At 36.3% G+C, this 56,602-nt stretch overlaps 4 protein-coding genes and 1 pseudogene across 4 annotated transcripts; all 5 read left to right on the forward strand.

Moving 5' to 3' along the window:
• Nucleotides 1-4,290: 4,290 nt before the first annotated feature.
• Nucleotides 4,291-10,542, forward strand: LOC121427779 (mucin-5AC-like). Its single transcript, XM_041624338.1, has 8 exons — nt 4,291-5,807; nt 6,149-6,250; nt 6,555-6,682; nt 6,881-7,103; nt 8,269-8,409; nt 8,898-8,960; nt 9,409-9,560; nt 9,954-10,542. Exons 1-8 carry the CDS (start codon nt 4,457-4,459, stop codon nt 10,038-10,040), a joined length of 2,247 nt encoding a protein of 748 aa, XP_041480272.1. The 5' UTR covers nt 4,291-4,456; the 3' UTR covers nt 10,041-10,542.
• Nucleotides 10,543-12,629: 2,087 nt separating this feature from the next.
• Nucleotides 12,630-20,757, forward strand: LOC121427565 (sushi, von Willebrand factor type A, EGF and pentraxin domain-containing protein 1-like). The gene is made up of 5 exons (XM_041624019.1): nt 12,630-12,888; nt 14,689-14,868; nt 17,962-18,165; nt 18,661-18,852; nt 19,702-20,757. The coding sequence occupies exons 1-5, from the start codon at nt 12,825-12,827 to the stop codon at nt 19,902-19,904; spliced, it is 843 nt and encodes a 280-aa protein (XP_041479953.1). The 5' UTR covers nt 12,630-12,824; the 3' UTR covers nt 19,905-20,757.
• Nucleotides 20,758-25,016: 4,259 nt separating this feature from the next.
• LOC121427893 (mucin-5AC-like) lies at nt 25,017-31,025 on the forward strand. Its single transcript, XM_041624466.1, has 6 exons — nt 25,017-25,306; nt 26,299-26,484; nt 27,126-27,329; nt 28,193-30,127; nt 30,588-30,773; nt 30,994-31,025. Exons 1-6 carry the CDS (start codon nt 25,228-25,230, stop codon nt 31,023-31,025), a joined length of 2,622 nt encoding a protein of 873 aa, XP_041480400.1. The 5' UTR covers nt 25,017-25,227.
• Nucleotides 30,694-35,006, forward strand: LOC121428204 (annotated as a pseudogene).
• Nucleotides 35,007-42,586: 7,580 nt separating this feature from the next.
• On the forward strand, nt 42,587-52,633 carry LOC121427894 (mucin-17-like). Its single transcript, XM_041624468.1, has 10 exons — nt 42,587-42,671; nt 43,518-43,694; nt 44,271-44,459; nt 44,645-46,135; nt 46,362-46,475; nt 47,754-47,881; nt 48,918-49,131; nt 50,219-50,365; nt 51,116-51,296; nt 52,380-52,633. The coding sequence occupies exons 1-10, from the start codon at nt 42,587-42,589 to the stop codon at nt 52,594-52,596; spliced, it is 2,943 nt and encodes a 980-aa protein (XP_041480402.1). The 3' UTR covers nt 52,597-52,633.
• Nucleotides 52,634-56,602: the final 3,969 nt, after the last annotated feature.

Consider the following 56,602-nt stretch of genomic DNA (forward strand, 5'->3'; position numbering starts at 1 on the left):
TCTACTCTCGACAGTGTCAGGGCCGAGAGTGAACGCATCCTAGGTCAGAATCCGACTATCAATGGGCTATCTTTCCGGTTCACCCTTGATGATGAATCAGTTCTTGTTTCAGGTGGGTGACTAGAAATCCACTGGACTGGGATCGGCTTTTGTGTCTTCTTACGCCTTCCCAGCAAGTTGCTTTTTTTTTCAATACGCGATCAAAATAAATTATCGTGAGTTAGAACATGTTCTGCTCCGTACATCATTAAAGTTATTACACCGGCAACCAATGGTGAGAAAATTAATGAGAAGCCTGAAGACCACTTACACAAAATGACATAAAGAAAGACAACGGACTCTCTTGGTAAGTTACATCCCTTCGAGTTAATGACAATGTCGCGTAAAGTAATGCAGGAAACGGGCACATACATATCATGTACACAGCCAATATAGTTATTGAAGTATAGACTTCAATTAATACACGCTAAGGCGATGGCCATATTTTGGTTATGATTAAACATTCGTAGAATATTCTTGAGGTACATATATGCATAAATTATAGATTGATCATTGTTTTTTATAGAGCCATGCGACGTTCCTGATCTTCACGAGGCCATCGACTTAGATTCTTCAAATGAGCCTCTTGAAAATGCCTGGTACCCAGACAGTACTGTCTTCACTCTATCATGCAGAGAGGAAGGCTATGTGATTGATGGACCAACTGAGCTCATATGCAATCAAGGTGCTTTGTTACCTGAGGAGGAACCAATCTGTACAGGTAAGCATATCGCGTTCGTCGAGAGCATGAAAGTAAATTTGATGTGAACCTAATTGGATTGGCAATAAAGACAAATGGCAACTCCATGTACACATTATGTACTCGTATGCTTTAATTTGTATCAGGGTGATAGCTCATAACAGTATATAGTTCTCTCGAAGGTCTTAAAGCGCAACTGGTGACCGATATCCAGTGTACTGAAAATTCATTTGAAATAAAACCGAGGACTTATTTGATTAACTCTCCATATGATAAGTATTAGACTTTTTCTCTCTCGTTTCACCTTTGCGCATTGAGAATTTAGATATAAATGGATTTGGCACCTTAAGAATCACATTTGTTATTATTGATATTATTATGTCAGATTCCCAATCATGACAATATTTCCATCGGCTAAAGTTGAAATATAATCCATGGAGATTAAAAACTATCAAGCGTACATGAATCTCAGTCTCAAATGCTTTCTAAATTGTATCTGTTTGGTAATACTTGAATATAAACTCATGCAATTCGTCAGTCATCTTTTTCCAAGTAGTATTTTACTTTACATTTCTGTACATTTTGATAATTTCATGATGTCTATACTAATTTGAGTTGAAACGGTACACCAAGCTAAATGGTATTTGACTGTATTTGGTTGTATCATCAGAAAAACAAACTACGCCAACAGTTGGGACTACTGAAAATTTGCTTACGACGATATCGACAAATACTGCTGCTGACACGACAGATAGGATTGAGACAACATTAATAGATGAGATGACTGATCGCACATCAACGGAACAAACGATATCACCAGATAAAACTGCCGAGACCACACAAATGAAGCAGATGACAACAGATTCAATAACTGATACGACCGAAGTGGTGCAGACATCATTAACAGATACAACGAGGGATATTACTGATGCTTTTGTTACACCATCATATATTACAATTGATACAGAAGGTACACTGACATCATCAACTAATGAAGTGACTCGGACTACACAGTTAACACAGATGGAAACAGATGATTTGGCTGATAGTACAGAAAGAACACAGACGAAATCAACAGACACAAAAGATGTGACCACAGAAATGACACGGAGAACAACAGATTTACCAACTGATAATACCATGGAAACGACACAGACGATTCCAACAAATATGGTATCTGATACTACAAAAATTATACAAACGACAACAATAAATGAAATTTATTATTCTACAGATAGGTCACAGACGGTACCAACGGACACGTTAACTGATACCACAGAGAAAATAGAGACACCGTCAACAGAAGTAAGAGCTCATACCACAGAAATCGAAAAGACAATATCAACTGTTCAGGACGGACATACTACAGAGATAGCACAGTCCACACCGGTCGACAAAATAGCTGGTAGCACAGAAATGACACAGTCAACAATAATAAACACGATATCTGATAAAACAGAAATGCCAACGGATGTCAAAACTGATACTACGAAAATGGCACATACGATACTAACCTTTACGGGAGATGATACCACAGTAGAATCACAGACGACATCAACAGACGAAATACCTGATACTACAGAAATGACACAGACAACATTGACAGTCATGATTTCTGATACCACGACAACAATAATACAAACGACATCAACAGCTGACAGAGCTCATACCACAGAAATGACCGAGACGACAGTACCCGTTACGGAAGGGGAAACTACAGAAATGAAACAGACAACAGCAACCGATGAAATAGATGCTTGCACAGAAATGACACAAACAACATCACAAGACACGATATCTGATACAACAGAAATGCCAACGGATGTCAAAACTGATACTACAAAAATGGCACATACGATACTAACCTTAACGGGAGATGATACCACAGTAGAATCACAGACGACATCAACAGAAGAAATACCTGATACTACAGAAATGACACAGACGACATTGACAGTCATGATTTCTGATACCACGACAACAATAATACAAACGACATCAACAGCTGACAGAGCTCATACCACAGAAATGACCGAGACGACAGTACCCGTTACGGAAGGGGAAACTACAGAAATGAAACAGACAACAGCAACCGATGAAATAGATGCTTGCACAGAAATGACACAAACAACATCACAAGACACGATATCTGATACAACAGAAATGCCAACGGATGTCAAAACTGATACTACAAAATTGGCACATACGATACTAACCTTTACGGGAGATGATACCACAGTAGAATCACAGACGACATCAACAGACGAAATACCTGATACTACAGAAATGACACAGACAACATTGACAGTCATGATTTCTGATACCGCAACAACAATAATACAAACGACATCAACAGATGAGAGAGCTCTTACCAAAGACATGACAAAGGCGATGCTAACCATTACGGAGGGTGTTACTACACAAACAGCACAGACCAGACCAACATACGAAAAAGCTGATCCCACAGAAATGACGCAGACAGCATTGGTAGACAAGGTATCTGACACCACAAAAATAACGACGATGACAGCATCCGAAGAAGCAACTTATAATCCAGGGATGACAGACAATATGATAACAAACAAGATAACTGATCACACAAATATGGAACATACAACATCAGCAAGTCAAATGGTTGATACCACAGAAGTGCTAAAGACGACATTAATGGACAGGATAGCAGAGAGCACAGGCATTACACAAATAACATCAATACACCAAACAACCGATACCATAGAAATAACACAGAAGATCTCATCAGATACAGTAACGGATACTACAGATGTAACGCACATGATCTCAACAGACATGATAGGCGATACTACACAAATAACACAGACAACATATCGGAGTGAAATGCCTGTCGATCCATCTTTGTCAACCACAAGCCTCAGTTCTACGGCTTATGAGACTTTAGAACCACATGTCACCGTTTCCCCGCAACAGAGGCCGACTTCACAAGAATCTATTTTTACAACCTCATATTCATCAGATGCTACTACTTCTGCTGTCTCATCTACTTCTTCAGAAGATGCTGGGTCATACAATACAGTTGGATATGACAAAACCGAGGCCCTATCTTCACCATTTGCAACAAAAGCAGCAGAAATGACCTCGTCTGAATTGATTTCAAGTGGTATTGTATTGACCAATGATGGAACATTTACATCACCAGCGACTTCAGTAAATAGCAATACAATGGATCTGAAACCCACCGATGTAAATCCTACAAATGGAAACTCAAGATCAGGCAGTACAATTTCCTTTACATCAGAATATATAGACGTGCCTTCAAGAACTTCCGATGTCAGCGAGCCTAATCAGCCTGTGACTGCTACCCCCATCTCTTCAGATACAACCTCTGATGGGAAATACCTAATGAGTACTAGTGCACAGCATGTGCCATCATTCTCTACATCAGAAGACACTGGAGCTACACAGGGGATATACACACTTGTTGATGTAACTATAGCCAGCACGGATGAAGGGGTCACGACATTTGACATTGAACAAACTGTACGATATTTAACTACATTGCCTGGATTTGAGTCAACATCAAGCCAATCCACAGTCGCAGGGACCGTTTTGGAAACTGATCCACAAACTACCTTTGATTCGATCCCTGACGATCAACTTACTACCCAACAGACACCAGTTTGGAGAACCTCCCCAACACTTACAAATTACGATATAGGTGTGACATCAACCTCTACCTACATGGTTACTGATTTCGAAGAAACTACCGAAAATAAAGAATCGATAATCACAACTAGGAGAGATCTTGGTGCAGACGAAACGACAACGGTGAATCTACTTAGTACAGAATACTCATCCCTACCGTTTACTATCGGTTATCATACGGATGAAGCCTTTCAAACCGATTCAGCCAGGACGGTAACAAAGAACCAGGTAACTGTTGATACCGATGATATGACGTCCACTATAAAAATGAGTGATAATACTGCCACAACTGTTCAAGATAGTTTTACTTCAGACGAACACTCAACATCAGAATTATCCATTTTTTCAAGGACAGCATCAACAGAGGGGGCTGTTTTTGAAACTGAAACATTTGCGAGCAGGTCTTCTGAAAAACTTGGGACCAGTCAAATCAGTGATAAAATAACAGGTAATGATTTTCCATTTTCGAGTACCGCAACTCCAATAAACATGATAACAGATGAAACGACAACCTTAAGGACTATAACTTCAACAGAATACAGTTCTGATGCATTATCCTCTGGGACAGTTTCCACGCTAAATCCTCTCACAGATAAAGCAACGACTAAACTACAAGACGTATCTACCTGGAAGAGCACTGAAGGGGTATTTCAAACAGAAGAGGATTTTTCCTCGCAGGCCTTGACCATAAATGATGACAGTACGACAGATTCATCAACATCAAAGCCAATAAATGATCTTACGACCCTCATGATAACAACAACTGCAGACGATATGCATCCAACGACCAGAAAGTCATTTTCAGAAGAATACGTGACGTCAGATATGACTGTCTCAATAAAAACATCGGAACCATCAAGCACCGACCATTCGTTTTCAGATTTTGGCACCACCGAGACAGACCAGACAGTAGGCGAGTACACTACAACAGGATCCTCAGCCCTTATAACTTCCCCTACATTTGCTTTAACGATGGAAACTACGATAGGGCATACCCCGTCAGAGTCTTCCACTACAACATCTATTACTGATTCCCCATCTGTTCCAACGCTAACCTACGCAGAGACGATATACACAACGCCTATAACCAGTGGCGCCGTGAAATCTACGACGTTTCTGGAAACTCGTGGTCTCTTAACAGATGGTCTTTCCAGTGATTATACCGAATCATTGGAAACATCGTCTGGTATACATGTGACAGGAAATGCCTTTACAGAAACTACATATCAAAGAGTGGCGACTGACGAGTCTACCACCTACTCGGAAGGAGCGTCCCTTGAGATTACGAGTATATCAGTTCACACAACCCAAACCGAAGATGCTCATGTGTCAACAATCACAACTGAAGCAACGGAACAGAATCCTACCACTCACACGCGTACCAAGGGTATGTGTTTACAAACATATTCAAATCAAATTTGAACCATACACATTCTTATTACATTGTGTAAATATTTATTCTTGTTGTAGAGTAGGCATATGACATAAAGTTGTTGTCAAATTATGAATGAAATTGTCTTTACTGCAAATCGATAACGTCCTTCCAATACGTCTGACATCGAATCAATAATGCATAGGTTCCCACAATACCCTTCACAATTCCTGCATTATGTTCGTGCATGGATTTCCCTTTGACGTTTAACATTATGAAGATTATAGTATTCTCATCATGGTTATGCTGGCCTAATAAAATAACTTATGACATAATAATTAAACATCACATTTCAGAGCCATGTGAGAGCTGTAATCAAGAAACGGAGACCTGCGTAGACGGACGATGTGAATGCCGACCTAGTACCTACCGAACGCACGTCAACTATCAATGTTCAGGTGATTGTCGGGAGGGGAAGTTATATGTAGTTTAGAAGAAGCAAATGCAATGATATTTCATGGTGTTTAGAATATGAAACAAAATATTATTTCAAATTATTAATGGTATTAATAAGGAGCCATTTGTCTTCATTCAGCATTCCCTTTCTCCTCTTTGTTTTCTTTGATACTGTGTGCGGAAGATCTCTATTGGTGGTGTTTATAAGCTTATCCATCAAGCTCTCTTATCTAATTTTTATTTCTTCATAATTGATGATCGGATTGAAATCACTTGTTCAGGCTGCATTCATTATCATTTCTACAGGTACAAGATCATTCACCTTTACGTTCAGAATATTTTTAATCGATAATGATCAAGCTCTTTACACCGACGACCTTCGCGATAAACAGAGTTCAGCCTTTCAACTTCTTCAAACAGATCTTGTCAAGTCGGTAAGGTGGGATATCAGTAATTTTGAAATCAATAGAATTTACGATCATTTGAAAATAAATGTGAGCATTTTAGGAGAATGTTCGCTGCGATGTGCCGAAAATAAATATAAATGTAATCGATCCCTCGTAAATATCAATATCATTATTATTCAACATTTGTATTGTTGTTGTAATTTTTTTCATCTTGTCTGCATTCAGATAAATTCCGTGTTTGAGGGGATGACGAGCTTTCTTGGATCAGAAGTATTCTCTTTCCAGTCTGGAAGCATCATCGTTACATCTCTGGTTTACTTTGAACAAAACTCGCCCGTCACCAATGATAGTCTGTCGAATCATATTAATAATGTCATGGAATCCAATAGATTCATAATCAACAATAACTCCTCGTATACGCTAGACGCAAGTTCCATTGTTGTTGAACGTAAGTATATGAACATGATGCATAGGATAATTACAACGATCTTGATAATGAGTGAGTTATTGCTCGGAAATAGCCTGGCCAAGAATATAGCACCCTCAAACAAATAATTCACCGAATATCTTGGCACATCCAATCCAAAGTAAATAGATAAATATTTCTAAACCCAACACCCCCTTATGATATTATTGATATTGTATCTGTACACTGTAAAAACTGTGGTGTTAATAAAGGACCACACCCTGAGGTGTTAAAATTACACCCTAACGATTGAACATAACACCAAAGAGTGAAAATGTAACAACCAAAGGTGTTGTAATATACCTATAGGTGTAAAACTAACACCACCAATTTAACACCGGTGTGGAATAACTGGTGTGGTCCTCTATGTACACCGGTTAACACCACAGTTTTTGCTGTGTATAAACCTTGATAATAAAAGGAGTTGTGCTTACGATGACATTAAAAACGTCATGTCTTAAACTATCATTCCAAATACTGTCGATCCCCTTGGAAGGGTAATGAATGGCTTTGGGGATGGTGGTTAGGAGTGATGAATCATATATAATTTATTCACAACGAGTTCCAATAAGGATTAATGATAAAGGATTTGTATTGCGCGCGCAGCAACCTTGCTATGTGCTCAAGGCGCTCCTACGTGCGCAACCCTGCTAAGCTACTTGTAGTTTATCTACCGATTCTGGTGCGCTCAGCTTTTCTAGGAATTACTTCCTGCCGGTACCTTTACCTCACCTGGGTGGTTTTTCATAAAGCTGTTCGTAAAGTTACGCACAACGACTGGGACATGTTCTCATCCATAAGTCAGCTACATAGTATAATATCTATAGCACAAGAAAGGGTTACCAGTCGTGCGTAAAGTCATTCGTAACTTACAGACCGCTTTATGAAACGGGTCCCTGGCTTGAGTGCAGCACAATGTTGGCACATTTCTGGCTGAAGGAAAACACGTCATGGCTTGGAATCGAACCCACGTCCTTCAGATTAATAATACTAGGCATTTGTATAGCGCCATCTATCTAAGATTGAAAGACGAGAGTCTAGACCAAGACCCCCCAATATTTTTCACCGAAACTTCTTTATTCGTAATTGATTATTAAATGTTAACTTCTGTTATCATGTTTTTGCCATTGATTTTTCTTTCATTCAGCAACGAACGAATGCTTTTTAGGAATAGATGATTGTTCTCAGTTTGCGACATGTTCTGATATGAACGAGGATGGCTTTAATTGCACGTGTATTGAAGGCTATACTTCAACGTCTATCACACCTGGTTTGCTGTGTACGATAGGTATGTCCTAAAACAAAGTATGTATTTCACTTCATCTAATTGGTGTTATTACTTACACATGCTAAGATAACTCGTATCAAATGTATGCCCTTCACATGACAATGGGTACATTTGAGTGTTTTTAACGAACACACGATGTTCCTCGTTAAATAATTTAAAGAACTATCTCTGACGTTTCCACTGTTTTTTTTGTATTCACTGGATATCTTTGCTTATGACCAAGTCAACACTGAAAGAAATCGATTTCCGTAGGCCTTTCAGAGTATAATGCATATCAATCATTATATTTCAAGAATGTCACATTTTATTCAAACCGTTCTTTAAAGTCAGTCCTCCCTGGGGTACTCATTTAAAAGATCATGTAAATTGACCGAAGTACGTAGCTAATATTCTTTGAAATGTGAAAAGTGAGATTATGTCGTGGTTAAAATGATGTCAGATTTCGACTTGTACTGATATTCCCTTTTAATATATTTTGATTTGTTTAGAAGTAACAACTCCTACAACTCCAACGACTACCGAAGAGGCCAAGAGTAACCAACCAACTATAGGTAATATTGACTTATATTATAAGAGAAACACCGAAGTCAGCAAAGAACTGATTTTTTTCCATTCATCATAAAACAACTTTTTTCCTGGTTAATCTTTTAGCTAAAAGCATGTAAGGTTTAAGAGATCTCTTTACCCTAGAAAAAATAAATTATCATAAAAAGCTGAAAGTCACAAGATATGCATTGCTTTCAGTCAAAACTTAAATACATGTATCTATTACAAAATCACCGTTACACGTTTTAGGAAGAGATGGGGTATTGAAATGATAAGAACGAGGCAGTTTGAAACCTGTAAAACAAGATAACAAATAAACAAAAATGAACTTACTTGTCCACGGACTATTTCTATTTTATTGTTATTTTTATTTTATTGTCTAATATCTGTATAAAATTATTTTTTTTGCTTTACTTGTTGTAATTTCTCGTTGCCCATTATCATTTCTTTCAGCAACATGGATTTTGATAGCAGTTTCGGCCGCTGGTGGCGCTATCATTATCATTCTGCTAGTGTCACTTTTCTGTGTAATCAGGAAAACAAGCAGAAGAAAGATAACACACCCAGAAGATACGATGGTTGTACCAAAAGATAAAAAGGAAAAGGTAAAAAACTACAATTTGGGCTCACTAAACCGTACGTTGTAAAATATTTATTGTCAAGTAATTAAGTATATGGAATCCTTCGATCATTAATATTTGGGAAAGTAATAAAAGACATTCATATTAATATAATAATTTATATTATTTTTAGTAGTGTTAGTAGTAGTAGCAGTGGTAATAGTAGTGGAAAAGTAGTAGTAGTAGTAGTAGTAGTAGTAGTATTAATAGTACTATTTTTTTGTTATTTCTATAATATTTTATTTTTTATTAACATCATTCATTGTTGATGTTTTCATTTTTACAAAACATGATTAATATTGATGCAATTATTACCGTTTTATTCCTCCTTCCCTGCCCACTCATCTATTTTTTCCTCTACATTCGTTCTTCATTTAGTTGGAGGCCTATCGCGGCTACTACACGTCTTTTAACGAATCAATTGACGAGTCAACAGCAGATTCTGTCGAGGATACAGCATTATGAGGCATCTGAATCATCAGTTCACAGTCGAGCAGACTAACAGATGAAGCGAACTGTATGTAGTCTTTCATTCACTGTGCCATTACTACCTGGTCATTTGATTTGAACTGAACTGGTTTATCAAAAACAGCATCGAACAGGCAGCTCGCAGGCTGACGATGTTCAATTTACAAACAAATATCAAAAGGAATGTACATTTGAGATAACTGTTTACAATACAGTGAATAAGTTATCTTACAACTTTACAAGTACAGAAGAGCTAAGTTGAGTAGTGAACAAGTGTGATATCATTCCATTGGGTCTCAGAATGTTGCATTATGGGTTGGAAACCTGGCCAGACTTGAAAAGGCAGCTGGTTCGTATCTGCTTTAAATACTATCCTGACGGTATGAAAATGATGAAATGAAATATATTGTTTTATTGTTAATAGATTGTATCGTAATAATGTGTGACATAAAAATATAATGCCTTGTCACGTTTTCAACCGTAATGACTCGATACTGTTGTTATATTATTTATGTTTAAAAACAGTGCAAAATTTATTTGATATGAAACGAAACGTACATGTATACGGCTACTACTTTTGATTTGGGTTTTTTCACTCTCATGAATGTAAACTAAAATTGTATGACATTTGTGTTCTTCGGTTACACTTCGTAATTCCGAAGGTTCGTATTTCCGAAAGTTCTTTATTCCGAAGGTTCGTAATTCCGAAACACGTAAATTGCCTATACCTCGATGTTCGTTAATCCGAAAACGTAAAAGGGTTCGTTAATCCGAACATTTGTGGCGTTATTCCAAAGGTTCGATAATCCGAAAACGAAATCAGGTTCGATGTTCCGAAGGTTCTTTAGTCCGAAAACGAAATAAGGTTTCGTTGTTCCGAAGGTTCGTTAATCCGAAAACAAAATAAGGTTCGTTAATCATTACCTTTTCGGACTAACGAACCTTCAGAATTACGAACCTCATTTCGTTTTCGGACTAACGAACCTTCGGAATATCCGAACCTTCGGAATAACGACGGAAGCTTCGGAATTACGAATGTATGCGGTGTTCTTCTGCCAAAGGACTTGGCTCTCTTCATATTACGATGAACGTTAATTTATACAGAAGTATCGTAATTACATGTATAAATTAATTGGGTTTTTTTTTGTGTTATTCCATGTAGAGACCAGCCAATGTGGAGAACCTCTCGACAAAATTTTCAATTCTTTTAGGTGATCCCCAGGCATTGGCTGGTGCTCATATTTTTTTTATTTCTTTTGTAATGTTTTTATTGCTGTCATGTTTTCTTGCCTGGAAATGAGATATATAAATTTAGAAAATGAATAGAAATAAAAAAATGATTTGCGGGCCGTGGACCTACTATTGTTGCAGTGGGTTAATGAATTAACCAAGACGAGCCAAGGCAGCTTGATCAATTTGTTAAATAGCCAATATAATTTGAAGAACAGAATGACAGCAAGTATCTTAAACGTTTAAACGGAGAGGCATTGTTTCCAAAATTTCTGATTGAATCGTATACATGTACGTTAGATTTTTATATTGTCTGAGCATCATTTTCTATTCAATCGGTTACACATTATGACTTTTTAATTAAGTTTTAATGTTCTTCAAACCAAAATTGTTTCAATATAGTACAATATATTTGTCCGTTGCAAATGTATGTTTTGACTATCATACATTTCCTTAGATTTGAAAAAAAATATGAAAACCACTTAAAGCGCTACACTTGCTTTTATTTTTTTTCGATAGCGACATTTTGCTTTTTAAGATTTTAAAATTGATTTAATAAATGAATGAACAAAATAAAAACATAGCTTTCCATTTCTTTGCATTTTGAAAAGAATAATGATCATACAAAAGATATAATAAAGTACAGTGTGTATGTGTCTTTTAACGATTTAATGTTTAGAGGGGCGAATTCAGCGTACCCACATTATACTGTAAAGTGTAAACGATAGTTAAATGATATTAATCTACCCATACTCCTCGAGTTGATAGAAAAAGTGGCGGATATAGAATTGATGAAATATAATTTAGAATAAATTTTCAAATTAATGAGTTACATATATATTTCTTTAACAACATGCATTGCCGTCATTCGTGTCAAAGGTATTAGGTATGTCAGCATGATTAAAATCATATATCATTTGTTTTGAAAGTTTAAGGTTTCACTCGCATACTTTTACCGCTTGGTTTCGATAGGCTCTGTACGTCATTTTATTTCAGAGGCTGATCCATGATCTTCCGAGGGGTGGGGGATTTTCTTTAAAGAATTCACACATGCGAATGTACAAAATTTTCCACTAGAAATATGTTTCAGGTTCCCAAATCCTTCAGTGATCTATTTATATTTTTGTATTGATTTTTACGACGCTTACGACACGTATTAAATAGAAATCAAAGTCTCTCCATTGTTTCTAACACATAAGGGGTGGGTAATGGTTGAGTAAATTTGCCTATTTTCTCGTCATAGAGCAAACAAGAATATTCAATTAATCCACACGTCGGGGTGACCATGTTGATCTTTGAACTTCTCCCTTGTTTTGTTTGTAGTCGCGTTAACCATTAATCTTTCCATTAAATACCTCGCCCGTTCAATAGTATGATACTGTTTCTTTTTCTATTTTTATTATCTATGCCGATACAAATATCAATACGAACATAAAAATGCATCCGGCTATATCCGCCCTTTGACCTGCCTCTGAGTCAGGAAAAACATCAAGTGGACAATAATTTCATTTTGCGAATATCAATGCAATAGTACAGGAATTATCATTTACCATGGAGCTAAATCTATTTATCGCATTCTTCACTCTTTCAATCGCTTTGGGATCGCCTGTACCAGGTAAGAAATTTACGAATCTGTTTTATCTGGTTGTATTCTTTAAAAAAAAGTAGAATATAGTCTGCACTGGATCAAAACGTGATGATTTTGCTTGCTTATGGTGGCATTGCAAATGTCTTTACACATGGGCTTCTTGTTTTTTTTATGTAATTTGATCAGGTTTCATTCATAGTCTTTGCATACCCTGGTATAATCTATATTCGATAATTAAAAATTGCAATGTATACTGAGCAAAGGGTTGTTGTTTACTATTGTCCTAAAATATCAGTCTGAATAGCACTCAACTTAATGCTTCCAATCAAATCTATGTTCATTTTCTACACTTTTGTCATGGCGATCATATGGGTAACAATGTAAACGATGCCTATTTTATTCATCATTTTTCACGTCTGTATGTGTGATTTTCTTATAACATTTGTTAAGGGGAGTGGGACAGAATTGGATGGAATAAGGTGAAATTATTTGGCGTAGTACAGAAGTAACATCTTATCACACATAATCTTATCTTACACATAATCAATGTAAACTTAAAGGTCAAGTCCACCCCAGAAAGATGTTGATTTGAATCAATAGAGGAAAACTAGCACAATGCTGAAAATTTCATCAAAATCGGATGTAAAATAAGAAAGTTATGACATTTCAAAGTTTCGCTTATTTTTAACAAAATAGTTACATGAACGAGCCAGTTACATCCAAATGAGAGAGTCGATGATGTCACTCACTCACTATTTCTTTTGTTTTTTATTGTTTGAATTATACAATATTTCATTTTTTACGAATTTGATGATTAGGACCCCCTTGCCTGAAGCACAAAATGTTAAAATAATGAAATTCCAGGTGTTCAGGGAGGTATGAAACTTCATTTCTCATGACAATGACGAGAAAATCAAAATATTTCATATTTCATATAATAAAATACAAAAGAAATAGTGAGTGAGTGATGTCATCAGTTCCCTCATTTGCATACCGACCGAGATGTGCATATAACTGTTTTGTGAAATGAGGCGAAACTTTAAAATGTCATAACTTTCTTATTTTACATCCGATTTTGATGAAATTTTCAGTGTTATGCTTGTTGAATTTTTCTCTTTTTATTCAAATCAAGTTTTTGTTCTTTAACGAAAATGTCTACCACATGTCACAGGACATGCAGGAAGAAAGCAGTTCGCCTGAATAATTGCAATGATATAATATTTGTGTTGCAACATGATTATTTTTGTATTTGTTTATTAAAGATTTTCATAATTCTTCTTAATTCACATCGTTTGTGTTATTTGCCCATGAAAGAAATGTTTTCTCTTCTCATTAAAATTCAATTCCCTTTTAAAACAATTAACATTGGACCCGGGTCCATGAACAAATATGATCTTACCTGGAAGGTCCCTGACAACATTTTAACTGGTAAAGTTGAATCAACGGTATCCCAATGTTTCGACGGCAAACTTGATATAAACCATTTCATGACAACTTATTGGTATTAATATGACAGGTTGCAATGGAATGAACGAATTTGTTTAATAGTATAATTAGTCATTTCAGACGTAGTAGTAGTAGTAGCAGCAGAGATCTCTAGATTTTTAAGTTAGATACGTTGAGAGATATATGAAACATAAAGTTTAGGTTGGCGTGCAGCCTCTACCCTCTCCCCCGGCCTCTTCTTAAACATGTTAAAATAGAAATACACTAGCACAGCACCTATGTAGTAGAAACTTGTGTTCGTGGTTACCCGTTTCCTTTTCAAGTTCCTGTAAAATGTGGAAAGGATAAAATGTAACTTTTCACCTCCTAATATTTTTTCAGAATGTGGACCACCAGAAACGTTACCCAACGTCCTCACCTCTCCCAGCGAAACATCTTACCCGCTTTGGTCGAAAATCACATTATCATGTGATGATGGATACAGTCATGTTGGAAGTCAATACTCATACTGTGTTGAAGCTGGTGTATGGGACCCAAGTCCAGATAATGCTTTGTGCTTGGGTAAGGAAAGTACAGGGGACCGTTTCATGAAAGTTGTCAGCGCTGACAAGCTGTCTTTCTCCAACAGTTACCATAGTACACACTGTTAAAAAACCCGTGATTTTACAGAAAATAAACAGAAGATTTTGCAGAAAGCAATAACAGAATCATTCTGTAAATTCATAAAACAGGAATTTTTCTGCAATTTAACATAACTGGTCTGTTAAAAAAAGGGGAAAAGGGTGTTTTATTCAAGGAAATTTGTAAGATTCCATACACCAAATACCAAATTCCTGTAAGATTACGCAATTCAATAAGATTACAGATGATCTCGAGACTCTGCTGCAGGAACTTCTTTTATTTTATGGATAAATTTTCTAGCAGTGTAACAGTCAGGGGCCAGTGCCTTTCAGCCAATCAAAACCAAGGATTTCACTGAAATTGTCAGCACTGACAATTTAGTCAGCACATGAAACACCCACCAGGTCGATAATAGATGATCTGAGGAGCGTTTCATGAAAGTTGTCAGCGCTGACAAGTTGGCTCTCTCCGACGGTTACCATAGTAACAGTCAGAGGCAAGTGCCTCACAGCCAATCAAAACCAAGGATTTCACTGAAATTGTCAGCACAGATATTTTAGTCAGTGCTGACAACTTTCATGAAACACCCCTCTGATCACGCCAATGAATGAGTTTGTTAAACCCTGCAAAATCTAAATCAACAATAGGAGTGCCTTGAAGGGATGCTCCGAGCTGAATAGATTTACATTTCAAAAAATAGAGTAAAATTGACAAATAAAAATGCTAAAAATTTGATGAAAATCGGATAAAGTACACGAATAGCGAAGTTATTGAATTCTAAAGATTTGCATTCTTCCGGTGAATCAGTTCTAGCCATGTCTTCATGAATGTTCATTAGGTGGAATAGTGATGTCATATCCACACTTGTTCATTTGTATTTCTTCATCTGAAATTCTATAGGTCTATTACAAATTTTCTACAAAGAACAAAGAACAATTGGATTGATAACTGATTAAGTGCATTAGTTATTTCTTGCTGAAACTTATATCATAATAATGGAGACACATCATTTAAAAATTATTTTATGAAAAATGAAACAATTATGATTTCATGCAATAACATAAATAAATGGAAAGTGGTAATGTGTTATTATCAGCCCACCTTAGGAATATTCATGAAGACATGTCGAGAACTGTTTAACCGGAAGAATGCGAATCTTTGAATTTCAATGACGTCGTTATTTGTCATCCGATTTTGATGAGATTTTCAGCGTTTTGCTTTGTGAATTTTACTCTTTTTATTCAGGTAAATATCAGCCCGGAACATTCGACTGGGTTTCCATCAACACTTGGCCCGTAATTTTTCAGGCTTGGAGATAGTTCTTCACATGTTTTAAATATGTTTCATAATGTTCAGCCTCTTTATTTTCTGATATTATTTTCTGTTTGTTGGATTTTTGTCTCACCTGCGAAGCAAAGTGAGACTATAGGCGCCGCTTTTCCGACGGCGACGGCGGCGGCGGTGGCGGCGTCAACATCAAATCTTAACCTGAGGTTAAGTTTTTGAAATGACGTCATAACTTAGAAAGTATATGGACCTAGTTAATAAAACTTGGCCATAAGATTAATCAAGTATTACTGAACATCCTATTAGAGTTTCATGTCACATGACCAAGGTCAAAGGTCATTTAGGGTCAATGAACTTAGACCATGTTGGAGGATTCAACATCGAAATCTTAACCTGAGGTTAAGTTTTTGAAATGACGTCATAACTTAGAAAATATATGGACCTAGTTCATGAAACCTGGACATAAGGTTAATCAAGTATCACTGAACATCCTGCATGAGTTTCACGTCACATGACCAAGGTCAAAGGTCATTTAGGGTCAATGAACTTTGGCCGAATTGGGGATATCTATTGAATTCCCATCATAACTTTGAAATTTTATGGATCTGATTCATGAAACTTAGACATAATAGTAATCAAGCATCACTGAAAATTTTGTGCAAGTTTCAGGTCTCATGATTAAGGTGAAAGGTCATTTAGGGTCAATGAACTTTGGCCGAATCGGGGGTATCTGTTGAATTACCATCATAACTTTGAAAGTTTATTGGTCTAGTTCGTTAAACTTGGACATTAGAGTAATCAAGTATCACTGAACATCCTGTGCGCGTTTCAGGTCACATGACCAAGGTCAAAGGTCAATGAACTTTGGCCGAATTGGGTGTATCTGTTGAATTACCATCATAACTTTGAAAGTTTATGGGTCTGATTCATGAAACTTGTACATAAGAGTAATCAAGTATCACTGAACATTTTGTTCGAGTTTCAGGTCACATGATCAAGGTCAAAGGTCATTTAGGGTCAATGAACTTTGGCCGAATCGGGGAAATCTGTTGAATTACCATCATAACTTTGAAAGTTTATTGGTCTAGTTCGTTAAACTTGGACATTAGAGTAATCAAGTATCACTGAACATCCTGTGCGCATTTCAGGTCACATGACCAAGGTCAAAGGTCAATGAACTTTGGCCGAATTGGGTGTATCTGTTGAATTACCATCATAACTTTGAAAGTTTATGGATCTGATTCATGAAACTTGTACATAAGAGTAATCAAGTATCACTGAACATCTTGTGCGAGTTAGAGTAGTTTTCAAAGTCAGCACTGCTGCTATATTTAACTGCGTGATGCAGGTGAGACGGCCAGAGGCATTCCACTTGTTAAATGTTTTCATGTCTACCTCCGCCTAGCAAGCATAATAGTAGACTAAGTATAAATAGAGATGGGCTACAATACATAGGTCACAAAGAAGTTATGTTTCAAATTCATTGGCCTACGATTAGGATATGTACAACGTATTATGCATTACCCAGAGAAGAAGGTTTTTTGCCAATGGAAGCCTTGTTACGTATCCACCTGCCATCGTCTCTAAGAATGTCACCTTTTCATAACCCCAGTATGCAACATTAGATGTACTCTCAGTGCTTTCTTAGGTCAGCAAATTTGAACGCGCAAAAGGAAGTGCCGTCAATGAACCCATTCCCTCTATTTTTTAGGTTGTATTTGTATTTCTTTTTCTTCCAAAATGAAGCCAATTGTGCTGAACCTGCCGTAGGACCAAATGTGGTGCATTTTCCGTTTGGACGTGACCCGGAATCAACGCAACCTGTGTACAATCATGAGGATGTAATTCAGTACGCATGCGCGGAGGGAAACAGTGCCAACCTCGTGGGACCAAATGAAGCAACATGTGAAAATGGATTATGGGTACCTGCAACAACGCCTTCATGCAATCGTAAGTGGTTTGTTTCTCCATATTAATCATCTTGTCAATTGCCATCTTTGCTACGGTGCATATCGCTTTCATTTTTTCTATCACAAGTATACATTGTGCTAGGACCAATTACTGATTATTTTCCTACGATGATTTCGAGCATGAAACATTATCGGGATTTTTTTTTACTTGCAAAACATGAGATTTTATTATCATTAATAGTAGGCCTAATATTAGCAGCACAGTATTATAAGTGTAGTAGTAATAGTAGTAGTAATAGTAGTATTTTATTGATATCATGATTTTCTAAGTATCATAATTATTATCATAATCATTATTATTAATGTCATTATTATTATTAATTATATTATTATCATCATCATCATTACATCACGCTAAACATCGACTTGAGTCACGTCACTGTCATCGAGCTCTGTTTACCACACTTTCAATGACAAAAAATCACATTAATAGTAATATTCTTTTCTCTCTTTATTTTCAAATTGACCCAACCAGATTGTACACCTCCTCTTGTATCGGATCCAAAGGTCATCAAACTTTCTCCAAATCGGCAAACCTACGCCACCAACGACGAAGTGATTTTATCATGTTCTGATGACGTCAGGTATACAGCTATAGGAACAAACGTTACCTATTGTGAGGAGAACGGCAAGTGGACACCAGACCCTACAAAGATGATGTGCCGTGGTAAGATTTGGAATAAATGATTGGGTGAAAAGGGAGAAACAGGAATACGTTAAACATTTGTATACCTTTTATTGAAAATTAAATAGTATCTATAATCTATAATCTTGTAATTTGTGACTGTTATATCAAGATGTGATTGCTCCTTTCTGAAAAATGAATTAACTTCAATGACCTATATTGCACCGTATACGTGCGGTGATGTAACCTAATTTAGTGATAGCCCTTCGAACACCCCTCCTTTTAAAACTAATACTTGTATATGAACATAATTAAGAAGATTTGTAATCAAACATTTTCTTTCGTCCCAATTTACGCATAAGAACTTGGATTTCACCAGTTGATAGGAGTATAGGAAGCAAAGAAACGCATGGGGCATTATTTAATATTTTTAACAATTCAAATATCTTACTGCATCTGATCTTTCACAGGACATTTGTTTTATGAGATAATTTACCATTCATCTATAAACAGTGAATTAAAAGTTTTTAATAATTTATCCTTGCTAGATTTATTAAAACTTTGCAAACTCCTTTATTTTAATAGCGTATTCTTTGATTTCAGATTTTCAACAAGAAAGTTTTAATAAGGCGAAATACAAAATACTACACTATGAATTTGACTTTCCCACGGAAATGTCGTCGGGGGGAAAGGATCAATGGCATAAAAGTTCTGGATTTTTTTTTATCTAATTTTTTTTTGGGGGAGGTGTTGTTAAGCAAAACAAAAAAAAATCAAGATGGTGTCGGTGAGAGGGCACTCTTTCCAGGTACACAATTTGGTGTACTTCTTTTTGGATGCAGAAAATGAAATGCTCAATGTATTCCACATCTATATGTTTTCATATTACAGAGAACTGCCAGCTCCCAGCCCATGACGCATTGGTCGAGTCACGCCCACTACGGAAGATGAGCGTTGAAGGAGATGCGAAGATTTCCCGATTCAACGCCGTCATTCAAAACTCTTGTCCTACTGGAAAGGTATTGGTTGGACCAACCACGCAGAGATGTGTTCAAGGAAAATGGCTACCCGATCGGAAGGTTGTGTGCACCTAAATCAGGGAGTTGCGTCACGTGGATGTATTCTTAAATTAATGGGGAATGGTTCACAACTCATAATTAATAGCTTTTTACGTTGTCAAAAGTATAACTTCTGGACGATACTATAATGTTGGAAACACAGCATTGCTACTTAAAACTTACTTAAATGCAAAATGGCTAATCTGGTGAGACGAGGGGCCACTCATTTAAATCTTTTGAGAGTGCATTATAGCTGCTTCTAGTCAGAGTGAACAGTGTATGATTAGTCATTTTCACTCCAAAAGGAGCTATGATGCACTCTCAAAAGATGTCAATCCCACTCCAAACCGACTGGTCTCTCGTCTCACTATACATGCTATGAGAGAAGTGTGATTCGGGACTAGATGAGCTCGTTTGCATTCAGAGTATACTTCAAATATTGACTTGAATTTGTTGTAACTCACTTTCTTTTTTTCTTTATTTAAATAATTCATCAAGAATTTTATATAATATCTATAATTAGCCTATATTGATACATGTTTCAGCAGACTAGTATTCACTCATTGACAAGAAAGGTAATTCAAAGGCAATTGATGTCACACAATGTAGTTTATATTGCTGTAAGGGAACCGATATTGCATTCTTTCTTTCTCCAACCTTCTTCTAACTCACTAGTTACTCCATCCTCCCCCCCCCTCTCTCTCTCTCGCTGTATATAGTTTATAAATCACACAATGATTTCCTACCTAATCACTTTAATGTCGTGCATAAAAGTGTATATGTCATGTTTTTACACCACGTATGCTGATTGCTAAAGATTAATTCTTGCTTAGTCGCTACGCTCCCTCGCATATATCATATATGATTCTGTGATGATATCTCATACTATCCTTACATTGTACATTAAGAGGCTTTTTTATAGGAGGAAATTATTTTTTCTGACTTATGATCTTATGATTTTCATTACAGATCGAGCATAATGATCTTTAACAAATAGGAGTAATGCCGAAAATTTGTTAACAAATTGTAATTTCCTCCTATAAAAAAGCCTCTTAATGTACTATCTATTGTCCACGGCGGACGGCATTTAAATATTAATGAGTCAGAAAGAAGAGGATCGGGGGGATTCGTATTCCAGTTCATCGTGGTTTAGCCGTGAACCAGAATAGCCTGGTGGTTGAGTCGCTGCCCGGCAAGCAGTAGATGGCAGGTTCGAATCCCACTGGTTCCAATTTTTTCTGACTTATGATCTTATGATTTTCATTAGAGATCGAGCATACTGATCTTAAACAAATAGGAGTAATGCCGAAAATTTGTGAACAAATTAATTATCCCTACATTGTGCTCATTACTGAGAGTAGAGAGTTTTCGCACTTACTACGGAGCCGCTCTCTACAACCATGGACCACAACGCATCAATATTCATCGACATTTGGAAATGCAAGTCAAATCTCAATAGAGAGCTTATATCGAAAGTTGGTGGACCGGGAACAGCAGCGTGGTGTCTTGACTCTGAACAACGATATATTTGCAATTGTTCGTCCGGTGCAAACCTTCTGATAACGCCGGTCCGCCAACTTAAAAAAAAAGCATCTCAGCTCTCCATTGTGATCTTACTTGCACTTTCAAAGGAACTGGTGCGCTTTAGAGGGCAGCTCCGTAGTAAATGCGAAAACTCTCTAGTCATTTCACGACGATGAAGCGTTCCCAAGTTTCTATTATTTTAATGATATACATGTAGTGCATCGAAGTTTGATATTTCACTTATTTTCTTGTTGTATGAGATAGTACTGTTTAATATGTGGTAATAAAACAAATGAAATTTGAATAACTTGCATTGCGTGCAGTTAGAACATGTTATGCTTTCTTTGTTTGCTTTTTTATTCAAGGGCGTTTTATCGAGTACGCGTGCAGCGCAATGCATACTTACCTGTATGTTATGGAGGTGATATGCATTTATACTTAACTGGATCGGAAATGAGTACATGTATATAAATGAATAAAGATTGATGAGTGAAAGGGATCAAGAAAACGAGAAGAACGATATAGCAAATTGTGTACGAAGGGGGAGGGGTTATATGAGTGAGGAAAGAGGTAGGGGTGGGTAACAAACAGAGCAGATGGATAATGTTAATCGAGGGAGCTCCGGCCCGCGAGCCCAGGAGTCGACCGTGCAAAACGAGGGAGACACTTGGGTAGATTGGGGTCTCAATAGCAATCTTAATAATATTTGGAAACAGAAATTACTCACCACGATTATATGGATGAAGGTCTATCGTGACACCCAAATCCCGACATCGAGGCACAGACTGGAACCTCAAAAAAAAAACACGAAAAGTTCTGTCGCGATACCTCTCCTTTCAAAAAAGAAAGAAAAATAGCTGGTCGAGACCGAGGTTATATTTGAGTGGGTTTTTTGTTCGAGGTTCCAGTCTGTGCCTCGATGTCAGGATTTGTGTGTAACGATAGACCTTCATCCATATAATCGTGGTAAGTGAGTACTTTCTGTTTCCAAATATTATTACGATTACTATTGAGACGACAATCTACCCCAGTCCCGTGTCACCCTCGTTATGCAAAGTCGACTCCTGGGGAGCATTTCATGAAAGGACATGTCAGACGTTTTATCCGACAAGTCCCATTTTATCCGACAGTTTCCATAGTTACAGTGCTTCTCAGCCAATCAAAATCATGGAAAGATGTCAGAGCTGACAACTTGTCGGATGAAAATATTGAGGAAACGCTCCCCAGGGTTCCCTTGGTTAGGATAATATGTATGTGAGTGTACGTGGGGGCGTGTGATTGTGTGAGTGTGGAAGAGAGAGATATATATTGAGTAAATAGGAGAGTAACAGAGAAAGACATGGAGAAAGACTACAAGAGAGATTGTTGTAATGCCCACCAATATCAAACAGGTCCAAATCGTTCGTACTTTGGATGAATACGATTACGGATGATTGTGCACCAAACACTGGTCCAATTTCGTAAAGATTTATAAATAATGGTAAATTAAACACTTTGTTCTTGGATGGTGGTTGAGTTACCACACTGTTAGAAAATTTATCTTTAAAATAAAAGAAGCTCCTGCAGCAGAGTCTCGAGAACACCTGGAATCTTACCAGATCGCGTAATCGTACAGGAAATTGGTATTTGGTGTATGTAACCTTACAAATTTCCTTAAAGAAGACACCCTTTTCCCTTTTTAAACAGACCTGTTCTGTTAAATTGCAGAAAAACTCACAGAATGATTCTGTTATTGTTTTCTGCAAAATCTTTTTTTTTGTAAAATCAAGGGTTTTTCAACAGTGCATGGCATGATGGAAGTTACATAGAAATGCTACTATACAACCGTAAGTCATTTAAGGGCTAAATACTTATGGAAGATGAATGGTGTTTAAAACTTCCATTACGCACATGATACCTTTGACAAAATGTTGCCCCCAAAATGTCTAATTTAGTCACATTAGAGGGGAAAAGGCTAGCTGACAATAAAATTGTAGCCTGTATTGGAACTACTGAAATCTGCGATGTGTTCAGAATTTGGATCGAGTAAAAAAAATGGATGACACTCATTATTCCGAGGTTTCGTTGTTCCGATATTTGCAAACTGGCGGACAGGGTATACAGATATATATGTTCGTTAGTCTAAGAAGAAAAGAAAAGGTTTATTGATACGACTAATTGTGGATTATTAGAAAGATAATAGGTCGAGTTATTCCGAATGTTTGTTACTCAGATATTACTAGGAATATCAGATAATTTAATAAAGTTTGATAATCAGAAAATGAATTATGGTTAATTAAAAACCATTATAATAAGAAATAAAAAAATACAAACCTTATACTGTAAATTTTCGGAAGGACTAACTAGAACAAATGGTGATATTGATATAAGTCTGCAACGACAGTCGAGCCTAATATTTGCTCTTAATATCTTAAGTTCGGGACATCTGTCCAAGTTTCGTGCCAATGATAGGGGTAAAATCATATATATATATATATTCATTTAAAACAAGGGGAAAATGAAAATAACCATGATCAAAACAAAACTTGAGAAAAAAAGCTTTATGTGAAATGAAATAATTACTCATAAAGAGTGAGATTCGATTCAGTCTAAGATTCTTTATAAAACTTCGTGCATTGATCAGTTCACCTTGAAAAACCGGAAACAGAGTGATGCTACTTCAGTTTTCGCTAAAGAAAAAAAAAAGCAGGAGACTGAGTGGGCACTTCACAAAGGTGTTTTGAATCTATATATTTGCCTTGTAGTAAACCTTGTCAAATGCAATATAGTCGTTACAGAGAGGTGTGGAAATGTTTACTTATTGGAGTTTTAGAACTGTAGGAATATGAGTTTGATCAATAACAAATGATATGTTGACATAACAGATTTCTTGAATACTTCTCAAGGTGTGTCGCTGATTGGCACTCCAGATTAGGGAGGTGATTCAGAGACGCCAGTCACACTCCTACACTGATACCCAATCGGCATATTTATGGTCAAGGCATGCACTTGCAGAATAACCGCATGGCTTTAGCTGAAAAGTACGTTAAAAAAGGAAAAACAAAACGAGGTATATCAGTCAAATGGAAATCGTGATCAGTAACCATGGTAACCAAACTATTCAGTGTACACAAATCATACAAACTGGTAATATTTGTTGGTGTTAGAAAATGTCATTTCACTCTTGCTAAGTCAAAGTAATTACAACTAGCTTATTGTCTGCCTGATTTAATAAAGGTCAAATACATGTATTAGGAACGCTGTATCCAACCTGTCAAAAGCAAGATATTGGGATAGGGGTGTGGATGTTAGTGTGCTTGGAATTGAATTCTGAACCGATCATGGTTCTGGAACCAAGGGTACGAACCACTATTAAGCGCAACAGGACTAATTATAATTCAACCAAAGAGCGCTCGCTTTGTTTCATGTATCATAACCATACACGAGTCGAATATGCACATAAGTCATTTCTAAACGATCCCTGTTTTCCGATTGATATCGATCTTTCCAGTGTGTCCTGGGCTCAAGGCTATAATGTTGTCATTTTGTCCTCCAATCTCTCCCATCATCATTCAAATTATTTCATTGACTTCGCATTTTCTGACTCGTTACTCCTATGCCCACACTCTCTTGGTAATGGTTTTCTGGTAACAAAAGTAAAAATAAGACTTGGCAATTGGTATATTGGTTTGGAATCATCATATCTCTAAGCTTATATAGGAATCGTCCTGGTTAATATCGGTTTAATTGTCTAGTTGTTACCAGAATTCACGACAGGATTCGAATATTTATTTGCATCGCTTTGTCGTTGGTGTTTTGGACTCCTCAAGTTGAACGGCCATTCATTTCAACAGTTATGAAGAGCAATACATTATTTTGCTCGTTTATAATTGCTGCTATTTTTGCAGTTTTATTCATTCAGCAATCTAAAGGAGGTAAGTTATTAATGTAAATTCTCCGTTTTTTTACAATCAGTAATATTTTTGAAGAAGTTATGGCGTGTTTATTTTTAGACTCCAATCCTTCGGTAATGATATCAGACGCTGTTGGGGAAAAAATAAAGTTGATAACTTCACACAAGAAAATACAAACTAAGATTCACTCTACTTAAGTGGCTTATTGATAAATATGTTTCACAATAAAAAAAAATATTAGAATTGAATTAATTTGACTTGAAGGTTTTATTATCATTTCATCGCAGCCAGTGGCTGAATTGAGAAAGATTTTAACGGTAAAAACATAATATATAAACATAAACAGCGAACTATTTGATGTAAATTATAACCGCAACAACAGTGAAAGTAAACAAATATTTTTTAAAGATATGTCCAATAACCAATTAATATTCTAGTAAACTTTGGAGACATTTGAGGTTAAAGGCGGGAAAACAGTTTATTGGGGTAATGAAAACACAGTCACTATAGACAAAAAGATACATTGATCATGTAGAACCTATGATTGCTTTATTCTATTTTCTCTTGTAAAAGTGATATCGACAATATTAGGCACATGATAAAATGTCATTCACATATCTGGGATTGAGGAAATTAAAAGGGATTGACAATTCCTCACGAGCTTCAACTTCGTCATCTGAATTATTTCAGTGTTTAGTGAAATATTGATAAGTAGCTGAGCGTGTATATATTAACACTTGTTTTTTCATAATATGATATTTTGGGGCATTTTGCTTATACAATCTGCAAACAATCTCCTGTAATTGAAAATGGAAAGCCGGGATTCAATCCCCGGCCGCGGTACTTATGCCCTTGAGCAACGCATTTAATCTGCAATGCTCTTTTATCCTGATATCAAATAAATTGAAATGCTATATGCATTATTTGTAACTAGGTGTGAGCTTGTTAAAACAATAATAATAACACAAATAATTGTTTGCACTATTCTTTATTTGTTTTTACATTTCTTCTAGAATGTGAAGCCCCTACCTTGTCAGATGAGACCCGTGTCATTGTGTCACCTGATCAGAATACGTACAGTGATTGGTCCTATATTCAACTCACGTGTGATGAGATGTATTCACCAAGCGGGTCTGACTATAGCTATTGCGATCCTCAAACAGGATGGGACCCCGATCCATCTTCTTTCTTTTGCTACGGTAGGATAACATTTTATAGGGGGCTGCGGAAGCGGGGGCGGCTGGAGCCCCCCCCCCCCAGCCGAATTATTCCTCTGCATGGCTGAAGCCCCCCCCCCACACACACACACTTTTTCCAAAACCGTGCACAAAAAGTACAAATGACTACAGGATTGTGATTTTTTGCATGGTCCCCCCCCCCCCCCCACTGTGAAAACCGTTCCGCGGCCCCTGTTATGTTAATGCCATACCGACACAATGGACCAAACATAAATTGTAAATTTTCATTGGTCATATCTGTGTCAGTTTCGTTGATAGGACACTATTAATACTCTTACAGTAAACATTAAAACTTTACTACGTTTTTGTTGAAATGTTAATCAAATAATATTCATGTTATGAATGGTAACGTTATTCTTCTGGCAATTGGAACCCGGTTCTTTTAGATAGCGTCATTGGATTTCGACACCATTTGATAGGCAATTACATATCACCTCACCTAAGGTATCTTTAGAGGATACTTTTCATCTAATGAATTTCAGACTTTTATTCATGCCTAATCATCTTCACTCTCATCTTCCCGCTCCACAATCTGCCTTTCGTCTTCTTCGATGGATCCCTTTGTCTCATTTTTTTTATATGTCCTAATCAATTCATCTCAGATGGATGTACAGCCCCAAGTCTCCCTTCGAACACAATCCAATTTCCGATTGGTGAGTCATACTCTTCAACCCAGGAATCCTACGATCACAATGACATCATCGTATACGAATGTGCTGAGGGGTTAGACGGGACTCTTGTTGGGCCAGACCAGGCAACTTGTATCAATGGAGTTTGGGAACCCTCACTAGAACCTTACTGTACAGGTGAGCCATGAATATAAGATTGCGAAGGTAACATTGTCTTTTGGGCAAAATTAGCCTCAGATTAGGCCCCTTGCTCTGTTACAACGCCACATTGGTATTATGATATTCCCTCTAATCGTGTATAATAACCTGTCATAATGATAGTCGCTCTACTAGATTAAGAACCTGCAATGACCCTTTTTGGGGTCCAGAACCTATGGGAAATTGGAGCTATTCTATATATTTGCTTGACACGTGTTTTTTTTATTTGTGACTAGCCACCCCAAAATCAACAATAATTCACCAGGGGAAGGTTCTCTTTGAATAGTCAAAATATGTGTTTTTTTCTTAAAAAGTAAAAAAAAAAGAGAAGAAAATTAGCTTATCTGAAAGACTAATTCTTCTGCATAATAAAATGTAAACAAATTTGAAGTTGTAGTCAAGATATACGAGAGTTCGACTTTGACATCATTTTGGCGGACTTCCTGGAAGTTTATTAAAGATTGCACAGTTTGCACATCTCATATTTGAGTGAACTCCGAACTTTAAAGTGTGTTTTCCCCTTATTCTTTGAAGGTTTACTAATTTTTTTTTGCATTCAATCACGGAGCAAATGACTATAAAAATAAATTGATTCGCCATCTTTTTTATACAATCCTGAACTAAACTGTAACATTTGATGAAATTTAAGATTTTTAGTGAGTAATTTAGGTTTGTGACATTGTGAGGTGTAAAACTGCAGTTATTCTGATCGCGCAATTCTCGAGAATTGTCAATTTAGTGAACTTCGGAGCACGGTAGAAAAAAAATCAAGCACATTAACCCAAGTTATTATTCATTTTTGTAATATTTAGGTTATAAAGTAACCCTATTTTCCATTCCAGGTTACACAACAGATGCTCCAATAAATGAGACATCTACTTCCTCTCCTACTCCTACCAGGCTCACAGACAGTTTCACAGCAACACAGGGATCCGGTTCTACATCGGGAGTTACGCAAACGACAGGCTCATCATCTTTAAGGACAAACATTCTTTCTACATTAAGAGACGAACCTGTTTCAGACTTCTCTACGCATACAACAAGTGGATCCCCGTTTATGAGCACCGACTTGGCTGAAGTGACAGACTTCTTTGAAAATACTACCGATCTGCCGTTACACAGTTCTGCAACTGATGAAATAAATCACCCAACGGCTTCTACGTCAGAAACCACCATGGCAACCTGGGTCCCCGACTCCACGGCACATTTGAGTGGCACCACAGGATCGTCTACAGTGAGCACCGATTTTCTCAGCACGACCGAGCTTCATCTAACCACGCCAGATCTACCATTATACAATCACACAACTGATGTAGATAAGCCGTCGGGTGAAGCAACTACTTCCGAGATCACTACACTGCTTCCCATAAGTACATCAACTCTTGATGGCACTATTGTCCAATCTACTCTGCGTACTGATCCGTCTGATGTAACCGAGTTCGAATCAACGACAGCCGAACCATCATCACATATGCCAACAACAACACCTGATGAAATGCATTCAACAACAGAATCGCCTACTTTAGAGATCACATTGACTACACTGATCCCTGAAACAACTCGATACCTTGAAGCTAAAACGGATTATCCAGATATGACAGAAATTGTTACTGACCTGACGTCAGAAAGGTCGGACACAGAGAACCCTACACCAAATAACGTTGTAACCACTGACACTAATTCAACAGACTTTATCACGGCATCAACTATGTCAAATACAGTCATGACTGAGACCGTTACAGCAACCGCCGTGGATAGTACGCATCCTACTAATCAATTCATTTCCAATACTTTTGACACTACTGAAATATTTGATACCACGCAAAAGATGTTTTCAGGAAGTGCTACAATGCCATTGGAATCTGAAACAAGAACAACCCCTCAGAGTGTAACACAAGGCGATGAGACAACCGAGCTTCAAAACTCGCTCCAAACCACTCTAGAAACAGATTATGAGTATATTACCACAGACGAAAATACGACTAATGCGATGACACCCTCATCATCTCCGGGTGCAACTACTAATTCGCAATCCAGCACCACAGAAACAGTAACTGATGAAATAGGTGTTTCCTCGTCCAACAGACTTATCCCCATCACCGAGCATTTCTTCACAACTGAGTTAGTAACTTCCGATTCTACGACAGCAAAGTTGACAGAATCACCAGGAGCTGCTCCAGATTCATCTACGAATATGCTCACCACACCACCTTTGGATATGGTGACTACGTTTCTATCTACCACTGATGACGGTTTTCAGACCACACACCTAAGAACATCTGACGGAACGGGTAGTACGGCACATACCGTATCAGACTTTACGGAAAACATGACCACGTTTTCCCCGCTCTCTACTGAAATAACTAATGGGGACTTAAGAACTTCTGACGGAGAAGGGACTAATACCCCAGACACATCTACAGCAAGGGTATATACTGAAGAAACTCACAGTACAGAATTGCCAGTTTCTGAAATGGTCACCGACATTGATATGACATCAACGTCAACTGTTTCCACGACAACTGAACAAGACTCAATTATTTCAACTTCTACACATTTACCAGGTACAACCAATGAAATATCCACACCTCTTACAGAAATAATCGGAACATCGCGTCTCATGGAGAGTACACCACAGAATGGCTTGACATCTTACGACACAACGGTTCCTGGGAAAGTCACCACCGTAAAACCGACAGAACCCAAGAAAACTGAATCGCCAAAGACTACCAAACAATACTCTTCTGGTCCTTCGACTTCTGCTATTACTGCTACTGGTAGGCTATTGTCTTCTTATTTTTACTCCAACATTTAGTGTTTCCACGCTTCGACCACTTACTCTGGACATACATGTATCTATGCTACTATTATACGTGCATTAAGCCATGGAATTTCTTACACAGTCAGTCATATGAATATAAGTGTAAAACAAATCCCTTACATTAAGGAGCTATGTAATCTGCAATCAAGTTTTCTTTTCTTTTTTTTCGATTAAGATGCGGACAAGTCCACATAACCTAAGAACGTATTAATAAACAGAATAAAGTCGTATTGATAATGGTTGATCACATAATTGGCCTTGCATATTGCCGTGATGTAACTTCGAGGGCAGATATTAGATTTATCTGCACCTTTTTTCATATTTAGATATCGCAATTTGGTATCAAATTCTGCTATAACATACGAGACCTTAAATATGAAATAAAAGTTCAATTATGGTATTAATTCAACCTGCAGATTCTGGGCCAGCTGCTACAACAGATTCAGTGCAAGTTACAAACACGCAAAGTACTTTATCAACATCTCGAAAGACCACGATACCTGGGAAAATTACGACAGTCAAACCTACGGAGTCCAAGAAAACTGAACCACCAAAGAGAACAACCATATCCGAACCAGCTTCTGCAGCTACCTCTATTCCTGGTATGTTGATCTTAATTTCAGTTCATTTTAGATCTTATTTTTTCAACTTTAAACAAAAATAATTGCAAAATCCGTACATGAACAAGACAACAATTAGGTGTAAGTCTTATGCAATAAAAGACTCCTGTAATAGACTTGAAATGAAACTGTTAATACTCTTTGCAATAATAATGATAAAAAGGGCAAATTGTTATGATTATGAAGGGAATTATTTTGGTAGGTCTCATCCAAGTTCCATTGGAACATCTTTGAGTCATGCGATGGAATTAATTTTCTATTATTGTGATATTTCCGTCGTCACTTACAATACCAATCCTTTATCAGGTTCACCATCTTTCCTCATGGTCTATGAGATTCTTGAAATTGATGGCAACCAAGTCAACTTTACTGATGAACTGACAGATCCTCAAAGCTCCCTGTATCAGCAACTTGAAGCTCAAATTTGTAACTTGGTAAGTATATATTTGTTTTAATCATTGGGGTTTGTATTTTGACGAGTATGATCACTATGATAAACTTTTCAATTAATAATTCTTGGCGAGACGTCATCTCGTAGATATCACAACCTTCACAGAAGAAGGGTTAGTTTGTGTTTGATTAATGTACACATCTATAAACTGTAAAATGTATTATGATTATTAGGTTAGTGTTAAAGCGGAAGGAAGTTGGATGAATTAGAATGCAGGTAATATATTTAAACTCGAGTGACATGAATCAATTTCCTTTTTGGGATAGTCCTGTACAATCATATTTCGTTAGATGGCGCTCTTCACAATGACCCTTGGTGATGAAAAGTGTTCGCCACAAGTGACGAGTCAGCACCGTGAATAGGGTGTATGACTCGAAGTATTCAATTTCTTTAAGAGCTAGATTGTCCTTCGAGGTCACCTATACGTGTTAAAATTTACATGCATTTGACTTGGCAAAGTTGTTACAAAACCTGAACAAAACTTGAACAATTGTTTTCAAATTCAAATTCTATACGCAACAACAACCATGGATAGTATTGGTATCACTAGTCAATTACGTGTCCTTACCCAAACGCAGAATGTAACATTTTGTCTCGAATTATAAGTCTATTAGAATGATCAGAAAATGTTTCTCTATTCAGCAATTTTGCTACATATAGGCTGTCCAGCTAGGGCACTTACCCAGATACACATTCTTTCAAGTGGCCTTCGTGATTATAAACCAAAAATTGTAACAATGTTAGATGAAATAAACTTTCTGTAGCAAAACTCCTTTTCCAAAATAGGAAAATCTGGGTTTCTAGAGAGGGGATTTCCCTATTCAGATGTTAACATGAACGGTTACGTTTACGATCAATTTATTTCTTTTTAAATGACCACGAAATCAATGTTCAGGCTGTTGGTGTTTATGGGATCTGTCTGGATACGCAGGATGCAGTGTGTACAACTTCACATCTGGAAGCATCATCGCGTGGTTCTACACTGAGTTTTTACCATCATCTGACGTCACAGAAGCCACTCTCTTGAACACTACACTGACCGCACTTGAGAATGGTAATGGGAGTCTGGAAGCCAATGGTACCGAATTTACCATCGATAAAAAGACTATTTCCATTACAGGTAAGGATTGGTATGTATGCAATAAAACAAACTTGTGGGACTACATCAAAAGTTAATGCTTAATACAAAGAATTCACACAATTCGTTCAATTTCGTAATTTGAATTGTAATAAAAAAATACAAATTTCCACTAAAACAATGAAAAAATGATAATGAAAATTATAAGCAAATTAAATACTACATAGTAAACATTTTTATTTGTGTTACATCACAAATTAAATTTGAAATATATTTTTGTTTTTATTTCCTTTGTTTTTACTTGATAAAAGAAAAGAGAACTAGAATAACAACGAGAACTATGTGGCCGAAGCATTCGTAATGGCAGAATGGGGGGAAGCGATGATAATTTTGCTCGATAAAATATGTTTTGTTCGTGACCATAGGTATCAGGTATTAGTATTAACTACGTTATCAGGAAAATATATTTGTTAATGTTTCAATTATTATAATGATAAAATTCGTTATAAGAATTCGTTCATAGATTCAATCTTGTATTGTTTTTCTTCCTCTTAGAAATCAGTGTGCTCACAACTACTATGCTAATTTCAAAACAGCCAACAGAGGTTACGCCTAAAGAATCAGGTAAAACAAAGTTTTTGTGTTTACGTTTTGAGAAGCGATTCATATATTTTTAAAATTCATTTCATTTAATTTATTCCGCTTAAACAAGACACAAAAAAGAATTGCAGAAAATCGTAGAAATACAAATACAAACTTTTTACATGTTAAATAATTGAACGTAGAGCATAATCAAGTCACATGGGTAAATAATATTATTTTTAACATGATAGATTCGTATATATGATGCCTTTGCATATTCACTAACCTAATGAATGAATATATTCATCATTTGTTTATTAGATAGCTATTACTTCGATAGACCATAAATTAGTTGGCAAAAACTTATTGATGTTTTGAATGTACTATTTATAATATATAACGAGGAGGGGTCATCCCTATGGGCTGACGTCATATAGACTGTGCTACAAAATTTTATTATACGCTTATCGTCATTTGTGCATCATTCAAAGCAAAATTAATTTCTCAATTAATTTCCATTATCGTAGAAAATAAATGGCAGATTGTTGCATACAGTATGATTGGAGCGGTTGCCTTCCTTCTCCTCGTCGTTCTCCTTCTCGTATGCTGCGGTGAACGCATCTTGAGATCATGTCGAACCAATGATAAGCTTGTCGTATCGGTCAATGGTAACCCGGTTTCGATAAGTGATGGAGTAGTTGCTGAAGAGGTATGTATTTTTGGATGGTTTTAAAAATGCAAATGTGCAGTTGGAAATGAATTTGTCAGATTTAATCTAATGCATGTATTTTACACAAAATAAAAATGCAAACAAAATATAAATGTTTGTAGTTGAATTTCTCCTCTCAGACGTAATTTCCGAAAAATAGCTCTTCACCGAACAATTTGAGGTCTTTTCGTATTAAAAAAAATGAAAGCCAAAAATGAAAAAATTAATGAAAAATAATTTTTAAAAAAGAAAAAGGTCTTCACCCAAAATTTTAAGTCGTTTGGTATCCCAAAGGAAAAGTGAGAGAGAAAAAAATAGGTTTTCAACACCAATTAAAGGAGGAGGGGTGTATATCAAGCAAATTGAAGGGGGTGGGTTGAACACCTGTAATCCCCCACCCCCTTTGCCCAAGCTACTGCCAGGCAATATGCAGTTGTAAATTTGCGACGTCGCTTCTAAAACGAACTTAATTTGTCAGAATTACAATTGTACACAGGCTCAGGAAAGCGAGTGTGGTGTTCTTTCAAAGGACATTATATTATTGAAAACAAAATGCGTCATAGAAGTCGCTTTGCAAAGATGCCCATGTCGAGTGTTGAGAGGTGACGAGAATACCAAGTATTCATTTTGTGGGGATTCAATTTTCTTACCATCCTTCTTTCGAAAACTTTCTATGAATTACTGATTCGACGTAATTTCTTCATTTTCTGATGCTTTTTCATATTCAGTATGTGGATGGCAAAATATACACTGTAAAAATTGTGGTGTTAAAACTGACACCAATTGGTGTTAATAGAGGACCACACCCTGAGGTGTTAAAATTACACCCTAGAGATTGAACATAACACCAAAGAGTGTAAATGTAACAACCAAAGGTGTTGTAATAACACCTATAGGTGTAATACAAACGCCACCAATTTAACACCGGTGTAAAATGACTGGTGTGGTCCTCTATGTACACCGGCTAACACCACAGTTTTTGCTTTGTATGTCAAAATTGACTGGCCCTTTTCAATATGAAATCTGCAGGGAATTTCGCCATGGCAAACGTACAAGTCCCATAACTTTGGTTTCTTCCCGGGTGCCTGGACTGCCTCCGACAACGAACATGACCACGATCCCGACATGGAGATGGAGGAAAGAACGACCATTGAAGGTCAGGTACACGACGTCGATGACGAGTACGATGACTACTCCGACGACGAAGATACAGTGTTTGACGATACACGATTTCCACCTCCGCCGTCGACGATGATGACGTCACCACTGAACGAAGACATGGTGCAGTCATATCCGGCCTATGGTGGGTTGGGCATTGATAATGCCACATATGACATGGTTTCAGACTGAATTTTCTGAGGTGAAAATAATTATGACAGGGTTTCGTATTCAAAATATTTCATAGGCCTATGTTGAGCAATGCAAAACGGAATGCACGAGAAGTAGAATAGGCCTATTGATTTGAAATTTGTAGTCCTTATTATTATCGCATATGTATTCTCGGGAGAAACTGGCAGGCGGTCGGAAAAGGCACAGTTTGAGGGGCGTGGTCTTGAATTGGTTTGTCCGAGTCTTCTCCAAAGGACCACGGTTCTCAGACCTTTAGTCCCATGAAAATCTCGGAGACTGCGCTCATCTGAAAGAGCGTTGTTTCAATATCGGAACGTCGTGCCTGCGGTCTCAGCACTTTTGTTCAGTCTGGTTTGTAAGAGGTGTGTTTGTAGGAGTAGACCTGTGTTTCACTGCAAGAGCCTCTCTGGGCCTGAATTTCCTTGCATTCACTGAAAGTTCACCAACCAATGTTGAAAAAATGGATACTGGCTAGATGGTTATTGATTCAACTCCTACCTAGGATTCCCCGTTACCACAAACATGTACATAGTACGCTTCCATAATCATATACTTTGCTTCCATGGACACACCCTTTTCATAGGGGGGGGGGGTGATTATGAGTCATAAATCAACATTACAAAGGTGTTCGATTTCGCAAAACAAAAAAGCAACTCTCACACAAACACACACCCTTAAAATCACACATGTATTTGTAGAATCAAGCAATGTATTGGTATTTCCACTTTTTTTATGATGAACAAGATAAGTACATGTATACAGTGCGTCCCAGAAAAAACGAAACCGAGATTTAGCGATCATTTATCATTACTTAATCATAAATAAAATAGACAAATGACCTACCAATTTAAAGCTGTGAATCTCCTCTTTCATCTGATATTACTTAGATTATTTCTCATTCACGCATGAGTGAGCAAATACAATTTGAAAAAAGGATACCAAAAACTCATTTGGCGGGGGTATTTGGGTTTCAAAAAGAAAACCACATTTTTGAACAGTTCAATATCTCCTCTTTAATTTGATACCTAAATTACAGAAAATGGTCAAGAAATAACAAAGTTCTGGTCATTTGAAATAAGGCTTGAATTTCAATAATTTCATAAAATGAAGAGGTTTCTCCAGGCTGGCTTTCAAACTCACTCGACACTCTGTTTTGTTGACGATCAGCCATGCATTAAATCTTTTGTTCACCATGCGACAGCTTCTGTGGGAAACCGGTGAAAACACGTTTATCTCATGAAATTATGGAAATACAAGCCTTATTTCAAATGGCCAGAACTTTTTTATTTCTTGACCATTTTCTGTAATTTAGGCACCAAATTAAAAAGCAGATATTGAACTTTTCAGAAATGTGGTTTTCTTTTGGAAACCCAGATACCCCCCGCCAAATGAGTTTTTGGTATCTTTTCTTCAAATTGTTTTTGCTCACTCATGCGTGAATAAGAAATAACCTTAGTAATATCAGATGAAAGAGGAGATTCTCAGCTTTAAATTGGTAGGTCATTTGTCTATTCTATTTATGATTAAGTTATGAAAAATGATCGCTAAATCTCGGTTTCGTTTATTCTGGGACGCACTGTATAAGTAAACAATCACAAAGAGCGAGCGAAACAAAATTATATAGACCTAAAAATGGACACTCTATTAATGTTTTGGGAATCATGAATAGGACGGACAATTTGGCATCTTTCTATATACGTTGATAATGCGACCCGGAATCTGGGCATTCTAAATGCATTTTTTGGGTGAAAGTCAATAATGCGAGCGCGAAGCGCGAGCTGAAAAAATGATATTCCGATCTGAAGAAGGGTCAATTTATGCACTATTTCAGGAACTGTGTAGGGAAATTGAGAAGAAGATATGGATCGCAATGAATAAAAGGCGCTAGCTGATATATTATTAGTGTCATTTCGATTTAGGACCGGATATTTCAAAGACATAATGTCATCATATATGAAAATAATGGCTATCTTCCTACTCCTCTTCCTAAGCGCGAAATGAAACTTGTCGATTTTCCAATCTGAAAAGTGACAATTTGATAATTATGAATTCGTGAATATGTTATTATTTTATTCATTAAAACCTAATGATAGCTCGATATTTTTTTTATATTAAGGCCTGGAAACTGTACATTTTAAGCACTTTTATAACTATGAATACGATGCATGCCGGGTTAATGCGTTTTTAACAATCGATGCGAGCGCAAATCTTGGGCCGAAATTTTTATCAACTCTCATGGAAAGGGTTTTTTAAGTAGTTTGTGAGAATTAATTTAGAGATATACATAACTAACCTTGATCCGCCTATGGAAAACAGGGTTTGCCATTTTCTTGTTTATTCATTGGCAGACCAAAATTATATGCCTATATGTTACGATTCCTGCATGAATGAAGGGCCTACCTGAACAAAAGTTGCAATGATAGACGGAATCTTTTGCCGCGTGGAGCGCGTGGAGAAATCATGTTTTTTTTGTAATGTAGTATAGACGTAAAATCTAAATTTTATATTGTCGTTGTAATATAGCAATTTTATTTTATTTTTGCACTTACGGAGTTATGGGGGGGGGCAAAACGATGTGTTTGCCACATTTTCATTGCTGGGTGATCGCCCCCTTGCCCCCCCCCCCCCCCAGGAAAGACACCTCTACGTGGACATGATACTAGAACTTCACGAGATGAGAGTTGATATGCGAGAAAAGTAATGAATAGATTTTTAATCTCAGGGAAAGATTAGTACAGCTCCATAGTTTGAGAGAAGTACTTCTTTAAAAACCTTTCATTTGTGTTTATTTCTCAGATCTATATCATGTACATATTAGATATATATACGTGTGTGTAGATAATATTCACTTGAATGTATGAATGAATGATAATTTCTATAATTATTATGGTAATGATATAAATGATAACGATAACATAATAATAAAAAAAAACAATTATGGTGATGCTAATGATATTAATGATCAAAATGATAATAACAATAATAATGATTATTATCATTTCTGTTAGAAGAAGAGGAAGAACAATGAAGAGGAGAGTAATAATAATGAGAAGAAACAGACTGAAGAAGAAGTGAAAGAAGGAGAAGAAGAAAAATATAAAGGGAAGAACGAGATAAATATGATGACATGAAAATTGTATCATCTAATATGGAATTTGGCCCACGTTTAAATTGTTATATGCATGAAGTACAATACATTTATAGTAATTTCATTTCCTTTCGTGAAAAAGCGACTATAAGATATGATTTGGATGCTCGTAGTATAAATGTATTTTGTATCCTTTAATCTTTTAATTAACATTGTGTTACCATGGACCTACTACCGTCCATGGTGTCACTATTTATGTGTCTAAGATGTTAAGATCTAAATATCTTACCTCATCAGCGTTTAAACAGCTGATTTTCCCAATCCAATTTAGTGATATCTTTGATAATTTTTGTTTAATCACTAACTGGTTATCATGTGGTGTGCGATTTACATTTACTAAATGTTTTATGGTGTATTTTATTCAGAATCTTCATCTGACTTGTATATATTATATCCTAGTCAGAACTAGTTAAACGTTGGTCCCAAAGAGTGCTTTTTATGTTTATATATTTAATGATTTTGTATATATTCAAGCATTTTGGTTCCATTTGTTTTTCTTGCACTGATTGGGGTAAAAAAGGTCATGACATGAAATGATAAATTGTAATGTAATGTAATCAAAATTCGTATGTTCAATGCTTTGTTATTAAAGTTCTCGTAAAACATGAAAAATCGTCTTACGCATGAGTTGACTGTATACGGTTAATTGTGTACTTTTGTCTTGATGATATAAAGAATACTAGACAAAACAAAAGGCATGAGCCTTTGCTCATGCCGGACCAGCCCTGTGGAATTCACTACCACAGGAGCTGAAGAACTCAAACTCTGCAACATACTTTAAGGGCAACCTAAAATTACTTTTGTTCACGAGCAGGTACTAGGTTTGAAGACAGTCATTTTTCCTCATTTTTAAATCAAGGGAAAGACTATACAGGTTAAATAATGGACCAGTTCGTAGTTACTTCATGGGCAATTTTGGTCAAATGACCTTTCATTTCTGTCATCATGATAGGCAGATTTCAAAGCAAGATATTACGCAAGCTTGCCTTACATAGCAGGATGAAGAAATTCGGACCAGGTGACTAGAATAGCACACCAATGAACACTTAATAAAGGTATTTGTGGCATTCCTACTTTGAATGCATATCTTAGCATGTTGCAAAATGTACTTGACAAACTGTGAAATACCAGTCGTTCGTGGAAGCATTGTTTTTTGTGGATGTAAATGAAAACGACAATTCAAAAGAATAAATGAATAATCAAGACATCAAAGTTGGTGCTTATCTCATTAGATTTTAAAGCACCATGTCACTTTAGTACAAATGACCTTCTTCTGATCATGCGTAGAATCTTTTGATCATGCGCAGAAAGGAACTACGAACTGGCTTATTGTCAATTTTTAATAACATCCATGACATAGGGAAAATTGAAATATAGTTACACGATTTTGGCATGTTCATCTTGTTCAAGCTGAATCCTCCACCTCCTTTCTTTCACTATATATTTTTTCCCATTTATTTATTTTGCTATTAAAGGAAAACAAAATCGTATCTAGAGGGTTTTCAGTCTTGTAATTCATTCCCTCTGTTGCGCCACCATTGGCTTTAATTAGCCCCATTCTAGTGTAGTAATGAATGACAGTTCAGACATCCTAATTGCTCATTAGCATGTCACGTGACAACATACTAGACATTTCTTCTCATTCTGTATATGCTCTTTCCATTATACACACGGGGTGGTATTTTGATAATTAAAGCTAGGTTTAACTCTAGTCTATAATAAAATTTCACTCCATACTTCTGCGGAAGGCAGGATTTTGTTATTTTCTCCATATTCGAGACAATCATTTTGATTCAATCAATCAATTAAGATTTATAATATTTTCTATTATTTCCTTTTTCACAATTCGAATGTAAACTACTTGAAAACTATATGAACACAGAATTTTCGATATGTCCTTGTGTAATCATGCCTGCTATACACTCGTAACATGGTATGACTTCAAATTACATCATACATATCAGCTAACCCAAACACTGCCAAATGCATACATTTTTTCACAATGAAGGTAACAGCGCCTTCTATAATTTTATTTCATCACTTCCGCGTAAGTACTTTTTTAATCACTGAATGATTTATACGATTTAGTGTCTTTGTATATTTTCGGTGGTGATTACCTTGACTTTGTATTTTTTCCCCATATTGTTCATGAATTATTGCTATTTTTAATGTATTTTATATGCATGTAATACTTAGGAGAACCATGAATTGAATTGAAGTGAAGAGAAGTGAAGTAAAGAATATAAAGACATATGATGCTGATCATGTTTTATCGTATATAAATTATTGGTTTTGACAACTTTACTGACAAAAGTATGATAATTAAAAATATTTCAATTGGTTAATATGTAGACAACTGGCACTCCAAAAAAGTGGGTCTAAGTTGTCCTAGGTTTAACCAAAGAATGACTTTTAGAACACCACCAAGTGAATTCAGAATGTTGCGAAGCATCGTAAGTTTTTTTTTACTTTAAACATCCTGAACATTGTGCGAAAAAGAAGATGAGTGGCAATGAGATTAGAAGAACATCGAAGTCTTATGAAATGCTACCACTAATGATACAAACAATTAAAACTAAGTAATATGCAAAAGTCCACAAAAACTATGAATACAGCTATTATAACCTTCTTTCTTTCACAAATATGATGTGATGTGATTTACTAGAAACTAATAAGGTCCTCTGTATTATTTCGGCATAACTACTGTTTTTTTTTTCTGGTGACATTATGTGTTCCAATGTCATCTAATGGAAAATTTGAATTAAAAGCAAATGAAAAAAAAACACGATTCTTTCTCTTTTATACCAAATGTTTTAGTAGTGACTATGTCGATATGTATACATTCGTGTGTGTATTGGCAACGGGGTTTCAATAATGTTACTATAATGTATTCGCTTTGTCTGCATGAACGGGCCGTTTAAGACTACTCGACCGCTTTGCTATATATTACGACTCTGATCTTAATAAAATAAACTTATGTTTGCGATTTGGGTGGAAGCACTTGGATATGAACGTTGTTGATGATCTGCATACACTTCGCGAGGCAAAGCGATATCGTTCCTGGTATGTTTTTCTTCTCAAATATTTGCATTCTGGTAATCCGTCATATATTTTTTCTCTGTCAAATTGAATACTCGTATTAAATAGTTCGAAACCAGATCGCCAATTAAAGGCTGTGTAATAACATATCTTTCCAATTACGCTTTTCGAGAAGAGCTATATTATTTTTGTTAATTACGTAAGGCAGAGAAAAAATTGTAAATCTGTTACTACCAATCTTCACAATTAGGGATTTACTTACCATTTCACTGTATTTCAGGTTCATGTCTGTGCTCGGTAAGTATATTTTTTGCACGATTTCAAGTCGAGTATTACATTCCAAGATATACAGTGTATATCCACTGATCACCTCACCATGCTGACTGATGTAGCCTATGAAATTTTCACATATACTGTCACCGAAATAAATAGACATAGAGCCTACTGGCAGTTGAGGGTGCTTTTTCTTTTGTAATTTGCGTGATCATAAAAAATATCAAGCGCTTTGATAATTCAGATGGTCATTTTGTTTTTAAATCATATTAATGTAGTTTATTTCGTTTAAAAAAACTGTTTAAATAGATTTAGTTTCACAGAATTTCAGTCTGACTGTACAGGAACCAATCGGATTCTAGATTTAGTTTTAATCCGTAATTTATATTTAAATCTGGTGGGATTTGAATTCAAATCTTTTAAGATGGAAAAAAATCGTTAGTATTAAAACTACATACATAATTCGATTGATCCCTAGCTACGTCCACCTTGATTTATTTTAAATTCCTGCAATAAAGTGTGTGCTATTTTTCCTAGAAATATAACATGTATACGGTGAACTTAATAAAAAAAAAGATTCAGAAGTATAAAGAAGATTGCTAAAATAAATATAAATTTAAGAGGCATTAATGATTAGCCTGTTTAATCATTATGTGGGTGACTCTTTCCATTCCTGCCATTAAAAAAATAAATATATTTTTTCACTTTTTTTTCTTTACTTTTTTGAGATTGTTCCAACTTGTCCTAGAAATTAAAAAAAAAATCTAAAGAATCAAACCAATACTAAAACTTTTAAAGAACACATCCTACATGAACACGGTTTGTAAAACAACCTTTGTTTTTTAACGGTGACCATATCAAAGAACACAGGTGCCTTGATGAATATGTAAAGAAGGGGATATATATAAATTATATTTTAACGTCATTAAACAGAGAGAAGCTGATTGGCATCTCACATTCCTGTAAGCAAACTCTAACAGTGCACTATATGTACGAGTAAGCTGAATGGTTCCTATGTCTGTATGTATAAGTGGTATATTTCCACTAAATCCTATTAAAATATCTGAAATGTTGCTAAATTGGCAAAGTTGCAAAATTGCTATTCTACTTAAGGCAACTTCTTTATTTATCGCAGTGTGAGGTTCGTGAATATAGCTCATTGAATATGGCACATCTCGTGTGGAGAAAGCATGCAGCCATCTTTGTCTTTGGAATCATTATCTTACATCGGCCACCTGGGGTCTATTCAGGTACCAGAATGAATGAATTACATTTTTATTATTATTCTGTTAATCTTAATAAGGTTTTGAAAAGGATAAAACAAAGTTTGAATGGAAATGTTAAAAATCATATTTATAATAACAAGAATGGTGGTGGTGATGATGGTGGTGGTACTGGTGATGATACTGCTGCTGCTGCTGCTGATGATGATGATTGTGGTGGTTTTGTTGATGGTAAGTGCTATACAAATAATGACGACGGTATCAGAAGTAGTAATAGTTCTAGTTGTAGTAGTAATGGAAGTAGTAGTAGTAGTAGTAGTAGTGGTTGTTGATGTTATTGTAGTATGCAAATTGCACATTAAGCGTTATACTAAAAAATTTAATTATCAGAAGTTTTCTATACACTCTTAAAACACGGCAAATCAGTCAGATTGACTAGACCAGTAGTCAGCTGGGAGCAACTGATATGGCAATCACTGATATTCACATTTCTGACATATATTCTCGTCAGAAATAATTCTGTTCTAGTAAAATATGACTAGAAAATAGTCAAATATGACTAGAATAACAGTTGCACCCAGCTGACCCTATCAACTAGTCAGTTTTTAGTGATTTGTTTTTAGAGCGTAGTACCATAATTGAATAGCCCATTGGTAAAGTAAGCGTCTTCGCTGCTCTCCATAACATTTAAAATTAACATGATTAATGCATCTTTGAAATGCAAAACATATTTTATTGGTCCATGCCTATGAAAGCGCAAGACATGATACAATATTGTTAACAATTTTTTTTTCTGACATTGAGACGGACCGTTATAGTCCCCGAACAAGGGCAGTTATAAAAATCAGTATATTATATTACATTGTCGTGCAGTGTGCCAGAAACCTCCAGAAGACCAGTATGCGTCTACTATCTTTATTCCCGATTCTACCGAGTACGAAGAGTTCACAACTGTAGAAATGACGTGTGAACCCGGTACATCGGGAGCTGGTTCACCTACTAGTCTGTGTATGAACGGGGTCTGGGAGCCTTCTCCACTCATCTGCTACAGTAAGTATATACTAATACATTGTAGTATGTCAAGACTGGATGAGTATTCGGGCAAGACAGCGAAATCCCCATGCTTCATTCGCAGTACAAACGTTTTCATGTATTACTGTATTTTTCCTTGTTTATTACTTTCTTTTATTTGTATTTTGTTTTGTTTTTCTCAATCTTAAGGCATCTCTAATTTCCACTCTGCCATGCACAACCCTGTCTTGTTTTGGTTTTCCATATTTTTTTTAAAGACATAATTTGCCAGCATGAAACAAGACAATGTGAGGATGAATTGAAACAAGGTCTCCACTCACCAATACTGATTTATTTGAGGTAATCTGCCCTTTCTTCCGATTCATCATTCTTGTTGTGAATTTCTATCATGAATAGGGAACATCCATTCCCAGTTGAATGACAATCGTATAATGTCTGCCTAATATTAGATTATATCTTTTCTGGTTTTAACTATTCTAATCGCGTCTCAACCTTCTCTCATTCCGTCTTTCTTTCTCTCTCTCCCTCTCCCACTCCCTCACTCTCTCTACACCCCCCCCCCCCCTCTCACTGTTCCTGTCCATTTTCTTAAAGGTAACTGCGAGCGACCAGGAGTATATCATGACGTCACATACGACCCAGATCAGGAAAGTTATGAACATGACTCCGTTGTGACGTATGAGTGTGTCGATGGAACGAATGACTTGCTTGGTCCAAATCAGGCATTTTGTGAAAATGGCGTCTGGAATCCACTACCAACCTCAGCTAACCCGTCTTGTTCTGGTAAGATACTTAACATTATACACAAAGAGTATTATGGGATGACCATGTTCAATGAAATAATCTAAAAAATGTACTTGTCTGAGTCTGATTCAGAACAATTTTCACAAAAGTTAATCTATCTATCTATCTATATATCTATCTCATTTATCTCTCTCTTTCAATCTCTCTTTTAAACTACCATGTAGGAATCCGGACGGTACCGCCAACGACCAGCCGACAGACAACAGATACAACTTCGCGATCAGCAACCAGTGATCCTGTGTCAACTGTCGCAACATCCCAAGATGGCACCACTGATGTTACTACAACGGCTATTGAAGAAACGGAGCCAGTATCAGGAAGGCCAAGCTCTACCGAAAATCCATCAACAGCAGAACCTGTAACACCAACAGATGTGGCCCCCATTTCGGATTCGTTAACATCCATGCTGTTATTAACAACCTATGTTAGTGAGTTTAAACCGTCAACTGAACCGATGACTCCCATTTCCGTACAAACCACGGAAGATACCCCAGGCTCACCTACCTTGGAATTAACTGAAGGCAGCACTGTTCTTACACATGAGACTGACAGCATAACTGTTTCAGAATCTACATCGCTAATGACGCCGGTTAGTGCATTTTCTGCAACAACAGATCGTTCTGAACGCAGAACTACAAATGATTTCCTGGATCGAACTGACAGCAGCAGTGTTGTCGGTGTGACAGCTAGTAGTGCAGTCACCATAACAAATCCAATAAAAGGTACAACTGCTTCAGTGCTTACTGAACAAACCGGCATGAGTACTGTAACTGATGCACTAAATGAACCAACTAAGGATAACACTGCTTCATCAGCTACTTTCCAAACCGAAGGTATCACCATGATCACGTCTATTGGTACTGCTGATTTAAATACTGACATCACAAGTGAAGCGACAATCACGACTGAAGGCATCCAAACAACAGGATATACTTCAGGTACACAGACTGATGGTACTCACACACAAGGAACAGATCAACAAACTGGACAAACATTTGCATCCACCGTTGAAATCTTACCAACAGATTCTATTTCAACATCCGCCTCAGCATATCCTGATGAAACCCATATTCCAACCACAGGAACATTGGGATCCGAGCAGACAAAAACCGAACAACATATCACCATGTCGACAGGAACTCTTGTCACATCAAGCACAATTTCAGATTTAACTAGCCAGGCCACGAATACATACAAAATAACTTCTGAAGGTCATACAGATGTTTCCATAATACCTACAGAAGAACTATCAACTACATATATTTCGAGTTCGGAGACTAGCGTGACAACAATGCAGGCAATGACTTCTAAATTAGGCACAGCAATATCATCGGATCCAGTGAGCACATCCTCATCTGAAGGAACATTCATAACAATGGTAACAGAGGATATCATGACAACGGATCAACCGGAAGGTACAAAAACACCGATAGAAGACATGTCCACAGCAATGATAGGAACCGTGTCTACGGGTGTTTCTGATGAAGTCAGCCAGGAACCAAACGAGGGACCGACTACTTTAATAGACGTGACAGAGGATGCTACTACAGGAGACATCACAATCATTACAACCAATGCCGTAACGGAACCAAGCAAAACGTCCACAGGCCAAATGCCTTCTGAGGCAAAAGTGACTACAATGAAAACTACTTCTCGTGAGTAATATTCTTACTTTGTACAAATAAAACTTTAAAAGAACGTTGCATAATATTAAGTACAGACAATTGTTACAACGTTTAACCCAGAATTGACGTCAGAGTTATCATTGAACTTACAAGTGGACCATAATGCCATAGATGTATCTATAAACATTGTTATTTCAATTATATCATGGTCAGCTTTTAGATGATCTCTCATTTTTCTCAATATTTTTACCCTTAGCTGTGGAAGATCCTTGCAATGGTCAGTGTGACATAGATAGAGAGATCTGTGTAGATACAACATGTATATGCCGAGAGGGTTCCCAAAGACCGTATGGAGAATCGACTTGTGAACGTGAGCATGTAATGTTTTCATTTGTCGGGTAAAAATGAGTTAATTGATAGAAATATAGATAAATAAATAAAGTAATATTAAATGAGCGAATAACCCAATAAATAAAAATGATTAAAAGTATTAAAGCTTTTTGGCGTTTCTTTGAAAATGTTCATGTAATTTTAATAAAATTTATCATGTTATATTCTCCTTTTTATTTCTTTTTTTGGAGGGAGGCCTAAGAAAAAGTGTAGCCCTACAAAAATCATGTAAATAAATGTACATGTAAATGGCTACAGATGCCAAGTAGGTGTAGTCTGCCCCCCCCCCCCCCCCGACAAAAAACGCAGTAATTTTTTAATTTCAATTTTCACTTTTCTTTTTTTAAATAGTTTAAATAGTAAACCACTCCTTTTTACTTGAGAAGGCCATAGTTTTTACAGGTCGCCCCAGTGTTTCTTAGTTAGTATTAAATGGAAATCTAAGTACAAACTTAGTAAACGCAGCAACTTAGGAAAATTATCAATTACAAACTTTACTCTGTTCTATGTAATTTTTTAAACTTTGGGGGACTTTGCTCTTGTTAGTAGAGCGCACACCCTCTGTTTCACAGCTATTATTTTTTTCCTTGAATTACATATTGATACATTATTCCATAGTATTGAAGGAAGATGGACTGAGTAATTGATAATAAATTGAATGGAATTCTCTTTCATCTGTAGATTATCTACGTTTTTCCATGGAAATACCAAGCATCCGCTTCGAATTTCCCCAGATCATTTAAATTTCTTGTTTTTTCTCAAAAGCAACAATATTTGTTTGGGGGGTCTGAAATAGGTACAAAATATACTTTACAATTTGATGATAAAAGAATACTGAGAAATGAAATACTTTTGAGCGGCTTTGAAAAAAAAATAATATCTCAACTTAATTGTGCAAAATGTAATTCAGCATTTTACCATGGGGAGGCAGATTTTGTGGAGTGCTGACGATTCCGCCCGTATATTATTAAAATGATAATATCATTCGTATACTTGGAATAGGCATTAGATGAGTTTCTGTAATCATGGTAATGAACGCATTTACTGTCGGTAAATTTCAAAGTTGTAGGGACTGAATGTCACCACTTCTTTCCGGGGGAGGGGGATTCAAACAAGTATTTATATTGAACTGATATGTCACACCGCGTCCATTTTACCTGTATATCAAATTTTCTCCAAGTTACGTTGATTATGATCACACAGTATAGCAATGGCAGTTTCTTATCTTAATATTTCGTTTTAATAATTCATGTTTCAGCTACAACATACTACACTATAAGTATGACCATACTAGAGATTGATGGTGCTGCTGCTATTTTTACAAGCGAACTTCAATCGACTGGGAGTGATGCTTTCAATACATTGCAGTTGACTGTTTGCACGGCGGTAAGCTGGAAAAGGTTTCATTCGGTTTATTCAAATATTGAATTCCTGAGTACTTCATTGAAGTAGTAGTTGCAGAACAATTGTTTACCATTTAGAATTCCATCAGCTTGTACAATGTAAGTGCCCTTCCAGTCTCTGTCCAAAGCTCCTACACCCCTACGAAATTGAGTATCTATGTATTAATGCACGTTTAAATTTATGTTATCATTTTCATCATTTCTGCCGTTCCAGCTCTCTGTTCCTTCTCTGATGTTTTTGGCTTTTCTCCTAGTCGTCATCTGTAACACCATCTTCATCACCAGTACCATCACAACCAGTAGCGGATCCTTGAGAGCAATATGCACAATAAATCAATTGTAAAGATATCTATAGTAGAAATTTTCGTACACAACTTTATTTTATCTTTTCAGAATTTTCGGACAAAAAATGCCCCCTTTGGGAAAATTATGATCACGTCATCAATAACAAAAATGAAAATCATGATCGTTTCCATCATCATCACCCATCATCATTGTCATTATCATCATCATCACCATCATCATCATCATCATTATCATCATCATCATCACCATCATCATCATCATTATCATCATCATCATCATCATCATCATCATCATCATCATCATCATTATCATCATCATCATCATCACCATCATTATCATCATCATCATCATTATCATCATCATCATCATCATTATCATCATCATCACCATCATCATTATCATCATCATCATCATTATCATCATCACCATCATCATTATCATTACAAAATTATGATTTTGTAATTAAAATATTCAACTTTTTTGCTCGATCGCTTTGATCTCTTGCTACTTGTATGAGGTTTTTTTTTCCCGATACGCCATATTTCGCCCTCTCTAAACTGTTGACTATGTTTACGCCCTTTCAGTACCATCAATATTTTTGCGTTCATCTTCAGATTAATCCAGGCTTGGATTAATCATATCATTTTCCTTTTATTAAATTCATTTATTTTTCAAAATATTCCTTTTCATTTTACTTTTCATTTGCCTTTCAGGTAACGGCATTACTGGATGGTATTGTTAGTGGGTTTAAATCCTGTTCGGCTATTAGCTTTAGTGCAGGGAGCATCATAGCTGAAATCAGACTGGGATTCACTAATACAACAGGAGTAGAGGCGCAGAGTATACTCGATGCTGTAATGACGGCTAATCTCTTTCAAGCTACCAATTCTAATTTCACAATTAATCCAAACGAAACTTCTGTCACACGTAAGTTAAAAGCTCGTATATGCATGTATATATATATATATATATGTATATATATATATATGTGTGTGTGTGTGTATAGTAGATTTATTGCGTTATCTTTCTTCCCTTTGCATTTTCCTTTCACTGACCATGAATCGGTATCGATATTGCACCCAGGGCCTGTATGTTTTTTTGTCATGTTTTTATTTTGTTTAGATTAAAATGGTTTAACTTGCTTAAAGGGGAATGAAACCTTAGGAACAAATAGGCTTCTGTAGAAACAGAAAAATCAAAGAATAAGAATAAAGAAAGTTTGAGAAAAAACGGACAAATAATGAGAAAGTTATGAGCATTTGAATATTGCAATCACTAATGCCACGGAGATCCTCCCATTGGCAATGCGACAAGGATGTGTGATGTCACAGATGAACAACTTTCCCTTTGGTGGACTATAAAATACCCTCAAAATGTCTCTTTTTGCTTTTTCTTATGATGATACAAACTCTTTATCCATGATGTATTAAAAAATATGTATTACATGCCCTCATGTAAAAAGAACACATGATCTAGGGATAGATGTGATAAAAGAGGCAATTCAAGTGAAATATATACTAAAGTAATGGGGAGAGTTGTTCACAAGTGACATCACACACCTTTGTCGCATTGCCAATTTGCTATCTCCATAGCAATAGTGATCGCAATATTCAAATGCTCATAACTTTCTCATTATTTGTCTGATTTTTCTCAAACTTTTGTTGATATGTTTCTTTGATTTTTCTGTTTTCACACAAGCTATCTTGTTCCAATGGTTTCATTCTCCAACTCCGGATGCGACGCTGACTCTCACTTAATTTTAAAATAGTATTCTAATACAGCTCAATGTGATATTGGTTTTGATTAAGGTTCCGAATCGGATTCGGATTATGAAGACGATCTTATCATTCTTCCTCTAAATCAGCAACTTTGATAAAGAAAACTGACTATACTTAAGACTATGATCTCATCATGATCATGATACTAATATGTTGATTCTGATTCTGACTTTTGATGTACCCTGGTCGTGCTTTGGACATACTAAACCTTTTTAATTTTATAAATTGATTTGCAGCCACTGATGAATGTAAACTTGGCTTGGACGATTGCTCCCATCACGCTGATTGTAAAGATCTAGCCGAGAAATCATTTACATGTCAATGTTGGGATGGATACGCTGATAATTCACCTGAAGGTTATGACGGTAGAAACTGTGCAGCATGTAAGATTTTTTTACCTTCTTGAAATGCTAAATCTGATATTGTATGACTACATATTTTATTATTCGATTAACCCACAGACATAACAGAGATCATAATCTCATTGAAAACTGTGCATGATCAACCACATTTGAAATGCATATGACACTACATTTGCTTCTGGGACATTCGATCCGGTTTGAATAACTCAGAGGGTGTAGGGTGAAAGTTGGGATTGTTTTTATTTTTCATTTTTTCATTGTTTTGTTCAGAATAATGTAAAGATAAAGGTTTATTTAGTCTTGGACGTTAGATTACAGGTTTGGCTTAGCATGCATATTTCCCTTCGGAGAGATTGTCGCCGGAGCAAATGTCACAGAACCGAAATACAGTATGAAAATGTATGATAATATTCCCCCCCCCCATACGGAATTATGCGTTTGGATTATCAATTCATCACTGTCTTGACATCGCTAGTGTAACGAGAGAAAGCATTTGTTCTAACATATATGCTTGTTTAATCAAGGAGATATCACCTCTAACTTTGTTTTCCCTGGTACTTAAACAGACCCCTATCGTCATACGCCCTGCAAACTCCAGTATTTTGCTAATTTTTTATTCATATTTTGGAACTATTCACAGGTATATAAATGTTGCTTTTTTCCCATTATAAATTCCTCCTAGTCATTGCACCTACTTATGTAATTGTTATTATTTGTGGAAAATCTAAAAAAAAAATCTTTAATTCTTCTTCATTCTCCTGCCTTCTGAAGATAACTGGAAGTTGATAACCATTGTCGTTGGATCATGTACGGGGGCGTTACTCCTAGCAGCCTGCGTGATTCTAGTTTGTGGAAACAACATAGTCGATAGATGTAGTCGAAGGCCAACAAACGTAACTAATAGGGGAAGAAGACCCGGTCCAAAGCAGGACGTAGGCGTTACAACTGACGAGGGAGTCGAGGGACAGGTGAATATTCATAAAACCTACTAGCCTGATAGTTAACATTTGTGACGAGTCTTTTCGTTTTCAGAACGGCGCTGTGAAACTCTTTTTTCCACATGGTATACTATCCATCAGCGTCCACAAAAAAAAACGTCGATTGCGTAAGCACCTTGGTTTCAGACAGCCAAGCTTTGACCTTTTTTACGGTTTGCTTAATTCCGCAGCAACTATTATAATGGTAGCCGTGTCTCATTCGTCACACCATTTAGAAGTGCAATCTAACTTTTCTTCATAATAATATTATCATTCAAAATCGATGGTTTTGGTGAGCAATGTGAGATGATTTGGTTGTGCAGTGCATCCTTTTGGTATACACTGATCGGTTGTGGTCAATTTTCACTGTATATACTCCGCAAGGATATCAACATCAAGGATTTCCAGTTCGCGCAACTAAACTTAGGTATCAGAAAGTGTAGATTTCTCTGTTGTACAATTTACGTCGGCATATATCACCATGAAAGATGCGTTTCTAATCGTGTTTGACACTAGTGGTTAGCAGGCCATGTTGAGAGATACCTTCATCACCCTCCACGCCTCCTTTCCCCAGATTTCTCTTTCTTAACGCGCCCCCTGTCTATCTTTCTCTCTGCCCCCACCCGTCTCATTTTATACAACTCCCAAGAATGTTCTGTAGTTTGATTGGTCCAAATCGGATCACGTGATATTCAGTGAATCGCACTATTGCATTCAAAACCCACTTTCCTGCACTCTGACGTCATGCCAAAAGTACTATCCTGCAGGATAGTTCGATGTCTGGAATTATCTAGAATTATCTAGAATTTAGATAAAATATAGCATTTGGGGCAACTCAGTAACAGGGGGTTGTATAAAACAAATAATGCACGCATTCTTGTGCATAGAGGACCTAAATAATGAACTCTGCTCGACTCACCAAATGGATATACCGCACTCGGTCCTGCGGACCTCGGTGCGGTATATCCATTGGCTCTTCTCGCACATCGTTCATTATTTGGCCCTGCATGCACGCGCTTACGTGCATATCCCGACTTTCACTACTATTTTGTTCTGGTTACTCAGGATATTATCCCATGGCATCATCGTGAGAAAGACGAGGAAATCTTTTACGCTCATCCTGTGGTCGATGGTCAGGAGGCTCGACGGCTGAACAGTGCTCGTAATCTCAGAGGGAAGGAATCGTACAACAACGACATCGAGTCGTACGATCTCAATGACTACAGATCATCTACTTATGACCACGATGACAGATATGTTCCTTTAGCTATGTAACGTTATTAATAATAAGCTGACGATGTCCTTCAAGATCAGGCATCGCTGTATATCTCCTTTGAACTCAGAAGGCCCGCCCCTCGATAACAAGACGGGCTTAGATCATGTAAACAGTTGTTTTTTGGTTTAAGCGGGTAAAAATCAATTAGATTGTCAATTCAGATTTGCTAACAATGACAATTTCATTTTTTTTTAACCTGACAAAATATTAGATTTGAACCTAAGCTGACGGTTCTAAAGGAAATTTAGAATCGTGTGTCGCACCTGCGAAAGGGTTGTCATGCCTTGCGTTTAGGTCCTGCGTACCAACAGCATAAACAGGTTTTGGAAACAGCGCCCTCTTCTGAGTCCTGGAGCTGGTGGTTCGTTTTGACGATTAGGTTCCATGAGCCCAATTACAACGGGAGGTCTAAAGAGATTCGTTCTATCCAACCCATTCGATTTTTTTTTTTCAATTTGATATTGCTGATTGGCAAAAGTATATGAATATAATTTAAAATCTAACACTGATTTTAGAAATGGTATTTACTGAACTTCATTTGCCCAAATTGGGAAGATATAGAATGACTTTAGAACTCATTTTATTGTTTCAGTTAATGAATTTGATCCCATCATAGTTATCTTCATAAATGGCGATTTTATTTTTAAAATGAGCTGGCTACAATTCCTTTCTCTGGTATTAGCTCCTTATGCGCCTTGAGCACTCTAGAGAGTGATTTGGCGGTTTACAAGTCTCTATTATTATTATTATTATTATTATCATTATTATTATTATTATTATGATTAGTATTATGGAATGTCAGATATCCTATCCACTGGTAGTAAGCATTCGAACCTCTAATTCCACGTTTATTTTTTATGAATTTTTCAAAAGTGCCATTTTAACACACAATATGCCATATGGAGGCGCGATAGCTCAGTGGAGGCGCGATAGCTCAGTTGGTAGAGCGGGGATTCGTATTTCGGTGACCCGGGTTCGATTCCCACTAGGTGCGTTAGTGCCCTTTGGTAAGGCATTAATCCTCAGTACCAGGTCCTTCGGAGAGGACCTTAAGCCGTCGGTCCTCTGGTTGCTTGCTTACAAGCATTCATGCTTTCTTAGCAATCAGGTAAAAAATCACCACCAATCTCTCCAATCTCAAGACAGTCTATGGGGAATGTATACGCGCGTGACACCATTAATAACAGGATGGAACTAAAATTAGTCTACCACCCCATTTATGGCTCTGGGAAGCGGAGATGCTGGAGGTGTTGCGTGTATTATTTACCATCGGCAGAACCCTCTGGAAACATACACGTGTTAAATTGCAGAATATTCGAAACCAACTATACAGTGCGTCCCACAAAAAACGAAACCAAGATTTATAGATGATTTATCATGACTTAATCACAAATACAATATAACTTTTTAGGCATGTGATTTTCTCTTTGAAATTCCGATACCCCCCCCCCCGCCAAATGAGTTTTGGTATCCTTTATTCAAACTGTTTTTGCTTACTCATGCGTGAATGAGTAAAACCAGATGAAAGATGAGATTCTATAAGCTTTACATTGGTAGGTCATTTGTCTATTGTATTTGTGATTAAGTTATGATAAATCATCGCTTAATCTCGGTTTCGTATTTTTTTTTCGGGACGCACATGTATACTATGATTATTCCAATTTTCAGTCAGTCAGCAGCACCTGTACATGTACTTTGTTATGCTCGTTGATTTTTTCTCTTTTATTAAAATCAATCTTTTGTTGGGGTGGACTTGTCCTTTAAGGTCAAGCCCCCCCCCCCCCCCCCCCCCGAAAATTGTCGATTTGAATTGGTAGAGGAAAATCAAAATTCCATCAAAATCAGATGTGAAATAAGAAAGTTAAAACACTGTTTAATAAGTTTCGCTTATTTTGCACAAAACAGTTATATGCACAACTCAGTGATATGGAAATGAGTGGGTCGCGAATGTCTCTCACTTACTATTTCTTTGTTGTGCTTTTGTTTGAATCATACAATATTTCAACTTTTACAGATTTGAAAATAAGAATCAACTTGACTTAACCATAAAATGTTGAAATAATGGCAATTCCACATGTTCAGGGAGGAATAACATTTTGTTTTACATGACAATGAGAAGTAAATAAAAAATGTTCATGTTTCATATAGTAAAATACAAAAGGAAAGGTGAGTGGGTGACGTCATCAGTCTGTTCCTTTGCATACCGACCAGGATGTGCATACAACTGTTTTGTGAAATTAAGCGAAACTTTAAGATGTCATAGCTTTCTTATTTTATATCCGACTTTGATGAAATTTTTAGTGTTATGCTTGTTGGATTTTTATGATTTTTCTCCTTTTATTCAACTCAACTTTTTATTGGGGTGGACTTGTCCTTTAAAAACATTTGTTTAAATAAACTTAAAGGTAGGTCAGTTTGGTAATTTTCCATTTATTATCGTTTTTTTTTTCTTGTTCCTAGTACAGAAGTATGTAAAGCGCAAAGAGATTCTGTTGAATATTATGTGCCATATAATCATCTCTTATTCATTATCATTATTGTTATTATTATTATCATCATCATTATCGTTATTATCATTATTGCTGTTTGTTGTTATTATTATTATTAATCCACATGATTTAATTGTTGATGGAATTTTTTTTTTTCATATGTGAATTCAAAGATGGAATTTCTTATTTTAGGTTTGAGGGTCCGGTATGGTCGCTTTCTAAGTTCACTCTTGTGTGCCATACGAATGGTACAATTTGCAAGATGCTAAGTTGTAATCATGTACGTGTGTCTCACCAATAAATGATTATGGTAACATATACTTTGTAATTATAGTATTTATTATTTTATTCATTCATTATCTTAGTATTTTTTACCCCAAAAAATGCATATTTAAAATATATGATTGCAATCTTATGCTATGCTGAGAAGTATTTTAATGTTGCTAAGCGAAGAGACTAGTGTGCCTATCAAATAAGATTTAGATGGGAACTTCACCCTGACAAAAAGTTGTTGAAAAGATGGCAAAAAGAATAAATAAAAAGAATATTGCCAAAGGTTTAAGAAAACTCCAAAGGATAAAAAGTTATTTCAATCATTTGATTTGTGACGTCATATGCCAGAAGCTTGAGATTTCATTGATTTTTTTAAAACATATTATGTTTAAAAAAAATCAATGAAATCTCATTTTCTCAGAAAATTGAAAAATGGTTTTTGCCGTACTTTCAGGATATCATTAGACATTTCAATTGTTTACGACCGTTTTATTTTGTTTCGTAAAAATGAAACAAAGTAGATTTTATTCAAAAAGTAAACAAACCATTTCACGATTCATTAAAAATATGAAATTTATGCATTTAATACTAAATAACATAATGTGGGGCAGCTTACTCATTTTGACGTCACAAATCCAAAAATTAAAATTCTATTAACTTTCTTAATCTTTAATGGATTTTTCTCAAACCTTCACCTAAATTTGTTTTTAATCTTATTTTTGCTGTTGCTATTTTTACAAACTTTTCTTCATGGTAAAATTTCCCGTTCAAAAATAAGTTACTATACCGAGAGTGGTGCACCCTTTTGAATTTATATGTGTTTCTTTTGGAGTATCATGACTTGGCAAGTACTGTCGTTGAAAAGACTTTGTTATTATTTCATTAATGAATATCCTTTAATTTTCATTAAAATTTTATTTTCCAAGTATTTCGTTGTACAGTGCGTATCAAATACAATAAAAAATACGGGATAGTTTTGAAAAGTCTATCAATATTTTTTGTAATTATGACGTATATATTTTGATGTTTTTCAAGGTGCTTTCATGTCTTATCTTTCAAATGCAATTTAGAAAATTGGGTTTCGATCATGATTGAGCGAACGCGAAACGTTTTGGTCAAGGGTTAACAAAAGGCTTGCGCAAAATGGCAAAAACAACTGATCATCAGCCTTCTTGCTAATTGCTTGTTATTTATGTTCTGTTGGATATAAAATCTTAATCTAATCAGTAAACCTCTTTTTTAT

The sequence above is a fragment of the Lytechinus variegatus genome, chromosome 14, assembly GCF_018143015.1.
Source record: "Lytechinus variegatus isolate NC3 chromosome 14, Lvar_3.0, whole genome shotgun sequence".
NCBI classification, from domain to species: domain Eukaryota; kingdom Metazoa; phylum Echinodermata; class Echinoidea; order Temnopleuroida; family Toxopneustidae; genus Lytechinus; species Lytechinus variegatus.

Bases quoted from the DNA above. Each gene is read 5' to 3' on its own strand.
- LOC121427893 (XM_041624466.1), top strand. From the start codon at position 25,228: ATGAAGAGCAATACATTATTTTGCTCGTTTATAATTGCTGCTATTTTT. The intron at 27,330-28,192 runs GTGAGCCATGAA...TTTCCATTCCAG, and splicing joins ACTAGAACCTTACTGTACAG to GTTACACAACAGATGCTCCA. The intron at 30,774-30,993 runs GTATGTTGATCT...TTATTTTGGTAG, and splicing joins TGCAGCTACCTCTATTCCTG to GTCTCATCCAAGTTCCATTG.
- LOC121427779 (XM_041624338.1), top strand. From the start codon at position 4,457: ATGGTTACTGATTTCGAAGAAACTACCGAAAATAAAGAATCGATAATC. The intron at 7,104-8,268 runs GTAAGTATATGA...TCTTTCATTCAG, and splicing joins AAGTTCCATTGTTGTTGAAC to CAACGAACGAATGCTTTTTA. The intron at 9,561-9,953 runs GTAAAAAACTAC...TTCTTCATTTAG, and splicing joins CAAAAGATAAAAAGGAAAAG to TTGGAGGCCTATCGCGGCTA.
- LOC121427565 (XM_041624019.1), top strand. From the start codon at position 12,825: ATGGAGCTAAATCTATTTATCGCATTCTTCACTCTTTCAATCGCTTTG. The intron at 12,889-14,688 runs GTAAGAAATTTA...ATATTTTTTCAG, and splicing joins TTTGGGATCGCCTGTACCAG to AATGTGGACCACCAGAAACG. The intron at 18,166-18,660 runs GTAAGTGGTTTG...TGACCCAACCAG, and splicing joins AACAACGCCTTCATGCAATC to ATTGTACACCTCCTCTTGTA.
- LOC121427894 (XM_041624468.1), top strand. From the start codon at position 42,587: ATGGCACATCTCGTGTGGAGAAAGCATGCAGCCATCTTTGTCTTTGGA. The intron at 46,136-46,361 runs GTGAGTAATATT...TTTTACCCTTAG, and splicing joins TACAATGAAAACTACTTCTC to CTGTGGAAGATCCTTGCAAT. The intron at 46,476-47,753 runs GTGAGCATGTAA...TTCATGTTTCAG, and splicing joins TGGAGAATCGACTTGTGAAC to CTACAACATACTACACTATA.